At 33.1% G+C, this 72089-nt stretch overlaps 6 protein-coding genes across 6 annotated transcripts in view; 2 read left to right on the top strand and 4 right to left on the bottom strand.

Moving 5' to 3' along the window:
• Window positions 1-4906, bottom strand: part of LOC147070850 (uncharacterized) — a 10201-nt gene extending 5295 nt beyond the window's left edge. Inside the window, exons 1-4 of the mRNA XM_085948958.1 lie at window positions 4622-4906; window positions 3464-4529; window positions 888-1070; window positions 1-107 (exon numbers count right to left, since the gene is read on the bottom strand). The exon at window positions 1-107 is cut by the window's left edge and continues 47 nt beyond it. Of these exons, the coding sequence (XP_085805084.1) occupies window positions 1-107; window positions 888-1070; window positions 3464-4529; window positions 4622-4786 (1521 nt within the window). The 5' untranslated portion in view covers window positions 4787-4906. The remainder of the gene's footprint in view (window positions 108-887; window positions 1071-3463; window positions 4530-4621) is intronic.
• A 6861-nt stretch (window positions 4907-11767) lies between these two features.
• Dpm1 (Dolichyl-phosphate mannosyltransferase subunit 1) lies at window positions 11768-14683 on the bottom strand. Its single transcript, XM_085948882.1, has 5 exons — window positions 14540-14683; window positions 14165-14375; window positions 12694-12884; window positions 12249-12332; window positions 11768-12030 (listed from the first exon to the last, which is right to left on the bottom strand). The coding sequence occupies exons 1-5, from the start codon at window positions 14659-14661 to the stop codon at window positions 11895-11897; spliced, it is 744 nt and encodes a 247-aa protein (XP_085805008.1). The 5' UTR covers window positions 14662-14683; the 3' UTR covers window positions 11768-11894.
• Window positions 14684-26400: 11717 nt separating this feature from the next.
• On the top strand, window positions 26401-28715 carry kappaB-Ras (NFKB inhibitor interacting Ras like 1). Its single transcript, XM_085948799.1, has 2 exons — window positions 26401-27092; window positions 27713-28715. The coding sequence occupies exons 1-2, from the start codon at window positions 26724-26726 to the stop codon at window positions 27968-27970; spliced, it is 627 nt and encodes a 208-aa protein (XP_085804925.1). The 5' UTR covers window positions 26401-26723; the 3' UTR covers window positions 27971-28715.
• A 10165-nt stretch (window positions 28716-38880) lies between these two features.
• Window positions 38881-44314, top strand: Arp10 (Actin-related protein 10). Its single transcript, XM_085948964.1, has 6 exons — window positions 38881-39047; window positions 39157-39309; window positions 41464-41572; window positions 42358-42610; window positions 42926-43137; window positions 43840-44314. The coding sequence occupies exons 1-6, from the start codon at window positions 38971-38973 to the stop codon at window positions 44182-44184; spliced, it is 1149 nt and encodes a 382-aa protein (XP_085805090.1). The 5' UTR covers window positions 38881-38970; the 3' UTR covers window positions 44185-44314.
• Window positions 44315-53821: 9507 nt separating this feature from the next.
• On the bottom strand, window positions 53822-67887 carry mbt (serine/threonine-protein kinase PAK mbt). Its single transcript, XM_085948957.1, has 8 exons — window positions 67583-67887; window positions 67280-67445; window positions 62018-62672; window positions 59126-59343; window positions 57463-57654; window positions 56889-57188; window positions 55911-56075; window positions 53822-55570 (listed from the first exon to the last, which is right to left on the bottom strand). The coding sequence occupies exons 2-8, from the start codon at window positions 67418-67420 to the stop codon at window positions 55352-55354; spliced, it is 1890 nt and encodes a 629-aa protein (XP_085805083.1). The 5' UTR covers window positions 67421-67445; window positions 67583-67887; the 3' UTR covers window positions 53822-55351.
• A 1304-nt stretch (window positions 67888-69191) lies between these two features.
• The window catches only part of LOC147070855 (CWF19-like protein 2 homolog), an 8967-nt gene continuing 6069 nt past the window's right edge, over window positions 69192-72089 (bottom strand). Inside the window, exons 5-6 of the mRNA XM_085948956.1 lie at window positions 71030-71368; window positions 69192-70202 (exon numbers count right to left, since the gene is read on the bottom strand). Of these exons, the coding sequence (XP_085805082.1) occupies window positions 70068-70202; window positions 71030-71368 (474 nt within the window). The 3' untranslated portion in view covers window positions 69192-70067. The remainder of the gene's footprint in view (window positions 70203-71029; window positions 71369-72089) is intronic.

Here is a 72089-nt window from a genome sequence, read left to right on the forward strand (position 1 = left end):
GTTTTTGTGTTTCGCCAGAGACGTGGGTTTGGTGAACGAATTACCACACGTGTCACACACGTAGGGATGTATGCCAGAGTGCGAACTAACATGACACGTCAGTTGACCTAAGAAAATAAATCATATTACTTATTACATTAGTTGAGGCTATTGGTTTCAAAGTCAGATATGTATCACAGTTTTTACTTTTTTAATATTTTTCTTGATTCTGACCAAGTAATTTTTCATCATATATACAATAAAACCCCATTAATTCAAATTATGAAATACAAAATGTATAGCAAAAAAAACAGTAAAAATTGATTTTAAAACTTTTTTTCGTTCTAATTTTGTAATGTTTTTTTGTTGTATTTTACGAATTTTTGCGAAAATTTCATTTTACAAATAATTTAAAATTAAACGTATTCGTATTAACGGGGTTTTACTGTATTCATAAAATATCAAACGCGGCTACGTTTGATAGTTTGAAATCAACAGCTTCAGTTATAAGCTCGCAATAATAAAACTATCTGTGATAATCAATGGCAGGTTTTACTAGACGAGTTCCATATAAGTCTAAATACACATCCCTGTAGTTCACCTAAGGCATGCGGCAACTTCGGGAGAAATACTTCCAACAATAACTGCTAGAAGTGCGCTACGAGACTATTTTAAAGAGATGAAGGATTAATTCAAACCACCAAGCGAATAATTATATTGTTCCCGGTCAAAGGTCAGATACTTTGAACAAAACTCGTATTTGGACTGTTTGTTATGTGAGGGTTTTAGAAAAAATCCACATCCACCTCATATAAAGATGTTCGCTACTGGCATACTTTTTTACTGACATAATATCTTGCATATTGTAGATGTTTTATAAACAGAAAGCATAAAACTTATAGCAATACCTTTGCTGTTAAAAGCCTTGGGGCACAGATGGCATTGGAAAGGTTTGAGTCCGGTATGTCTGAGTAGATGTTGGCGCAGATTAGAATTGTTGTTGAAGCCCTTCCCACAGGTGGGGCACAGGAAGGGTGTCTCACCCGTGTGAGTCCGCAGGTGATCTTTCAAGTTACACAGCTGCGAGAAGGCTGCAGGAGAAACATTACCTTATTAGCATTTGTACAACATTCAGTTATTCAAATTTATAAGAAAATTACATACAACGGTTGAGAGCCAAAACCACACAAGTGACTATTGTTAATTTTTCAGTAGAGCCTAAACAATGAAATTCTTGATGTAAAATAAAATGCATAAGAGACATTTTTTTAACGTGCTAATTTGTTTGGCTACAAGAGAAAACCGTGGTTGTGTGACAATGTGCAGTCCAACAAATGAAAAACTGCCAAAAATTTCTCAGGCAGTTTTGCCCTTCAACAGTCTAGAAAAGTAATTATCAAAAAATACTCAAAACTTAAATGAATTATTTTCTGAAATGCGCAGTAGTCAGTCCAATATTTCCCAAACTAAACATACAATTACCCCGTAAATAAATTATCCTTTCATATTCAGATGCAAAGGATTTTTTTTCTTTCATGTCAATAACACGGAATATCATTTTATTTTTCATATTATTTTATTGACAGCCAACAAGTGCTACTCTGGAATCCAGAAACACCTGTAATCCAAAATGCTATCTCGGTATACTATAACCCGCAAATACGAGACATATGTCCTCACATATGGATCAAAATATTGGGTCATCAGCAACAACTCTGAAAATGGTCTTCAATGATTTTCAAAATTATTACATTTCTAGAAAATTATAGTAAGTAAAAGTACAATTATAATAATATTTTTAGCATAGATACTATACATACTTACTATTGTACATAATACGCAAACCGTAATGATCAGTGGCAAAGGGTGGAGGTAGACTGTGGAGATGCAACATAAATAGCGCACACTATTATTATGGTTGATTGTGCCATACTTAAGTCCATAAGAATTGAGACGTGAAAATCGTGTCAAACATAGAAGTATATGGCCGAAATTGGTTGTGTTATTTAGGAATTTCAGGATACGGTGACATCAAAAAAAATTAATTAGTTTGTCGGGTATGTGTAATTTCCATTCAAATTCGGTTTGGACAGTCATTGTCAGTGAAATTACTCATTGGGCAAACTATTGAAAATGAGATAATAACTGTGAAAAATGACATTTTTCTAAAGACACATACGAGAAAAGCATCATCTTGGAAGTTTGTACCTAGACAAAAATTTCCCAAATTGCAGTGAAATTCTATACTCACACACAAAAGAGTAAGCAACATTCCAGCATCACTGATGAACATCTTGAGGATTCCCTGAAGTCCGTGCCTGATATCCAACAGATAGTGAACGAAATGCAAACCCAGGCGTCACACTAACCAGAGATAAGAATGTATTTTCAAATAGACATTTTCAGTATTTGTGGAAGCAACTATCTTTTGCTTTAATTTTTCCATAGGCTCAGCCAAATATCATACATATTATGTTTAAATTGAAGAATGACAATAAGAAAATGTGGTAGATCACTGCCAGTTTTAATATTGGATGGTAAATAACAGCCTAATTTAAGTTGGACATGAATATGTGCCTGCGTGTAGTTGATATCGACTAAAACAAATCATCGTTAAGACGTCCACACTCATTATTTATTTGTAAGGAATACTCATCCCTCATGGTGCCAAGTAAATAACGTGAAAACCCTAGGGTCTAGATCAGGGATGGCGAACCTTTTTACGTACACGTGCCAAAATTTCCCAAATATTATTTTGTGACTGTCTGACGTGCCGAGCAGTTTTTAGAGTAGTTCGAGCAGGAAAAAAATTAAAAAATAATTTTTGAGTATTTTACTAAAATACATACTTAGTTTAGTTCTTTACGCACAAATTGACGCCAAAAATTTTCGGATCAGCTGAGGCATCCTCTCGCTACAGTGGTCTCAAGCATTGTAAAATGATTGTAAATCGATCAAAATCAGAGGTTACCCAGACAAATCAGAATTACCCCACCGCCTGATGAGATCAGTGCTATAATATTATTATGTATGACGCATGAAACCTAAGGACCCATCTATGCAATTTAAATTAATTACAATGCTTATTCTTCAAGAGTATACTCTAAGAGGTGCCTGTTATTTTTATACAATGCGATCTGTCATTTATGCATGAATTTTGTCGTTTGCGCATCGATAATATTGGTAAAAACATTATCATAAACCAAAGGAAATACCCATTTTTAATATTATATAATATGTATTTAGGTATTTGTAAAACTTTTCGTAAAAAAAATATCTTTTAAATTATGTATCTATTTTTTTCTCTTCAACACAAAACATTCGCGTGCTATGCAAAATCATGTCGCGTGCCATAGGTTTGCCATCCCTGGCCTACATGGTCCCTAATGAATTACCAATTCCAGAAATGACGGTTATGGCTGAGTAATATTGCAAAACCTTTGCGAGTGATATTTATATGAAACTTTTAAAAAATAGCACACACCTTTATTACAATAATGACAAACGTTGGGTTTAACTCCGTTGTGCTTGTTAAGATGGTCGATGAGCTGATCCTGGCGTGAGAACGACCTCTCACACAGCGTACATTTGAAAGGTTTCACATCCGAGTGTATTTTCATGTGCCGATTCAGGTGACCCTTCACCGGAAACACCTTGTTGCAAACTTCACATGGGAATTTTTTTATTTCCGAATTATCAGCTTTGTGTATTCGCATATGGCTAGAATACGAGTGTTGCGAATTGAAGTCTATATTGCACTTGTCGCAGTGGACTATCGAGGGTTTACTGTCTTTAGCTTCCATCGTGATTATGTCAGCGCCCATGTCGTGGATCGCCATGTGTCTCAGCAAGAGATCTTGCCGCTTAAACCGCTGCAGGCAGATCAGACACTCAAATGGTTTTTCCTCAGCGTTATGCGTCGACATGTGTCGAAACAATCCGGATTTCTTCGCGAATACCTTTTGGCAAACGTCGCAGCTGATAACTTTCTTGTTGTATTTCACTTGTATGATTTTTTGTTTCACGTCTTCTCCGTGGGTCTTCGCGTGTCGGAGTAATCTCACAGTCCTATCGAATACTTGATTGCAAACAGGGCAAACGTGCTTAGCTTTCCTGTCGTCAGATTTATCAGAATGAAACGAAGACAGGGGTTCATAATCGGCGCTGTCATCCGAGGAGTAATTATCGACTTCCGATTTAATAGGTACGTGTTTTACTTTCCTGTTCTCATTTTTGGATTTTGATTTTTTCGTTTTGTGTTTTTTTACGACTTTTTTCTTTTTCAATGGGGCGGTATTTTCAGCGATCTCGGGCTTCTCGTCGAACATGGTCACCTCGGGTTTAATGTCGTTGGTCATCTCCACAAGTATATCTAGATCTGGCTCGACTTTTATTACTACTTTCGAATCGAATTCAGGTTTGTTGGGCGCGTAAACGTCCCGGAATCTTTTTTCGCTTTCCGTGCATTGCTTGAGAAACTTAAAAGCATCAATCAACATCGTCTTGCATTGCTCGCACAGATTAAGGGGAAGATAATCTTCCTTTAAAACCTGTAAAGAATTATAAACATACATGAGAATAAAACATTTACCTTTGAATCGTTTACCGGTAAATAAAGAACCTAAATCAATTGTTTACTCGCCTGCAAGTGGGTGCATGCGAGATACATTTCGGCAAACGTATTCGAGTGGTAGTTATCTATTTCGAAAATTCCTGTTAAATTATTATCGTCGGTCAGGCAACCTCGGCACAATTCTTGCGTAGAGACGCCTGTATGACTGGCCGTGTCATCTGCTGGAGCATCCATCGTGAAAATACTATGGAAGCCGAATGTATTGAACAATTATTTCATCAATCCAGTTACAAAACAACACATCGTCGTCCGTGTAATCGATGTACTTGTTCTGTCAAACAAAACGACCATAGACAATTCAAAGAAGCAAATATTTTTTTTTTTTAAATATTTTCAAGCTAAAAAAGATTCCAAAAGTATTGACATGCCAATGGGCACTAAATTCAAAAATATTTTTGTCAATATGATTTATAATAATTTTGTAAGTACATATATGTATTTATCAAATAACTTTGCGGTAATTGTGCCGCAGAGGTAGCCGTGAGCTTTTATAATTTTTTTTTTTACGAAAACAGTTTATTCCATGTAAACAATTATAATACCTTTTTTTGTTGGCGCATCGGCTTTTCGATCCAAAAATCGTTAATTTATTGAAAATTTTAAGTTTTCATACATTTTGTTACACCATTATCTCAAACTTAAATTATATGAGGTAATAATAGATTGGGGTAGGTTTGGTCTAAAATGAAAGTTGTAAATCTCATGGCCACCTCTGCGGCACATTTACCAACTTTGCTTTTAATATTAATGATTACACATTAATAATCGATCATTGTGGGATCTCTGTATACACAAATTCAAAATATCTGTAGCTCAAGGAAAAGAGAGATATTGAGTCCCAGCTTTTTAGAGCTAAAATACGTTGATTAAGTTTTGGAGCACTCTGTATGCAAACTTATGAGGTATTATTTTAATTTGTCGCTTGTCTCATCAACACATAAAATGCAATATCGTTAAACTGACATAAGCCGTCCCAACTTCTTTGGGCTAATCCAGGGGAGGGCAAACTTTTTGGATGGAGGGCCAAATTCAAGAAATCAAAATGAGCGGCGGGCCGCAAGTAAAATACCATTTTTAGATAAGGTGAATCGGGGTAAGTGCATCTCCGCCTTCTATCTTTCATACATATTATATTAGAATGCTGCCATCTATGAAGAATCTTTTTCAATCAAGTAAATTCACAATATGACCCATAGATGGCAGGTGCACCACACACATAGGTACTTTTATGACCATTCAAAGTTTTTCAGTTGGTTTATGTCAAAGTTCGAGTCAAGAGTGTTGTCGTAATTTATCAATAACTGTACTAAAACTTGTGCTGGGAAACTACAATTTGGTAAGTACCTTTCATTTGAATTATAGTTTGATGTGTATATATTTGTTTAATGAATACTTAAAGATATTCTGACTTATAAGACCAGATGCACTTCCCTCCATAATTTTACATACTGGGGTAAGTGCAACTCTCTCTAGTTGCACTTGCCCCCAAATATTTTTGTATGGAAGGAAATTTAACTAGTGATGGGAAATACTTACTTAAGTGAGTACTTAGGTACATATTTTAAAAATCTAAACAAATCTTTTTAAATTATAGTAAGTACTTACTTACTATTATTTATTTAAGTACAATATTTTAACATTGCAAATTTTAAATATAAAATGAAGTGAGTACCTACATACTTATGTTGGTTTTTTTTTTTCAGAAAGAAAATGCCGAGGAATTATATTAGAAAGACTTCTAAAGCGTCTACTTATACCAAAGAAAAACTTTTAGAAGCAGTGGAAGAGGTAAAAAACGGTCGCATAAATGGGTACCAGGCAGAGAAAAAATTCGGAATACCCAGATTGACAATTATGTGTTATGTTTCTGGGAGGCGTGGGAAAAAATCTACTACGATGGGGCGAAGTACAGCACTACCGGCTGAGGTTGAAAAAAGCCTAGCCGAAAATCTACACGTCATGGAGAAACATGGATTTGGACTTTCTAAAAAAGAAGTAATTGAGTTAGTCGCCCAATATATTGCGGATAACAATTTAACAACACCTTTTAAAAATGGAATTCCGGGTCATGATTGGTATATGGGATTTTCAAAACGGAACAATTTATCAATAAAAAAACCCCAACCTGTCGAATATGCCAGAAAAGAGTTTTAGATCCGTTTATAATAAACGAATATTTTGACATTTTAACAAACGAGATAGAAAAACTGGATCTTCAAAACCGCCCTCATCAAATATGGAACATGGATGAGACTAGTTTCTCCAAAGACCCCAGCAAAACTAAAGTCGTTGGGCTTATTGGACATGCTTCCACCAGAACGATTAGTTCACCAGGAAGAGATAACACTACTGTTCTGTTGGGATGCAGTGCAGGTGGTGATAAATGTCCACCACTTATTATTTTTAAAGGAAAGTTTGTGTGGGATGAGTGGACTGATCCTGAAAAGTCTTCAACTACCCGATATGCGGCTACCAAAAACGGTTGGATGGAGACATCAATTTTCGAAAAATATTTCAAGGAGAGTTTTCTTCCATCAGTAGGCCCAATATTATTAATTTATGATGGCCATACGACACACATAAGCTTGGGCATAATTGAGGAGGCCAGAAAACAAAATGTCACCATAATAAAATTACCTCCACATTCCAGCCATATACTCCAGCCACTCGACTTGAGTGTAATGAAATCGATGAAAGACGCATGGGATGAGAACCTCGTAAAGTGGCAACGGCTGCATGTAGGTTCCAAACTTCCAAAAAAGATTTTTTCAAAAATACTTACAGATATTTGGAATAAGCTTGATCCCCAAATAATAAAAAATGGATTCAAAAAGGGTGGTATTCAACCACTAGATAGAAACGCTATAAATACGAACAATTTTGATCCTCTAATTTTATCACGCTGGGAAAAGTTTCGTCTTCAAAAATCAGAGACGATTGAACAAATAACCACTACTGATTTTGAATTGTGTATTGATCAGAGTAATCAAGCAATCACAGAAATATTGGATAAATCAAATCACGCTTGGGATGAAGAATCAGTAGGTCCAACAATCAATAAAGAGCCTTTTTCATCAATAGAAAATTTGGAAGCATTTTATGCTATACCTTCCACCTCAGAACCTTTTGAAACACAATTTGAACCACATATAGAAGATTGTATTCAATATTCCGAGCCTTCTACTTCTACTGCAAGAAATAGCTGCCTTGACCCGTTAAAGCAGATAACAATTTTAGAAGACAAAATAATTAAGCCAGCTAATTTAGATTTCATGGATAACGATGAAAATATTTCAGAAATAGTGCCAATCAAACGGTCATTTGAAGAACTCATGTTAAGATCTATACGAAGAAATGAGCCTGCTAAAGTAAAAAAGACAAAAGTTTCACATGGAGCGGAAGTTATAACGTATGATGATGTCATAAAACGTTTAAATGATAAGCTCGAAGAGTCTAAAAATAAAATGAGTACTAAAAAGAAGTTCCAGGAGAAAACTAAAGTAATTTGCAAAAAGATAGCACCAAAAATAAATCATAAAAAACATTTACAAACTGTAGCGTCATTGTCAGAAACAGATGTCAGTGAATCTGAATGGCAATCGAGTTCTGAAGATGAAAGTGATTATTTTCTAAATTTGTTAATGGAAGAAGATCTATCGTTAGATACTTTTGATACCAATGATATTAACGAGCGATTGGAAATAAATGTACAAAATCTAAATATTGAAAAAAAAGAACTTGGTAATTGGATACTTGCCAAATTTGTGGCAAAGAAGAGCCTCAAACATTATATAGGCAACATTTTAAAAATTGACGAAAGAAAGAAGGTAATCATTGCGAAATTCGTAAGAAAGGTTTCGCATTTAAGTAAAGATAATTTTTATGTATTTTCATACCCGAAAATTGATGATATATCAGAAGTACATGACGCAGATATTATATCGATTTTGCCCAATCCCATAACAGGAAGACGAGGAGAATTCATATTTAAAATGTCTTTTAATGGTTTTAATATTCAATAAGTCATTTTGTATTTATTAAAGTATGTTTATACAACATACATAAATAAATGCATTATGTATATTTTCCCCTTATATTTCATTGAAAGTACTTACTATGTTTCAAAAATGCCATAGAGGCGAGGCGATTTGTGAGTTATTATTTCCACATTAATTTTGCTTATTCTGATATTAACTGTATTATTTAAATTTTAAACATATATTTAGGTCAGTTATTACATTTAGTAAATATTGTGAAAAACAAGATTAAAAAATAAACATATTACTTACATTTGTTTTTTTTGCCCATCACTAGCAATACTTAGGTGCACTTACCCCATCCTGACCAGTTTTATTTTAAATATGCTTTGTTACATATATATTTAGTATTTTAATAAAGCGAAATTGTGTATTTATTGCGTTTTATTGCATTGGAGATTGAACCTTTTCTTTATGTGAGCAATTAATAAAAATAATATGATAATATGCACTTACCCCGAAAGTGGGGTAAGTGCACATGTTCGTACTTTTTAAATGAAAATACTTAAAAATCAATTAAAAACAGCATATATTGTTGTGGTGATAAAATAATTAGAATAAGAAATAGTTGATATCCTTCTTATAAAAATTTGAAAGCAATGTGATACTTCTGTGAAATGTGGCACCACTTTAAATTTCATATATGCATTTTATATGGTGCACTTACCCCGATTCACCTTATACACTATTTATTATCACGAAAAATAAACATTACAAAAAAATGAATGAGAAGAATGAAACTGTTGTACATTTTTTTAAATTCAGGTGTTAATGTTGTAGTTGATATTCTCAAAACTGCTTGTAAATGGGGATCGGAGATATTTGATCGTAAAGAATTTTTATTGAGGTTCATGATCGAAAATGTTTGTTTACATATATAGGTTGATCCAAAAATAATGAAAATTTTTCGTGCATAATCTTTAAGTCGGTCGAATTTGTCTGAATTAAGGGCATTGTAAAATTTGGAGATTTCTTCACGACGATGCAATTCTCTTAAATCAGTGTCACACTGCAGATCAATAATCTCAAGTTGTAGCTCTGTCGGTACACTATCAATATCTATTGAAAATGGATCGCGTACTATTGCTAAACTAGTCTCAATTTTTCAGAAGTCACCAAATTTTTGTGAAAAGTCGTCATTCAGAGCTTTAATAATTTTACCATATTCTTCAAATTTATATTCTGATATATTCAGCAACTTCAAAGTTGCAAAGTGGTCCACGTTGTTATTCGATATTTGTTGAAGGAATAACTTGAGTTTTAATTGAAATCCATTCAAACTTTTTACCATATCATGGGCATATATTTTTTTGCCTTGCAACGCGGAGTTAAAAGTATTTAAATGTGTCACGATGTTCAACGTAGAAAATAGTGGTTACATAGTGTGAGACGAGACGCAAGGAAGACGTACTGAGATAATACATTTACGAAACAACAAATTCTTCAAATTTTAATATATTATCAATATTTTTATAAAAAATATATAAAGAAGTTATTCGTAATCAGAAGTACAATTAATAATGATGGCGGGCCGCAAAAAAATACCCGGCGGGCCACATGCGGCCCGCGGGCCGCAGTTTGCCCCCCCTGGGCTAATCAATTATATTTTGAGTTTATGACACTAATTGTTTCTTTCCTTCCTCACACAGATAAATATTACTCCAATGTTATATTCCAAATCCTGAGTGCCTAGAGGCGGCCCTGCCAATTTTTCTGGGTGGTACAAGATCTATTAACTGCGCCCTCATAATGACAATAATTCTCGCCTATACACTGTCAAATTTATGAATTAATTCAAAATAATAAATTAAATCCAATACCTATCCTCGAACCCCGAACCCCGAAAGTAAATAATTTTGAATGAGTTTCAATTTATCAAAATTATATTTGCCTTTTCAGTGATGGGTAAGTATAGCCAAACCCGAAACGCTGTCCGTCTACAATATACCGTTTATGTAATTAGTTGAAGAACTATTAATGATTCTACTGTATGCGAGCCTATTAATGGGTTCAGACTTAAAATTTCTATTAATTAAATTAACTAAATCAGAAAAGCAAAAAGGTCGCATTTTTCAAGATCCCTAAATCCACACAAACTTTTAATCTGAATTTTTCAATAATGAATATTAAATTTTTTATAGTTATTCAATTGAGTGACGTGTGCATTTCAATTATGGGATAAAAGAATCTCGATCAAAACAATGCCTCAGGATATTATGTTTGTCATATTTCTTGCTGAAACATATTCAAATAACCCCTGTTTTCAGGATCGATTCCTTAAAAAACTAGCTTCGTCGCAACCTGGGAATCTATTTTTAGGTGGTTATTAGAGCATTTTTATTCGTGTAATTTTTTAAGTGGATTGTTTAAACTTTTGATTTGATTTTGGTGTCTCGTCTATGATGGTGACCAGTTCTGTCGCACCTCACCTTAGAATTTATATTTAAATTTGCATTAAAAAAATATAAGTATATACAGTCGCACTCGGTTACTACGATCACGGATATAGCGAGATCTCGGATGTAACATTCGTCGACATTTTAGTTTATGATTTTCTCCATACATTTATTCACTTTTATAACGAGCTACTTATCGGTTATACCAAGCTAAAAGATGGTCAAAATTTTTCTTAAAACTGTTAATGTGTCGATCGTTTAAAAACATTTCGACCTTAAGCAATAAAATCCGACCAGACAGGATGCCGCCGGAATCGGATTACGTTTACGACACTAGTTAAGTGTAATATTGAAAAGTATACACGCATATGGTTGAAATTGCATGTAAAAAATCCAAGGTTTGTGAAGTCACTAGGTACCTACCAACGTTCATTACAATAAACAACTTCTTTTGTAGTTTATGAATCCCACACTTTTTTCGGGGAAGATTTTAATTGTGTATTTTTTTTTGAATTGCGCCTTTTTGTGTTATGTGACCACTCATTTAAAAATACCTATTCTCTGATATAAAGAGTAATGCTTATAACGAGCAAATTCAGTCGGTCCCATCTTCCTCGTAATAACCAAGTTCGACTGTAATATATATATTATAATATAATATAATCATACAAAGTATTGTACCAAAGGTCTTAAACATAAATAAATGATAAAACACTCAAACAAACAGTTGGAATGTTTTAATATTAATTATAAATCAATATAAATATTACAAAAATCAATTAAGTATAGGTAAATACACATTTAAAACATTCAAAATGTATAAAATAATAATATATCTTTTTTTATGAATCATGTTGTTGCAAACAGGTACAAAAGTGCAGAGGCAAACTGGAATATTTCTGATCCGCCTAGCTTCGACTCTCCATATACTCTATCAACAAATGTTATTGGCACTTCACCAACGGTGTATTTTAATTGACGAGCCCTGAAAGAAAGTAACTAGAATTATTTATCTCGTATTCATATGTTGCGGCTCGATCTTTATAGACAAAGGGTTTTCATCAATATCTTCGTAGAAAGGCTAATATTACATAAATCCCATACAAATTATTATCCTGTAAAGACTTACTAAATAATTATATAACATAAATATATATTAAGTAAATCACACAAAATTAATGAAAAATAAATTCGTTAAGTCACCTGATTATCATTTCCATTTGAAAGACGTATCCTTTTGAAACACAGCTTGCAATTAATTTTTGAAGGACGTCTTTTTTATATAATCTGAAACACAAATGATTATAATTATAAATAATAATATAAACATAATTTTTCGTTTTTTTAACATGACGTCTTGATACGCAACAGCACTGTAGGGTAGTAGTAGCAACAGTGAAACCATCACAGTCGACATAATAATATATTATCAAATATGATAGAATTTTCATGTGATAAAGGAAGACTTACTTTAAAGCCAAGCTGCAGAATAGTAAGTTATAATAATTAAAAAGACTTGACTATGACCAAGTGTTATCGGATGTGCATATAAATGTATAATTCTTATATGTCCTCTTGAAATTATGTTATTAAAAAGTTTCAATTCTTGGATGCTAGATTATTTAATAAAAGATAACCATTCACAAACCTGAATGAGCCTGTCAAATCGGAAGCGCCCGGTCGTAGTAATAATTGGGTGAGGAAGTTGGCTCCGCGGCTGACTAACTTGCGTCGGAAGTCCCAGCCGTAAACGCCACCCCCGTCCCTGTACCGAGTGCCCGATACAACATCCAGGTCGAACTGCTTTTGAGCCTCAATCATTTGCGGAATAAACTTGGGCTGAAATTATTGAAATTATAAGATTTTCAGTGGATTATATTATTATATAGCACATCAACATGAAAGTGGGTGAATTGAATATACAAAAAAATGCTAAAAATACCCTTAATTTTACCTCGAACACCATTTGGAATATGCAGCTGTAGATCGTCACATTGATTTTAACGTTAGCGATAAGTAGGGGGCCCTCCAAAGATCGTAGCCTGGGGGCCCGCTTCGGGATGTGGGGCCATGATCTAGGTACAGACGGAGGACCATCTTTTCTCACACCGTGCGCATGAAAAAGATGGGGTATATTGTTTTTAACTGACAAGATTTGTCAGTTTAACGACAGTTGCCAAAATTGGCAGAACGGTTAGCTGCGCTAATAAGTAACCTACAAAATAAACTAAGTGTTTCGTTAAAATTTCCGGGTTTGCAAAGTGTTTCATTGCAGAAAAAGTTTGAGAAACTCTGGAAGATCATAATATATTATGATGTAATAATATAATGTATTGATGTCATTGCACGGTCACCAGAAACACTCGAACGGGTATTTGTTTCCGTAAAGTCAGCTGCTGCAATCATGGGACTCCGGATAAACGAAAGAAAAACAAAATACATGCCGGTTCTCCACAGTGCGAAAAATTATAATAACAACCTTACCATTGGCGGCAATGCTTTTGAAACTGTGGATTCATATTTGTTTATCTAAGGTCCCTTGTCACAAAAACTAATAACAGTATTAACACAAGCAACGAAATAAATTGCCGGATCACCCTCGCCAATAGGTGCTGTTTTGGTATCCATGGGCTTCTGAAGAACACGGCATTCTCAAGGAAAACCAATACAACCTTATATAAAACTGTTCAGCGCCTACTATGGATCAGAATGCTGGGCACTCAGCAAGCAGGATGAGAGAAATATCATTTACAGGAGAGTTTTTAGAAGAATCTTTGGGGCTGTTCAAGAAGATGGCATTTGGAGGTCAAGGTATATTGAGGAGCTGTACACACCTTACCACGGGAGTGAATAGATCATGTGACATATAAAAATGCAGAGACTGCGATGAATCGGCCACGTGCATATAATGCCGGAGGATATACCAGCAAGGTGTGGTATGTATGTAACCCCACAACCGCAGCAGATTTGAGAATGCTCGGTCAAAGCAACTGGAGTGTCGTCGCAGGATTGTCCAGGATGGAGGAAGTTTTTAAAGACCCGCCATGGGTTGTAGTGCCATAAATGAATGAATAAGACGGTCTAGAAAGTCTATTAGAGTTTGGTAAAAATATACTAACGTGATGACTCAAGTCGGCATCCATGATGATGATAAAGTTTCCGGTTGCATGTTGTATTCCGTGTATATAAGCTGTGCCGAGACCAAGTTTTTTTTCACGGGGTCTCAACACTATTTTGTCTTCCCCATAGATTTTCTGCAACTGCTTTCCAGCCTCTAATGTGCCATCGGGACTGCCATCGTCAATTACTATAATCTCGTAATCAAAACCACTAAAAAAATCATACTTAAGCGTAAGTAATATGATATATATTTTTAACTACTGTTCTCAGATTAGCTATTAGCGTCAAAAAATCAACAAAGTACAACTGTGTCATCAGAAACTAGTCAATAAAAGTAAACTTATTAAACTCAGTGTCAATCATAAATTACTCACGTCGTATTCATATACTTTACAATGAGCCATATTATAATTGGCAAGTTTTCTTTTTCATTATAAGTTGGTAATAGTATTGTATATTTGTTTTTGATATGACTTTTTTGGTTATCGGCTGCCATGTCGCCGAATTTGACGTTCTGTGTAGGTACCAGTGTTGCCATATTTTGAAAGTGGAATTATAGTACAGTGCCTTCAAAATTATAGTATTTCGGCAAAAAATATAGTACGCGTTGAGTGACCAATAATTTTCTGCATTTTCAAAAAATTAAACGTGGGCTAATTGACGTCTTGTTTTTTTTAGACAAAATATCCATGAAGGGTAATTAACGTCTCGTTTTTTTATACAAAATTCAAATGTTAAGTCAGTGGTTTCCAAACTCTATGTTACTACGCCTCCCTTTTAAAAAAATGTAATCTAGGCGCCGCCCCCCCTTATTTCATTAAATTATACACACCTTTTTAAATAGTCAACAGTGTACCTACTTACGAATACAAAAATGAAAAAAAAATAAACAAGGATTTACTACTTATAGTAAGTTCATTATTTTTAGACGAATGTGCTTGCTTATTAGCACAAACAATTTCAATAGTTAGAAGTCAATCCAAATTCATCTTCGTTCATTGACAAATGGATTCTATCATGGACCCCACATCCTGAAGCGGACTCCCCGGGTCATGGCGAACTTTTTTTTTTGTCATTTTGATTTCCTAAGCTCAATTTTTTTATGAATGCCTTCACTTTGTCGTTTTAAATCAGTGAATGCATGACTGGTCCTTGGATTGATTTATTCACTTTTTTTTTTTTTTAATTTCAACCAAATAGACAAGTTTAACAGCAAAATTATCGTTCCTAAACAAATTTGCCTCAAATTTCAACATTATGATTAATTGGACCCTTTTATTTCATTTTTTAAGAGATAGCCATTGCGCTTCACAATAGTATATAGAATTGAGGAATTATAAAATTAGTCTCCATGTTTGCAGAAAGGTTTGCAAACCAACCTTTTATAGGACTGTTTTTTGGGTAGTTTATAACTAGCTGCCGTTTTATAAACTATGCATTTGCATACTTGTGGCTACATTAATTGTGTTAAACTTTTCGCGCCTCCCAGTTTCGAAATCGCTGTGTTAAGTAATTAACGTCACCTTTTTTAGACATGGGGATTATTTTTTTTTGCTTCCCACGGATTATTTTGGCGTTGTTTTTCTTCTATTGGCAACTTTTTTCCGATTTCTCAAAATTATAGTATTTTGGGCGTACCTACTATATTTGTTTTATATCGTACATAGTACGCAGACTAAAATTATAGTACAAATACTATAATTATAGTACGGTTGGCAACACTGGTAGGTACATTTACTTTGTACTAGTCAGTGCTGCCATCTTTTAAAAGTGGAATTATAGTACAGAGCCTCCAAAATTATAGTATTTGGGGGGAAAATATAGTATGCGTTGCCATCACTGTTGGAAATGTATAGGTTTTTTTGTTTCTCAGAGCCCCTTTTTATTCAGGTACCTACCTCATGCCACCAAAAATGCTTACCGAAGAATTGAATAAATTTTATTTTAAGCCAAAATCGTGATTTTTTAACGTTTTTCGAGCAATTTTTTCCAAGTTCTCCAAATCTTCTTATATTGCGAAATTATAGTACTTTTCACCAATTTATCGAACGGAAATATCGAAATTTTAGTACTTTTTACATATTTTGGGCGTACTATACCTGTTTTATATCGTACATAGTCATGGCCCCCACAAAGGGGGGGCTGACAGGGCTAGAGCCTGGGGGCCTGGGCTAGAAGGGGCCCGGCGCGGCGGGTCGATCACTTAAGCGAGATAAACACACACTACAAATTCGCGCTAACAGTAAAAATGTCGCCTGCGGTGCTATTTTTAAATTATTTTTAGTGTGCTTTCTGGCTAATAAAATGACTATTTATCCAATACGGCGAAAGGCTGCATGTTATTTAGCCATCACAAAGGGGGGGTCGCTACCATTGCTTCATAATAATATGATACCGTGCCGACAATTCAAGTTGATTTATTTAAAAATGCCAAAAGCCTGCATTTTCGCAGAATACCATTTGACATTACACGAGAGGTAATAGACCTTAGAGATAAAATGGGGAGCCCGCCAAACATCTTGGCCTGGGGGACCGCTTCAAGATATGGGGGCCATGTACATAGTACGCGGACCATAATTATAGTACAAATACTATAATTATAGTACGGTTAGCAACACTGGTACTAGTTTGAAACCATAGACTGCCGCAATCGCGTTAAGGGCCCACATGCTCAGCGTAGGTCAAAATGGAGCTTTTATGGTATTTTCAGAACATAACCCTGAACATTCCTTAAACGTTGTAGATAATCTATTTATATAATTTTGAAGCCTTATTATCCTTTATATTTATTTTAAACATTTGATGACTGCATAAAGTATTTTTATTACATAAAAAAGTATTCTTTTAAACCTCTCTCTCTAATGTTTTAGAATATCCTAGTTATATTTCAGTATATCAATGTGCAGTGGTATTAAGATTTTTTATATTTAATATTTTTTAAACGCGTTTACAAAATCATTAAGTAGTAAAATTAATGTTAACATTAAGTATATATTGACATATTTACGATAAAAAAATATATATTATAATCTTTGTGATCCCAAATTTGACAAGAATTAGGCATTTTATTATTCAAAAAATGGGCATGATTAACACATTTGAAGACAATTCTAAAGATACTGATTATAAGCTATGTCTTTGACCATTCAAATGTGATAAATATCCTACGAATATGATTGCTTTATATAATAAATTATTGACCTAAGAATAAGGTAGTATTTTTTTGAAATAAGCCATTTCTATTTCCCAGCAGTTAAGCTACAACATACGGTCGTACCTAGCCATAAATTGACAAACGATAAAATATGAAGTAGGGAGTTAGATCACGGCAACGCGCGTGTTTGAACATGTACCTACCGTTTTTTAATAAATATTTTATTTTGGTTAAGTACATGTTCAAACACGCGCGTTAACATGATCTTACTCCCTACTTTTTTATTTTATTTATTAAGGAAACAAATAGTTACATATTGATTACAAAATTTTTGAATATAATAATGAAAAGTTATTGGAACCAGCGGCTGCTTCTCTAATACCATGCAAGTGCTACGCACTGCCTGCATTTTTAAAGACAACGCTTAACTTTTCATTGTTATTCATACGTGTATCACTCATTTCGCGAAGTAGAACATGTAGTAATATTATGAACAATACTCCGTTCATGAGCGCAAAGCGATTGCGATCCAAATAGATTTTCAGTTTGCACAGGATTACAATGAGGTCATTGTATACTACTTAAACGGTGGCCAAAAGTTCCTGTAATGGCGTTTTGTGTAGAATTTTTACACACTTTTAGATCGGCGCACGAAACGAAGGACTCTAGAAACAAAAACGCCAGTTTCTGTTTTATAATAATGTTGGCGAGTTAATTTTTAACAATTTTACAGTTAACATATTTTATGAATCGCCAACATTTTACCAAATTTTTTACAAACTGCTGAGTTTATTTCTAAACTACACAAATACATTCAAAATAATAAAAAAAACACAATATCAGCGGTTATTTCTTAAGGCTGAAGCATTATTCGCTCAGAGCGTAAACCCATAAACTGTGACATTTATATTTCTTTATTGATATTAAATCATTATCGATGTTCAAAAACTTTTTTGAGAAAAAATATAAATAAACAAAGACATATTTAATTTATCTTCTGAGAAGTCGGTAAGAGAACATGGCAGCCTTCGGTGATTGAGGTAAAGACGCTTTACAACCTTACGTGGCTAGTACACGTATTCCAGATGCCGCCAAAGAATGTGATACTTCGTACCCTTATGGTACAGCCTCAAGGGTTCCGTCGCCATGGCCAGCCCTCCCTCACCCTGCAGCGGTGCCACAAAAGCGACCTACGTGCTGCAGGTCTGACTTGGCGGGAGGCGCAAAAGTTGGCGATGGACCGAGAAAGTGGCGCGAACTTGTACTTGCCCTATGCCCCAATGCTGGGTCGTGACAGGGTGAAAGAAGAAGATCCTCTTTTTATAGAAGGTAAACCATTGCGCACTACCAGAAAATGCTATTCTGAAAACCACCGGCCACCACTGATTGCAACCAGTAAAGTTTCCATACATTATAATATAGTTAAGCCTAACAAGATAGAGAGTAAGAATAACATAAATATAAAGAAATTACATAAGAAAATTACATGAGAAAAATGAGGAAGAATAATGAATAATTAAATTATAGGGTAAGCCGCATGAACGCGAATGAACAAAAATTGGAATCAAATTTAGGTTATGTAAGTATAGAGGAAGCCGCCCAGTGAATGCACACAAGGACTTTGGACAATAAAATTATTGTAATTTTTTTTTAAAAAAGCATAGGGTATTCTTATAGTTATTTAAAAAAATATTGTACTCATCTATAACTTGTGTAGATTTAAATGAATTTGATAGATATTTTGTGCAACACATCTCTGTTTAATAAAAAAAACAATACTTATATAAATTAACACAGAAAAGCCCAGTAATTGAACGCAGAACCTAAAGAATGAACACGAAAAAAACCAGTAAATGACTATGCATATTTATCATATTAAGCATTTATTATTTTACAATTATAACAATATGTAAGTACAATAAATTTTGTATAGTTATGTTATTACTAATTGTATGGCATTGAAAATGATTTTTCTTAAAAAATAGGAAAAATTTGAAATTTTGTTAAACATTAAAGTTGCTCATTTATCTGCCGCCACATCATAACAACTGTTATTGTACTGTAAATATTCCTTTTTGTGAAGTAATCATTGATAAATAAGATTAAAGATTAGATTAAAAATGCTAGTTAATGAATCGGTACCGTAGTTTTCAAAAAAAGTGTTCAAATACTAGCTATAAGCTTCCTAAAACATTTAAATACATACACATCGACATTACAACTATATATTATAGTCATTACAGGGTATAAAAATGAATAAATAAATTATCACTAATCTAAAGAATAAACACACCGTTTATTAATTGGATTAACCTCCATTAGAAAGACCACTTAATGAACACTCATATTTAACGTTACGGCACAAAAAATACAAATAAAAGGATATTATCTTACCTTTATAATCATCAGTTACTTCAGCAAAATCAATAATTGGGTAATATATGCAGGGAAAGGGGTTAAAAATTCACAGTTAAAATTTCGGACCACTCATACTCCTTAGTACAGCTAGGAACAAAGCTTCATGACCAAAAAGTCGACCGAATATCAGCCCACCTCCTTGGCAACTGAGGCAGGAGGGGGTTTCTGAAGTTGTTTTTATATGGATATAAGTGCTGTCAACGTATAAAAAAATCCCTGCTTCAGAAAAATTTCACCCAATTCTTATGATTTTAAAATAATCGAGTTTTGTTCATTCACTGGGGGGGGGGTTCATTCACTGGGCGGCTTACCCTATACTTACAAAAAAAAGTAACATAAAAAAATATATATAAGTATATATATATATATATATATATATACATATCTATTTATACAAAATTTTAGATTTAGATTTTAGAGATAGCGCGTTTAAATGAAACAGGTGAATTATAAAAAGGATCAACGGTAGTTAAACAAGAGCGCCGAATAAAAGAATTTTGTGCATAATTAGAACCGCTACGACTGATATGGTACAAAGTTTGGTTTCGCGTAAATCTTGATGGACAATGGAAACCCACCCTTTCGAGTAGGTTTGGCGAGTCAACAAAACCATTGATAATTTTAAAATGAAAATATTGATCAGATATAGAACGTCGACTTTCCAAAGATGGTACCATAAAAGTTGCAGTGGTCGAAATAGAATTGAAAGAAAGAAAGAAAAATTGACGTGCTTACGAAAACGCTTTTGTACCGCTTTGAGACGATTTATGTATGTAACGTACTGTGGATTCCACACGACAGAAGCAAACTCAACTATGGATCGAACATTTTTAAAATTTAATTTTTAAAATAATCGAGTTTTGTTCATTCGCTGGGGGGCGTTCATTCACTGGGCGGCTTACCCTACTGCTCGAGTATAAAATCTAATATATAAAAATTAATATTTGTTTGTTTGTTCGTATCTTATGTGCTGCCATACCGTTCATCCGATTGCGATAAAACTTTGTCAACTTATTGGTTGCACTTGCGTGAAGAGTATAGGCTAGGTATATCTTATATATAAAAATGAATGTCTGTCAGTCTATCCCGTATGCGTTCCTATACCATTCATCCGATTGCGATGAAATATTGGTAAATGGTTGTATGCACACCCGCAAAGGTTTCTGAATTAGAAAAATCATCATCTTCTTCTTCTTTCTATTTTATTTTATTCGTATGGTTCCTATACCATTAATCCAATTGCGACGAAACTTTCGTCAGTTATTATACGCATATCCGTAAAGGTTTCTAAATTAGAAAAACCATCTTCGTCTTCTTCTTTATCATTATATCTTCTTTTATTCGTATAGTTCCTATACCATTCATCTGATTACAATGAAACTTTCGTCAGTTGTCATTCCCACAAAGGTTTCTAAATTAGTATAACTATATTCTTATTTTCCTTCTTCGTTCTATCTACTTTTATTCGTATGGTTCCTATACCATTCATTCGATTGTAATGAAACTTTCATCAGTTGTTATGCCCACACCCGCAAAGGTTTCAAAATTAGTAGAACCATATTCTTATTTTTACTCTTCGTTCTATCTACTTTTATTCGTATGGTTCCTATACCAATAATCTGATTGCAATGAAACTTTCATCAGTTGTTTTGCCCACACCCACAAAGGTTTCTGAATTAGTAGAACCATATTATTATTTTAATTCTTCGTTCTATCTTCTTTTATTCGTATGGTTCCTATACCATTCATCCGATTGCAATGAAACTTTCATCAGTTATTATGCCTACACCCACAAAGGTTTCTAAATTAAAACAAACATATTCTTATTTTCCTTCTTCGTTCTATCTTCCTGTATTCGTATGGTTCCTATACCATTCATCCGATTGCAATGAAACTTTCGTCAGTTGTTATGCCCACACCCGCAAAGGTTTCTAAATTAATCTAACCATATTCTTATTTTTACTCTTCGTTCTATCTACTTTTATTCGTATGGTTTCTATACCATTTATCCAATTACAATGAAACTTTTACCAGATGTTATGCTCACACATAAAAAGGTTACTGAATTAAAATAACCATATTCTTATTTTCCTTCTTCGTTATATGTTCTGTTATTCATATGGTTCCTATACCATTCATCCCATTACAATAAAAATTTCGTCAGTTGTTATGCCCTCACCCACAAAGGTTACTGAATTAGTAAAACCATATTTTTATTTTCCTTCTTTGTTCTACCTACTTTTATTCGTATGGTTCCTATACCATTCATCCGATTGCAATGAAACTTTCGTCAGTTGCTATGCCCACACCCGCAAAGGTTTCTAAATTAGTACAATCATATTCTTATTTTTATTCTTCGTTTTATCTTATTTTATTCGTATGGTTCCTATACCATTCATCCGATTGCAATGAAACTTTCATCAGTTGTTACGCCCACACCCGCAAAGATTTCTGATTTAGTACAACCATATTCTTATTTTTACTCTTCGTTCTATCTTCTTTTATTCGTATCGTTCCTATACCATTCATCCGATTGCAATGAAAGTTTCGTCAGTTGTTACGCCCACACTCGCAAAGGTTTCTAAATTAGTGCAACCATATTCTTATTTTTATTCTTCGTTCTATATACTTTTATTCGTATGGGTCCTATACCATTCATCCGATTGCAATGAAACTTTCGTCAGTTGTTATGCCCACACCCGCAAAGGTTTCTAAATTAGTACAACTATATTCTTATTTTTATATTCGTTCTATCTTCTTTTATTCGTATGGTTCCTATACCATTCATCTGATTGCAATGAAACTTTCATCAGTTGTTATGCCCACACCCACAAAATTTTCTAAAATAGTACAACCATATTCTTATTTTCCTTCATCGTTCTATCTTCTTTTATTCGTATGGTCATACGATTGCAATGAAACTTTCGTCAGTTGTTATACCCACACCCGCGAAGGTTTCTGAATTAGTACAACCATATTTTTATTTTCCTTCTTTGTTCTACCTACTTTTATTCGTATGGTTCCTATACCATTCATCCGATTGCAATGAAACTTTCGTCAGTTGCTATGCCCACACCCGCAAAGGTTTCAAAATTAGTAGAACCATATTCTTATTTTTACTCTTCGTTTTATCTTATTTTATTCGTATGGTTCCTATACCATTCATCCGATTGCAATGAAACTTTCATCAGTTGTTACGCCTACACCCGCAAAGATTTCTGATTTAGTACAACCATATTCTTATTTTTACTCTTCGTTCTATCTTCTTTTATTCGTATCGTTCCTATACCATTCATCCGATTGCAATGAAAGTTTCGTCAGTTGTTACGCCCACACTCGCAAAGGTTTCTAAATTAGTGCAACCATATTCTTATTTTTCTTCTTCGTTCTATCTTCTTTTATTGGAATGGTTCCTATATCATTCATCCGATTGCAAAGAAAGTTTTGTCAGTTCTTGTAGTCACACCCGTAAAAGTTTCTGAATTAGTATAACTATCTTTTTCTTCTTCTTCATCATTATATCTTCTTTTATTCGTATGGTTCCTATACCATTCATCCGATTGCAATGAAACTTTCGTCAGTTTTTATACCTACACCCATGAAGGTTTCTGAATTAGTACAGCCATATTCTTATTTACCTTCTTCGTTCTATCTACTTTTATTAGTATGGTTCCTATACCATTCATCTGATTGCAATGAAAGTTTCGTCAGTTGTTATGCTCACAACCATCTTCTTCTTCTTCTTCGTCATTCTATCTTTTTTTATTCGTATGGTTACTATACCATCCATCCGATTGCAATTAAACTTTCATCAGTTGTTATGCCCACACCCACGAAGGTTTCTGAAATACTACAACCATCTTCTTGTTCTTCTTCGTCATTCTATCTTTTTTTATTCGTATGGTTACTATACCATCCATCCGATTGCAATTAAACTTTCATCAGTTGTTATGCCCACACCCACGAAGGTTTCTGAAATACTACAACCATATTCTCCTTTTTATTCTTCGTTCTATCTTCTGTTATTCGTATGGTTTCTATATCATTCATTCGATTGCGATGAAATTTTCGTCAGTTGTTATACCTACACCCGCAAAGGTTTCTGAATAAGTACAACCATTATGTTATTTATCTTCTTCGTTCTATCTTCTGTTATTCGTATGGTTCCTATATCATTCATCCGATTGCGATGAAATTTTCGTCAGTTTTTATGCACACACCCATGAAGGTTTCTGAATTAGTACAACCATATTCTTATTTACCTTCTACGTTATATCTACTTTTATTCGTATGGTTCCTATACCATCCATCCGATTGCAATTAAACTTTCATCAGTTGTTATGCCCACACCCACGAAGGTTTCTGAAATACTACAACCATCTTCTTCTTCTTCGTCATTCTATCTTTTTTATTCGTATGGTTACTATACCATACCAGTTGTTATGCCCACACCCGCGAAGGTTTCTGAATTAGTACAACCATATTGTTATTTTCTTCTTCGTTCTATCTTATTTTATTCGAATGGTTCCTAAATCATTCATCCGATTGCGATGAAATTTTGATTAGTTGGAAACCTGGAACCTGGACCTGGAAACCTGGAACCTGGAAAAAAATGCTCGAAAAACGTAAAAAAATCTCTTCACTGGCTTAAAAATAAATTTCTTGAAAGTTTTTTTGGTCGGTGGTTCTAAATAAAAAGGGGTCTCGGAGTTTCTCAAATTCTCCGTTATTTTTTTTTGAGAAACAAAAAACCTATACATTTTCAACAGTGATGATGACGCGTACTATATTTTTCCCAAATACTCAGTGTTGCCAACCGTACTATAATTATAGTATTTGTACTATAATTTTCGTATGCGTACTATGTACGATATCAAACAGGTATAGTACGCCCAAAATACTATAATTTTGAGAAATCGGAAAAAAGTTGTCAATAGAAAAAAAACAACGCCAAAATAATCCGTGAGAAGCAAAAAAAAAATAATCCCCATGTCTAAAAAAAGGTGACGTTAATTACTTAACACGGCGGTTTCCAAACTGGGAGGCGCGAAAAGTTTAACACAATTGATGTAGCCACAGGTTTGCAGTTTGCAAATGCATAGTTTATAAAACGGCCGCTAGTTATAAACTACACAAAAAAACAGTCCTATAAAAGGTTGGTTTGCAAACCTTTCTGCAAATATGGAGACTAATTTTATAATCCCTCATGGTACTGTTCGGTTATCAGGAATACAGCGGAAAACACATTTTGAAAATAGCCGATAAACTGGATTATTTGTTCGGTTAATCTAACCTAACCTTACCTAACCTAACCTAAACTAACCCAAACTAACAAATAATCCAGTTTATCGGCTATTTTCAAAATGTGTTTTCCGCTGTATTCCTGATAACCGAACAGTATCTCCCTCACTTCTATAATATTGTAAAGCGCAATGGCTATCTCGTAAAAAATGAAATAAAAGGGTCAAATTAATTAAAATGTTTGAGGCAAATTTTTTAGGAACGATAATTTTGTTGTTTTTTTTTTTTTTTTTTGTGATTTTACCGAGGCTTTGACTGCGACTCGCTGTCATATCGATCCTTCGATCAGGTCCTCACTCCTATTCTGTTAAATGGCTTTATAATTATTTTGTCTAGCTCTTCCGTCTTTCTTTCTTTCTTCTTTAGACGCCAGTGTTTTATGCACCAGAATCGCTCTCCTCCGTATCCATCCCTTCTGTATTTTCGATACATCGTGTAATCATTGAATTTCAGATAGTCTAATTCAGACCTCAGTCAAGTCTCTGAGATTAATGCTATTGAAATTTTTTGTCTTATTAAGTAGAGTTCTATATCATCCTTTTTTTGCTTCATACTTCTGGCATTCCATTGTAAAATCCTAATTTGTTCTTTATTATCCATTTTGCTCCAGAACCTCCCCTAGAATTTCCTTTAAGTGTCCTTAAACTTATTTATTTGGTTGAAATTAAAAAAAAAAAAGATTGAATAAATCAATCCAAAGACCACTAATGCATTCACTGATTTAAAACGACAAAGCGAAGGCATTCATAAAAAAAATGGAGCTTAGGAAATCAAAATGACAAAAAAAAGTTCGCCATCTCTCCGCTTTTAAATGATTTCTATGCCAGATAATTATATTGAAGCAAACAGAAATCTTGTTCCAGAAGTTCTTGGTTAGTTTGCTAATGCACTTTTCACAACTTTTTATTAATAGCAAAAAAAAGTCGTTAATTACCCTTCATGGATTTATTTTGTCTAAAAAAACAAGACGTTAATTATTTACCACACGTTTAATTAACGCGTACTATATTTTTTGCCGAAATACTATAATTTTGAAGGATCTGTACTATAATTCCACTTTTAAAATATAGCAACACTGCAAATACTATAAATTTTGAGGTTCTGTCAGTGATGCCAACCGTACTATAATTATAGTACAATACTATAATTTTGATTTCGCGAAAATTTAAATACTATAATTTTACACCAAATATAACAAAATACTATAATTTTAAAGGATTTAAGACGAAAAGTGTTCCTGTACTATACATTTTTCAGAAATACTATAGTTTTTACGCCTTTGTGCTTTAATCGACATATAAAAATATGGCAACACTGGGTTCTGTACTAATTCCATTTTGAAAAGATGGCAACACTGCAACTACTTGTCATTTGACAGATTACAGCTGACAATATTTATTAACGTACGACTCTGACGTAAAATAAAATTGTTATAACTGTAAAATAATGTTATGAGTAAACTTAAAGTATCTGCGGTTATTAATAAATGATAAGACATAAATCTATTTATTTATATAATGCTCATAATGTATCGTATGGGCGTAAAACGTATTATTATGACCCAATTTAGCCAATCTCAACTTAAGTTATGTTAAAAAAAATCAGGTAACGGTAAATAAACATGAACGTATCTAAATGAATTAAATCACGATCAATTATCAAAACGATTTATTTATCAACGCACGATGGGTAAAACGAGTAAAGTAGTAATTTGTGGAATGAAAGGTGTAGGGAAGACTGCAATTCTTGAACAACTTATATATGGGAATGTGACATCGACATCAGAGTTTTATCCGACAATAGAAGATATATATGTGGCCAACATTGAAACGGATCGTGGGACGAAAGAAAAAATATGCTTTTACGACACGGCAGGGCTCAACCAGTCCCTTGTGGACGGAAACACGCAATCAAACAATTACCAGGGACTGCCCCGACACTATATGGCGTTTGCTGACGGATACGTTTTGGTTTATGACACCTGCAAGCCGGACTCTTTGAGCTTTCTAATGTATCTTCACAAAGATATTGAACGGAACAAAGACAAAAAGGATGTAAGTACAAAAGAAAATTCAGTAAGCACTGTACTTAATGTATTTTAATCTATGACAGTAATGGCACAATCTATTACGTACACAGTAGGGGTAGGTAGACCAAAAATAATATCTTGAAACTAGTTAAAATAAAATAACATCCATTATAATCACATTTTTTTTATTTATATAGAGCAGGTAAGTCCAACTTCATCAAAACCGGCAGTGATCTAAAACACTCTCCGATTGTCATTTTTCAACTTGAATAAACATATTATATTTGGCTGAGGACATGGCTGCGTTACAAATTAAACGGCACCTGTCTTTTATAATCATAATAACTCAATTTCCTATTGGTCATGAAAATTATGCTCTTCTTTTGGGTACTCATTGTCAAAGTATTATCTTAATGTGCAAAGAGCATTTTCCGTGACAGTAACGAAAAAATACACCTCAGTTGTATAGGACAGGGATTCAAATCCTCTATTTCTCTCACTCCTGTGGCAGTACAAATATGAATCAAATGATACGAGGTCACACAGGGTTCTTCATCATTAATTCGAAAATGACATTCACGGAAGTTGGCTGAGGAAATAAAAATGGTAATAATAAAGTTAGTAATTTGTAACTGCAATTTTCAGGCAACCATCATTGTGATTGGAAACAAAACCGGTCAACCGGACCCTCAACTTCAAGAGAATACCATCTCGAAAGCTGCAAACTGGTGCACCCGCGAACGGCTGCGACACTTTGAAGCGAGCGCAATGGATAGATCGTCATTATATGACTCGTTTGTACTTCTCAGTACACGGCTCAATCCGGCACCGACGAAAAGCAGTTTTCCTCAACTTCCTACCTTGACAAAACTTACACAGAAAGGAATCGGTCGTGCCGATTGAGAATTTTCATATTCGCAAATTTGTATTTGCTTGAAATAATAACAGCGTAATAACCAAGATATTTTTAAGCAATACATAAATGGCATTATCGAGGCATAGGTCTCCTTGGTAGATATCTGAAAGTGACGACGACTGCCTGTTGGATTGAGGTAAACGATTATTTCAAAACAAAAATAATAACATAACACACTTATGATCAATCTTTCATATTCAGAGCTGTGAAAACATGCAATTTTTTTATAGGTTCAGTTCCAGTGAATAAAATTATGTTCCATCAAATCTAAAATTGAAAGGGGTTCGGTCCCAGTTCTTTAAAAAAAATTATATATTTACCTAAGATATATTATATTCATTTCAAAACTGAAAAACTAGGTGTGTATCCTATTCATCATAATATCCTTACTAGAGGTGGGAAAACTGGTCGATTTTGAAGACTATGTATACTTACTACCAGTATAAAAAAATACTCGGTATATAAACTTGTTCCAAAATACTTACTAGTATTTGGAATACTATATAGATCGTTTGGCGTGCGTATGCGACAAAAGTTTCATACTCAACTGAAACTAAAACCAACTCCATATTATTAGTATTTTAAAATACGTATCGGCTCAGGGAACTCAGACTGTATCAGCTTCAATATAATCGCTAAAAATACGCTGAGCTCCGCTTGTCGAAAAGTCCCATTTATTACAAAATTTTAAATTCATGAGTTGTTTTTCTGTTAGGTTACAATATTATTGTTAACAAAAATGAATAACAGTGATTTTTTTTAAATTTTAAACATGTTTTGAGCGGTATATAACAAGCCTAAGCCTGTGCATCATCTCATTACAGTGCTGCGACACAAAACTTATGACCTATTATTATTCATACATTCGAACGCAATAGACTAATAAATTAAAATATACCTATATTCAAGTGCTATTTCGTTCGTGCGCATTTAATGTCAATAGTGTTGAAAGTCTACCAACTGGCGACTGCACAGAACAGCGACTCGCGATGATATCATCACAAGTTTTTTGGAATAAGTTTATTGGGCCACAAATACTTAGTATGGGTAGTTTCATCCGAAACTTGAGTACACAAACTGGTGTCAGTATTTCCAACTCACCTCTAATCCTTACATGATGGAGCATATGGATAGCACAATTTGTAGGTAGGTACTTTTGTAAATCACTACATCGTATAATTTTTTTTTTAATAATTGGCTCCAGTATGAGATAATATTGACCAACAATATTATAAAACCAACAAACAATGGAAACTTTTTAATTTCTAAGGGGTGTTCCAGTTTGATTTCCAGTTCCGGTTATAATAATTATATTCAGCATAATTCTAAAATTTCAGAATAATGTTTGATTTATTTTAAATTTAATTTTTGGTAAAAAAATAATCTTTATTATGTCTCCAAAGTGCGGCACTAATCACCTATGTTTTATAAATAGTTGCGAAGTTGTCGCTAGTGTCCCATGTAATTTTTCGAAGAGCCGGATGTTATAATAAATGAATTCATGTTATTCGTGTCAATCGCCATGTAGGCATTATGTTTAGAAAATTTCCATATTGAAATTAACAGTCTTCACCACTGGTATCCTGTCTACATATTCTACGGTGATAATGTATGAGTTAAGCCAAACAATCATAGTAATTTGCTTTATTTACCCTAACTCATTATGTAAACATGAACAATACTTGACTGTATTGAAAGAATAATCATGATATGCCATGACTTCATTTATGATAGTTATAAATGAATTATTGTCAACAGTGGCGGTTTTCCTCAAAGCGCAAGATGTGCTTCTTCATCAGAACGTTACAAAAGCAACAGAATTTCATTAGAGTACAACTTATTTCTGCATTTTAACACATTTCATGAGGAGGCCCCGCAACAAATAAGACATGAAATAGATAAGTACAAATATACGTAGATTTGAAAATTGATTAAATGAAAGAAAATATTACTTATTTTACATTTTTTCTACTAAATGTTGATTTGCTTGATTTTTCACTCATTCCTCGTGTCCCCCACATATACTGATTATTGTCAGCCATTATTTTGTAAGAAAGGTTTTTGAAAATATGTATAATGTTAGTTCTTATCCATCTATTCAACTAAAATTAACATCAAAAAAATATACCCATTTGCTTGTGAGATAATATGTATTTTTTGCGGTAGCTTAATGATATTATAAATAAAAAAAGATTATTTTTAAATTATATTATTCTTATGAATACACCATTGTAAATGGAAGACAGTAGGCTACTTAAACTATCTAATAGAATAATCAAATTATTTTTTAATTATCATATAATATGTTTTATAACGCAAATTTTATATCCTATGTAAAGAAATGTGTCATGTGATGAGCCGTTAAAACTCTATTATTTTAACGGCTAACACGCAAGGCCTAAAATAAATATTCAATGAAATTATTATACATAAATGATTCATTCATAACGTTTTTCATTAAATGTAAAACCATAAAGTAATAACATAACTATAATACTCTTTTCATTTAGAATAAAGTAGGTATACTACACCAACATGTATACTACAATAACAAATCGCTAAATTTCATTACTAAAAAAGTAATTAGTACCTATTCATGTTTTTTACAAATCAAATTTTTAGATTCTATTATATTACCAAAACAGAGCAGGCGTTAAAAATAATGATGATAATATTGTGTCAAAAGTCCTTATGATTTTTATAATAATACCTAATTAATATGTAATAATATTATTTACAGAATTTCCTACTCAACATTTTTAAAATTATATTTAATATTCATATAGATACAATGTGATAACAAATTTATATGTACTTAAAATATATTCATTATTTTATTCAATAAAATATTTAAAATTATAAACGATTATTATTATTATAACCTAATCAGAAGAATTCTGTTATATAACTACTCAGTGATTCCCAACCAGATTCAGCAAGATTTGATTCACTGTCTTTGACTTCACACGTCGCAGCGATTGTAGAAGCAATACGGTAGATTGAATGTTGCATGAATTCGCCATGGGGGGGCAGCTTAAATGTTAATTTTATTATGGACATATTTTAGAAAAATAATTCTTAATTTAATTATGGCTGTATTATATGTTATATGCATTCTATTGTGTATTGTTTGTTATAATCCATCCAATCAATCAATCCCTACATCGACTACAATTTTTTATAAAAATAATGAAAATATTCATTCCATTCACGGACAATCGAGAGTTTATTGTATTTGAGCTTTAAATTATTACAGTTTCCCATGACATATTACGTATCAGTAAAACAATAAGACATTATAAATACTGAGTTTGGTTATAATTAGGCTTATCATAATTATAAAACTTTAAACCGGGACCGGAATGGGGTAGGGCAAAAAAAAATTTAACCACCAAAAATTGTTTTATTACCTACCTATTAAAAGTATGTAGGTACAAAAAAAAATGCAGAAGGTCTGCTGCAGCAGAAATTTAAATTATTTTATTCATTTATCGTAAAAGTCGTACTTCTTGCTGGAATGAACTTTTTTCGCACCCTTTCCCGCTATCTCATCACATATTATACGCTATTACGGTCAATCATGATAATTTATTGACAATCATTCATATGCGGAAACGAAAAAGCCGGGACTAAATGCCAAACCAGCCAGGATGTCGGGACCAATGTGTGAAACCGGGACAATTCTGGTCAAACCGGGACGTATGGTAAGCCTAGTTATAATAAACAATCATATTATGATAGCTAATGTTTTACAAATCATTCACAAAATCATTACGGAATTATATAGGTACTGTCAACTCCCGTCAAGTCGAGAGCGAAAAGATGCTTCCTCCTCTCGCTCAGTCGCTGGTTGCTGGACATCGTCTGTTGTTGGGACTTCGGGAATGAACAAATTAACACCTCTTTTTTTTGAAAACAGCGATATTTATTTTGTTAATACGGTTTGATTACATTTTTATACAATTTTTTTTTTAATTCTTGCGGAGGACGAGATTGACAATAATTGTTTACAGTATTGATATCTCGAAGCGTCTGCCGCGCCAAAATCATGTTTTCGCTTTCGAGTTCTCTTTCAGCGAGAAGCGCTTTCTGATATTGCTTTCAGCGAAAAACGCTTAAGCGATCACCACAACAGCGGTGTACAATTGCAGCGTTGCCCTTTTTTTGGCATTCGGACAAACAACGTTGCCAGGTATTTATTTTTTTCTTGTAATCGACCATTACTACAAGTCAGCTCAAAAATGGTTCTGACCTCTCTAGACCCCCAGAGGACATCCCACAATTGGTGACAATTTGGGGATGTGACAGTACATATTGTAATAAGTGCGGTAGACATGACGTCATGAAAATGTATGTTATTTTTTTATCCCTGTCGCGCCTACACATGTCAGCCAGAAAGGTATCTTAAAATATTTCAAGGGTTCCTCAAAACAGAAACATTAATAGATTCTATTCAAAGGTCTAATCTGTATTCAACACAACTGATTCCTATGGAGTATTTTTAAGGAATTAGAAAGTTTGGGGCCAATTTAAAGCTTTTTTTGATGTTATTGGAGTATTATATTATATATATCATAAAACAAAAACCGAAGTTCATTGACATCAAGCGACTGAAAAATATGGAATTGGGTTTAGACATACTATACATTGGCTTTCAGTATTGTACCTATTATAATATTTCAGTGATCAGGTGGCAAAACCTAATATGTGCACTTTTGTTAATTGTGCAGGAGAGCTGTTTTAAATTTAGAGATTGTTTGAATCTTTCTGGTGAATATGTCTTTTGAAAATAATGTAATGTAACGATGTATTCAAAATGAGTTTTAGATATAAAATAAGTATTTCAAAGTTTTGATTCTCCACATTTGGTAAAAAAAAAGATTTTCCAAGTTATCATGTTTTGTCATCTTATGTTCCAATATGTTGTAATTATATCGTAAGATAAGCTCAGTGATCAGATGACAAAATCTGATATGTGCACTTGTGTTAATTGTGCAGGAGAGCTGTTTTGAATTTAGAGATTGTTTGAATCTTTCTGGTGAATATGTCTTTTGAAAATATTATAATGTAACGATGTATTCAAAATGAGTTTTAGATATTATAGAATAAGTATTTCAAAGTTTTGATTCTCCACGTTTGGTAAACAAAAAGATTTTCCAGATTTTCCAAGTTATCATGTTTTGCCATCTTATGTTCCTATATGTTGTAATTATATGGTAAGATAAACTAACATGATATGTGGGGTAATTGGATAATAAAACTTCAAAAAATAGCTTAAAAATATATATGTTTAATGCTTGACACTAATTAAAAATGTTACATAGGTACATATTGATACAAACATTGGCATCAAATATTTTCAGAGGGTTGCAAAAATAATTCCTAATGAGAATTTTCCGTTCCATGAAATAATATGAATTCAATATTAGGTATGTTCTTACAGGTAGATATACTAATATAAAGAAACGATTAAATGTGTCGCTAGATTTCAAAATCAGCCAAGTCCACCTTTAGGTATTTTTGACTTTTTTGTGAATTGCTGAAGAACTACTGCTTTCTAGCATTTCTGCAATATCAAAATGTGAAACTTATTAATTTTAAATATTCTATGCTCAAAATAATGTAAACTTTTAACAACTTCAACTTATTAGCTTCTTTAGCTTATTTGCGATGAATTTGTGAATTTTTAAGTAGTTTGAAAAAGCAAAAAAAGTCCTTTGGGACATTTTTATCACTTCAGATGGCTTCCGATCTTTGGCCACTCTTACAAATTGGAATCAATCCCGGAGTACCATATTTTTTAAGTTCTTGTCGTTAACCTATTTTTTTGCTATATGGTCACTATCACATTCGAGTCTAATATGATAGGATAGAAGAATTTTTTGGTAAATCAGCTTCTTCACCGAGGTATTTTTTATAATGCATAAGTAAACATACATGCCACATTAATATTTCTGTACTGTCCAACTGCAGCATCTGAGTATGTGACAACGTGTTTGATTTCAGGTGAAAGATTTATGATTTTCTTAAATACACATGATGCGATGTCATTAGAACCTCTCCACCGGTTGACTCGTGCCACATTATAACCTTCGGAGAATTCTTGAGAAGAACATTCTCTAATCGTTAAATTGTACACAAAAAGTAATCTTTTATAGTAGGTACAAAATATTTGTGGATAATAGCAGACATGGTAGAACCTGTTTTAAACAACTATAACTAGTTGGTTTCAGTGCTCGAAATGGAAAATTTCACGAACAGGAACGCTCTATAATTTTCCGAAAAAAAAGTATACTTAATTTTTTTTCGTTACATACGTACGTACGTTGGATGTATAAATGCAACAATAAACTTTGAACTTCTTACGTGGATGTATATTGAGCAAGTGGGCAAGGATTGTCAGCGCCGCAGGCGAAAGAACCTCGTCTCAACAAAGTATACCGTCAAGAATTGTATTATTCTTTACTCTTACTTTATGTACCACCCATAATCAGCAGGCATGTTACTTCTACCACCACTCGTCACTGCTTATAACTTATATTACTGTCTCATTCGGGATAGTTCAGTTTGTTAATTAATTAGACTTAAAAAACAACATATCCACATACCTATCATAAATATTCAAATTAAAAATTAATTTACATATAGCAAATTTTACAGATTACTGATTCAAGACGAGCACAGAATATTTAAAAAAAAATTAAGGAAATAGTATTAAAATAGTGTTTAAAAAATAAAGAAATAGATGCAGCAACTATTAGAAAAAATAGTAAGTACCTATACAAAGACGAGAAAATACAAAATTTATACAGTACATATATGTACACCGATAGAGCTAACTACGCCATTTAATTATTTAAGAAGTTATAAAACAAAGAGTTTATAAATCGTTCACATAAACTCGTTCTCACGCAGGTGGAATATACCAATATCTGAAGCAATTTGGTTTAACACAGTTATTTCCTGCCCAATTATTATCAGCAATTGCAGATTAGTTCTGCAGTAGGTAAAGTATGTAAGCATTCTTAAGATAAATCAATCGGATAAAGCCATGGATGGTATCCACACAGCTTCAAACAAAGGATCCTCAAAGATTTCTTTTGAACCTTCTCCACCATAAGGGCCATTAGGCCATACCTACTTCTAAGGAAAGTTTCAAGCCATCATTACCAAACAACGTAATTATAGCATTTTAAATTACCAATGGTGTATCATTAATTATCGGCTTTTGAGCTTTTTAGAATCGATGTCTCCGCCGAATCTTAGGGGTACATTGGTACGACCGCGTTACAAATACCCGAGTTCGTGAGCAGACACAACAGCCTTTAGTGATTGAAGTTATCACGAAGAGACGATTTACGTGGCTGGAACACGTATTCCGGATGCCGCCAAAGAGTGCGGCACTTCGTACTCTTGTGGCACAGTCTCAAGGGTTCCATCGCCGTGGCCGCCCCTCCCTCACCCTGCAGCGGTACTACAAAAGCGACCTATTTGCTGCAAGTATGACATGGTGGGAGGCGCAGGAGTTGGCGATGGACCGAGGGAAGTGGCGCCAACTTGTGCTTGCCTTATGCCCCAATATTGGGACGTGACAGGGTGGAAGAAGAAGAAGAAGTATCATTAATTATATAAGATAAAATATGAAGGAAGGTGCAACTCGAGTTGCTAAACACGATTCCTATAGAATAATATAAAATTGTCATTAATCAGTAGGTACCTACCTATATTCAACATTATAAGGACTAATATTGTAGTGAATGTATGTACCTATACCATGGGCCCCACATCGTGTAGCAGGCCCCTTCCCATCGCTAAGAATAAAGGCAGTATGTACGCGGTAACAATAATCTGTATATTTAGTGTTTTTATTGTATATTTTAATACATCCATACGAATTATGGAGATGTCGAGTATTGATACACAATTAAAAGTTGTTTCGTATAACCACATAACTTTAAATAATATTATTGTAAGAAACTTCTTTTTTTTTACTATTAAAGCAAATTTGTGATGTATGTTTATCACACTTATCCGGTCGATTCGCCTCGCCGGGCTCCTCCTGAGCACGAGCTCCCAGGCTAGAGCCCTCTCAGCCCCCCGTTGTGGGGGCCATGACCCATATGTTACTGCTATATGACCTATATGTTGATGCTTTGGTTACCATTATTGTAATATATCTACACTTACCACCTCAGATTAAAGAACTTACCACCGTATTTATTTAATCTATGACTACCATCTAAAATTATTAGATGTCCGCACTGAACACGTACCTACCTAATTTGTGAGTGTATTTTAAACTAAATGATTCAATTTATGATGTTTGTCCTTACCTAGTCTCATTATTATTGCCACGGTGATGAATGATGACAATACAGAACAATAATTTATTATTATGATAGTAATAAAATTTTATTGGAGGATATTCCTATTTTTTAAAACAAATTTACAAACAAAAATTAACTAAAAGTTCTCTACATAATAGGTATTATTATTTCTATTATTTTTAAAGTAGCAAGTTACAACGTATGTAATTATAGCACAAAAGAAACGTCCCTTAAAATAAACTAATTACGGTAGGCTATTCAATAGTTTCATACGAAAAACATTTTTTTAGGAAAATGGCATAATGGTACATTCATTCATTATTCATCACTTATTTCTGAGTTCCCTGTTATTCATTGTAAAAATAATGGTTACGACACGTCATAAATATTTTTTAACACGAGTCAATTGTTGAAATGACATTGAATCAGAAAACCCTGTTTTCCCTGTATTGTCGATCTTTAATGCTTATCGGAGTGAATTCTTAATGTTTTAGCAGATTTACACGAAGTACCTACTACTTAATTAAGCCTTCATTAAATTTATAAATATCCACTCATATTTATCATTTTTCAAAACGATAAGATTCTATTTGTGGCCACTGGTCAACAGCATTATGTTAAATCAGTTTGGATACCAACGACAAAAAAATATATATGTATTATATACCTAGAAAGCTATCGCCTGATGAGATGTTTAACCAAATTTTAAGAGAACAAACAAATTTAAAAAATACAAAATGTTTTAAAAAACAAGCGATTATCACTAATAAGTATATTTTAGCGGAATTGTACGATTTAAATTACCAAACTTTATCATATTAATTTTATCACCGGAAATTTTGCTCGCAAAAATAGACGTGGGTATAAAATTAACACGGCGATTAGATGGCGATGAAAATAAATAAGTTTAATCACTTACAATAAAATATAAGTAATAAATTAGTAGGTAAGTAAATTCGCAATGCATACCAGTCAAAGGTAAAAGCTAGACCGTACTGAGATGTTTCATACTTTTGAAATTATTATACAATATGTAGGTGCCTACTTTATTTTTTATTGAATTTAAGCTATTTAAGTACAAAAGGTTTTTAAACAATGTCAGCAAAGGCACTATTCTTTTGTAGCTTGCAGCTGCAGTTACTTTTTTCATGTAAGTATGCAATTATTTGGAGTGTTTAGACAATACATTTAGACACGGATGTATCGACACAAAAAAAGAAAATTGAAAGAAATTTAGGGATGTCATAAATTTTATTTTTAACCCTTGCACGCCCGGCATAACATAACTTTGTTAATTTTTAATTTTGAGAAAAACTTTAAAAGATACATTCACACATAATTATCTCAATCTAACGAACCGCAACGTAATTTTAAATGAATCCACGAGCCGGAACGGTATATTTTGGAATTCACAAAAACACAACGGCGCTCCGGTGCGTTCCGGTCCATTCCGAGCGCTGGTTGGTTTGATCTTTCCTTAGCTGTAGTTTTATCTCCTGATTTACTGTAATAACCTTTATGTGCACTGTGTTGTTTGGAGATTTCATTCCTTGCCTCTTTGATAGATATATAACGTTTACATGTAATATATTCATCGCGTTGTGTATCTAAATAAGGTTTATTGAATTTGAAACCCGTTTTGTTAAATACATCATAATATGCAGTTTTCACACTTCCATTTTCTAACTTCATTGTTTTATATTCACCGTTACATAATTTAAATATTTAAATGACTTGGTAAGCATATTTAAATAGGAACAACTTCACAGGAGTAATGGCTCTCGTGTTTTGGACGCTTTCTTATAAATGCCTCGATCTGGACTCGTTCATCAACCAATTTGTTTTTTTGTGTATGTCTTGTACATGAAAGCCAGCTGGCGATGAATTTGTCAGAATGAATTATTGTTGTAGTATCTGTTAATTCAGCACCACTAACTGACGTTTGAGGATCAGATTCGACGCATTTTTCTGGACAATTAATTCTTATACCGACTACCGGATCATTATTTGCACCTGATACTATATAGAGAGAGAGAGGTATTTTTAAAACTACGTTACCTATGAGAGTGTTCCTCTAGTAGATTTATTAGGGGTTTCTTTATCCTGCTGTTCTTCGTTAGTTCCAACCATCTTGTCATCTTATAATACCTACCATGATGTTAGCAAACAAAATATCGTATGGCAAAATCACAGTATTGGCAGATATTATGTTTTGTTATATTATACATTTCACTCAAACCTTGGAAACGAAAGATGGCAAAATGGGATATTTTGCTTTATAAGCTTCTGCCAACTTTCTAAAATCAATATTTTGTGGATATAACAAAATGCCAACGCTCAAAACTCTAATACTAGTGGGTCTACGATATATTGGGTTTTGCCATCTTATAGATCTCAGCGAGAGGAGTCTGAATATAGTGATAAATCAATTTCGTCAAAAAGTTGAGTTATCAGGTTTTGTCATCTGAATACTGATTTATGTATTCGATGTTAAAGTATCCAAGATACTAATTGCCTTATCGCGATGGTTGCGTATATTATCTATGATAGTCGTTGTGTCATTTTGTTGTCTGTGGTTAATATGTCAAATTTTGATGTGGGGTTTGACTGTCAAAGTCAAACTTTAGTTTTATAATCATTTAATAATTAAATATACTATAATGCCTTTGTACGAAGGAATCACATTGATACATGAAAAGCAAGCTGTGGTATTAGACATCGGTGCTGCGTACACTAAGTAATAATATATAATTTACTTAAGTAATTAATTCACATAATCTGTAGTAGGTGTATTGTGTGATTTTGTGTAACAATGTTCTAATCAATTATTTTGTCATTACTATTAGGTTTGGATTCACCGGGGAGCCATCACCGAGATGTATAATTCCGTCGGAATTTATGTGTCCGAAAACTAAATTTGTTAAAAATGTTTTTGACTACAAATCCGTGGAAGAACTGTACAATATACTCGTGGAATTTGTACACCTTCTCTATTTTCGGTATTTATTTTACTAATCACAAATAGAATGTATTATAATTTTTGTGTCTATTTTGAATATATGATGTCATTTTTGTGGTGTATTTAAAGTTGGAATCGTTAAAATATTATTTCGATACTTTATTACATACCCAACTACCTTTTGTTGAAATTAGTTATTGTTACAATTACAGATATTATTATTATTTATAATAATTGAAGTGATGAGTAGGGAGCGCATTTATATACAACAAAAAACATGATAATATGCATGCACATATGCATTTAAAATCAATAAAATATGCACTAAAACCGAAGAAATATGCAGTTAAAAATTGATATTTTTTGTGGGAAAAATTGTAAATACCCACTTTACCCAATATTACTGACAAAAAATCGAATAACTAGTAAATTTTCAACATAATACGATATAAGAACAAAAAAACACAAACAACAAACAACAATGAATATAAAGTTAATCAATTACAATTTTCAAATTAGTTTTTTCACAAGTACAAATAATTGAATAATAAAAAAATGCAATGTAAACCAAACATAACTTAAAAAACAAAAACGACACACTTAACTATTCCTAAATAGGTAGGTACTATTTTCTGTTTTTTGCCCGAAAAAAAAATTACAATATTTTTTTTCAATATCTCTGGCATTAAATTTTTCCGCATAGTGAAAATGACCTCTCAACGTCCACAGCGGTGATTGGGCAAACTTTAAATAAAAGTGCCCGAGTTGACTTCACTTTTTCTGACAAATCCACAGCTCGGAGATGGCATTAAAAATGCAAGTGCATCTAAACTATCTACCTTCCTAACTTAGTTATATTTCGATAAAATAATTTAAAAAAACTAAAATTATAAATTTAAAAGCTCTAAAATATGCATTTATTTATGAAATATGACCAATCTCTCAAATATGCTCTAACGTCTCAAATATGCATTTATATACACAATATAATTTTATTTTTGGATTCCGTGTCTTTCAAAACAGATTTCTGTGCAACTCTCGTACACTCTAACAAAACATGCACTAGCATATAAATCCAGGCCCTAGTGATGAGGATAAAGGTGTGCTATGTATGTATACAAAATTCAATTGTTTACGCAACTGATTTGTATAAAATATTATCATCATTTTATTCCTAACAGTGTATTAAATGTTGTTATATTTTCATAGCAATGTAGGTATATAATTTAAAATTTTTGGCCTAACTACTTATCCTCCTTCAAACACTAATAAATATAAAGAAATAACCACCTACTTATACTTTTTCATGGCATACATAATATAATGGTGTATGACCTCATTTGTTACATAGAATTTATAATTGCATATTTAACTTTACTTCCTTATCATAAGGAAACAGACAAGAATACGCGATGTGATATGTGTCGTTAAGTAGATGAAATGGCAATGGGCTGGACATGTTGCTCGACTAGTGGACAACTGCTGGACACATGCCGTCATGCAATGAGACAAGAGGCATTAGACGTCCACAGGGACGCCCTAAAACCCGTTTGATGGATAAACTCATGAATGTACACGGCAGTGAAGAACCGATAAGAGTGGAGGAAGCTAGGGGAGGCCTTCCGACCTCAGCTGATGATGATGATTGAAGAAGTACCTATGAATAATATTAATTGTTCAAAACAGGCAATCGTCTGTGTAGCAACAATTTATGTAGCCAATTATTGTCCTTATTTTTTCATGATATAACTATATATGTCAAGATAGGCTGTTCTTATTGCTGGTACACACCTGCGAGGATTAGGAGAGCCGAGCGTGATCTGAAGGCAGAAATTGCCATTCAATTTTTGCGTATTCCCAGCTGGAGTTGGTATTTGGTCTCAGCAGAAGTGTTTGCCATCTCCCTCAAGTTTTGTGCCGTTAGGGAAAGACACCTGATTCCAAAATTGACCTTGAATCGCTTGATTAACTCATTTAGTGCTGACACCGCGATTGGCGCGTTTGCATTAGTTGGCCATTAGATATAATTAACATGATATTTAAATCTGGTAATTAAATATTAATTAACAGGTCACCATTGATTGTGTTGAATAGAATTGGAAATCATTTATAGTATACATAATTGATTGTAGAATCTACACCCCTTTCTTTATTTTACCCGTATGTGTTTAATGAATGTTCTATTTATTTTTAGCCATGTCCTTGTGAGTCCAAAAGATCGGAAAGTAATCATAGTTGAATCTCTTCTTAGCCCTACTGTATTTAGAGACACTTTGGCCAAAGTTCTCTTCTGTCATTTTGAGGTAAATTTAATTTTTACTTGTTAATTTCCTTTCATGGTATCTGAGTGATTTTCAAATTATAAATTAGGCACTTTGTTAAACCTTTCTCTTACTGAGACCAAAAAATGTTGCACCGTTACATTGTGTTACCTTACTAGTATTATAATATTAGGTATATGCTATGTATATAGATGAAGACAAGTACATAATAATGTGGTTCATCCTACGTGTATTATTTTTTGTGAAAGTATTATTAAAGTCAGTGTAGGTCTTTTTTAATTGTTAATAATTCCTGTTTAGGTAAAAATAATACTCTCTTTAAAAAGAATCTAAAAAATATTGCAGAAACCTTTTACTAACAAACCTGTATTGTAAAAGTCATTATGTGACAAAAACATTTTTTTTAATAGTTCCTTATATTTTTACAAAATCTGATTGCCTTCATTGTATTCTTTGACTTATTGCACATATTATGTAAATAAGGGGAAAAATATTGATTTGAAAATTAAATCATTATTGCAAAAAATAATATGTTCAAACTATAGTGATATCAAAGAACTTCTTGTACAGAGATGAAAAAAAGACTACTAATTTTTATACAAACTCGCAAGTATTTTCTTGGTACTTACGTTTAAGTTTAGTACTACTCAAACTAAAATTGCCTTCAACAATTTTTATGGAGACACCGCAGAAGGCTCCATCGAGTTTATCTTCAAACCGGCATTATCTCAAATATTATAATGTATATAACAAGGTAAATGAATATTTTTGTGACGTTTAAATACTTGTTTCGTTTGTGACCTTAGGTGTCTTCAGTTCTCTTCGCGCCGGCCCCCCTTGTCTCGTTGTGTCCGTTGGGTGTTACCACATGTCTGGTGGTCGATATTGGTTTTGAAGAAACGGTCATAATTCCGGTTATTCACGGTATTCCAGTCCTCAAAGCGTGGGCTGCGCAGCCGTTGGCAGCTCGGCAAATCCACGATGAAATATCCACCATGTTGAATAAGGATAATGAGAAAGATCTGGAGCTACCCAAGAAAATAATTGAAGATATTAAAGGTAATGCGTTGATGATATTTAGAGTTGTAATGAAACCCATTTTCAGTAGCGCAGTACCAAATTTTTAGTTTTTCAATAAATATAGGATGTATGGATGTGTACGTTCTATTCAGGAAGCTAGAATTAATTGACAAAATCAGGCCATTTATAGGTAACACCTGATTTGGTAGGGTCGACCATTGACTAAAATACAGACTATAAGTTGGGCCAACCATATCGGTCCATCTGGAAGGCCTTATACAGTTTTTATAAAAATTTTGAAAACGTGATAATGTTGTGTGTGAAATAATTTCATAATTTGTACTTATTTGACAGTGAAAATATGCTTCGTGACAACTATGGAACGCTCAAAACAATACGCGGATGGAAGTCCTCCGGTCGCACCCCCAGATGTGAGCTATCCAATCAAAGGAGACTCGTTTATAAAAATATCGGGGAAGACACGAGAACTTGCCGCTGAAGTCTTATTTCCCAGAGATAATGATAATCTATCACTCGGTCACATCATTTTAAATTCCATACTGCAGGTATATTCTTTAATTTAGAATTTGATTTTTTTATTTTTATCCATATGAGTATTAATACAAGCAGTGTTGCCATCTTTTTCTATGCTAATTATAGTACAAAAGTGTAAAATTATAGTATTTCTAAAAAATATATAGTAGAGGAACATTTTTCGTCTTGAATCCTTTAAAATTAATAGTATTTTGGTATATTTGGCGTAAAATTATAGTTTTTACATTTTTCGCGGCATTAAAATTATAGTAATGTACTATAATTATAGTACGGTTGGCATCACTGAATACAAGTGTATTTGAAATCAAGTCTATTAAAGCCATAATTCAACCGGTATAGTTTGTCAGCTGAGTGAGAGTGCAACACATTAACATTTGGTAACTGTAACATTCTAGCTGTGATGAGCTTGGTTTAAAGAAACTTAGTTTAAAGTGCTGAATGTGGTTGGCAAATAAAAAACTTGTTGGGAATGAACCTCTAATGCGAAATGAAGGGTTCATTCCTGATCACTTCCTCTGCTGAAAAAATTGGCATTTAAATCTCAAAAATGCGGTGAGCCTATTTTTGCTGTGTACCCTTCAAATGTCATGCAGCTGGCTTTATCATTCGCCTTAGTAACCTTGTTGTCATCTTCACTTTCATGTGTGAAGCTTCCATCTCCACATAAGAACATTTTTCTTCAATATATGTTCAGAATATCTTTTAATTTTCAGAGTCCGATTGATGCAAGAATACCACTCTCCGAATCAATTCTTTTGACTGGAGGAACATCAATGTTGACAGGAATAAAATCAAGATTGAGTTCAGAATTAAAACACTTGATAACACTGCCGCTGTACCAAGATAAATGCTTTTTCAGAGAATTCCAGTTTCATTCTGCACCCGCCAAGGAGAATTATATCGCTTGGCTCGGCGGTGCCATTTTCGGAGGAACGGATCTCATTAACTCTAGATCTCTGACCAGAGAAAACTATAACAAAGACCCGAGAGTGCCTGATTGGCCAAATCTTATTGACAACTCTCCGCCGCAAGAGCAGAAAATTGGAATCAGTCTGTAAATATTTGATTTTGAGGTTAATAAATTATTATTTATTTTATTTTTAACGCCTTTTTGTATTTTTTCACTATAATAAATTTATTGAAATCGCAGCTTATTTATATGCCTTCATGAACAATATTTGAAAGTATTTGTAAAATCTGTAACATGATTTTGTTATCATTTATTTGGATGAATGGATGATAATATTATTAAACATTATGGATGATTAGACCACGCTCAGAATTAGTTACTTGAAAATTCTTATAGTGAATTTATCGATAAAATATGCTATATTTTTATATGATCCATTCATTTTATGAGTCTCCGATTTAGTATAGTCAATAAATCGCATTAGACCCTGAAAAAAATGCTTTTACAGTGAAAGTGTTGGAAAAACCATACATAATTACTTAAAATGTATACATATATAATGATAAATTTATTACAAGGGCGGTTTGATAAATAATGTAAACGATAAAGAAACAAAATGTCCTGGAGAAATTTTATATTGTACTAGATTTTTGGGTTATCACCACGTGTACTTCTTCCTGTTTTTCTCGACGTTTCGGCGTCGTTGCAGAGAGAATTCTCAATAGATATGTTGTATGAATCCGAACACCACTCTAAGAATGTCAAAAGGAATCCGATTAGCCGAGAACAAACGTTGCCAGGAGTACTGTACTGTGTCAGTTGTGACAACCAGAGATACTGGATCGAATATTAGATTTCGCTGACAGTGCCGGAAGCCATGGCATTTTAAACCGTAGCCCATCATCCCTTTTAATATTTTGAAGGTTCCTATGGATTTCAATGGCCTCCTTTACCAATCATGTGAAATATCCCTTATCCGACCTAGTATCTTAGTCTCAAAGTCAAATTTGTGTCATGTGTCCATCGAGTGCTCAGGAATTGTTGACATCGTGTAGTGATTTAGTCGGTATGCCATCTCGTGTTCACTCACATACATTTTTACCGTTCGAGAAGTTTGGCCTAACATATCTCTCTAGAATGGCTTCTGCAATGAGCCCGAAACATTGAGGAAAGAAGGAATAAGTACATGCGGTGAGAACCGAAAAATCTTGTATGATTACAAACAACCGTGATAAATTTATATATTTTTCAAGATACTTCGACACACTGTACAATGATATTCGAGGCTATCATACCATTTTGATGGAATATTTGTTTCCTCAGACCATAGACTAATATACTTTGATCAGACAGTAATAATTTGCATAATAATCAACCCAGATGCACGGAATGTTAACGCTACGTAAATCTAACTAATGATGAAAGCCAAAATTAGATCAAAGTGGAATGTCAGATGAAAAAAATCTTGATTCTTCTAAATCTTGAAACAAAGCAACATTGAGTTACATACATGGTCAAAACTCTTGCTATTTACCAAATTCCGATCATTACATATTAAAATATTTTTTAATTGACATTATTATTATGATAAAAGTATGAAAACTGCATAATATATAATATTAAATAATAGTTATAAATTAATAGTTAATATAAAATCAGTGGCTATACCTACACAGTTTTTACTGACATGACAATGAAATTTTATTTATTATTAAAATTGCATCTGTTGACACAATAGATGTCAATTAATATAATAAGACATGTTTAATACTGCTTGTCTTTCGTGTTTGCCAATATAATCGGTACTCAAAATAATTATGCTGTGTCGGTAACAAGTAGATGACATTCTGGTAAAAATACATAATTGTATAGAAGATTTGTTTCATTTTTTCGTTGCTAGTGGCGCTACATTTGCACACACCACACATTATATACTAATGTATTAGTCACCTGAATATCAACTGATTAGGCAATTAGTGACATTCTATGCATCAGGGGCCTCTGATGATTTTTTTTCCTTTTGCATGTTAGTTGATTAAAAATATTTAGTGCGCATTCGATTTTCACTAGATAATCACTGTACTAGTAATTCACATGTACCTATGGATATTTAAACGATGGTGCAGATGCATATAGAACAATTGTCTACTTTGTTTTAATTAGGGTAACTGTTTTCTCTTTCAAAAAATATACAATTTTTTTATGACAGGATGAATTACCTTTTAAAAACTGTTTACTTATCATGCACATGTGTTGGCCTGGTCAGTAGAGCTGCTGTCTTTGTATAAATATAAAGCTGTGGGTTGAAGGTCCGAACCAGCAACTAGACAAAAAGAGGCATATTGTTTTTCAATCCATATAAGCCCATATACTCCGCTTACGAGTGGACATGTTGATTTATATCGTTTTTTATCAGATTGCCCTAGTACATCCGCCTGCAAAATATTGTCACATTCTTTATAATTTCACTATTTTTTTGCCAAATTAATTAGGGAGAAGTATTTGTTGCACTTTTTATTGCATTTTTTATATTGTTTGTTTAAAATATTCGGTGCTAATATTATTATAGAATATTTTGAAGAAATTCAAAAACATTCCAGCAAATATGCGCATATCCCACGTTTTTAAAATAAAAAAATTATATATGTATTAATGCTTAGTACGTCAGTTGCACAATGCAAGCTTTACTAAATAAGCCAGCTATTATAATGTAACTTATCCAATGCAGTTCAAGATATCAAATTACTGTGCACGAAAATACATATTTTCTTACGAAATATACTTGTCTAATATTTTTACATTCTGTGGCACCATAATATTATCTAAAAAATTGTCTTCCTTGAAAGAGTGTACATTAATAACAAAAATGGTTTTGTGAATCTTTTTTTTTTGAAAAGCAGTATGTAAAGGACCTCTCCGCGGGATCTGGCTAAATAATATTTATTGCATATTTAATAAAGTTAAATAAAACACTGAATTATATTGTCTTGTAATTTATTAATTCAAAATTCATATAAACATTTGTTTGATTGAATATAATATTTTCAATAAGCTGCCTATAAGGCACTTCTTTACTTATGGTGTATGAGAACAAAATAACCACAACAATGGAAACAAGCTACATATCACATACATTCTCATTATAATCCAGTTCTATTTTGTTGAACCGGATTCCAAAATATAAAGCAAAACTTTGAGTGCAGTAAAAAAGAATGGGAAAAAAGGTATAATCAATTAATTATTGGGAAGATGATCTTTTAACATCAAATATACAAACATAGGTTATGAAAAGTTTCTTATAAAATTTGTTATTTCTTTACCTACTCTGGCACTGGATAGTGATCCTTTGAGAATATAGTTAAGTTTCCATAAAGACGCCTTTATAGGATCTTATAACTAGTAAACAAGTGCCTTTCGTATTTTTAGCTGCATTTAAAATTTGATAATGGATTAAGTACAAATTAATAAACAATTTCACTTATTTATTATGCAAATAATGGATTTCAAATGAAGAAGATTGTTTTGTCCGATCATTGTAAACGGTAAGTTCATAATAATTATATCACTTTTCTCGAGGAGTCATGGTTTTACAGACTACGGTCGAGATGCATAGAATGAAACTAATTAGCCGGTTTCAGGCTTTAATTAGTGTTTAATGGAAAATAAAGTTGCGTACAACTGTATGCATGCGATGGATAATCAGCACAACTGTCACATTTTAATCGGAAATTAAATGAACACTTTTAATGCAGTTTACTTGTTTCTGACAAAGAAAAATCATTTTGTATCGATTATATACGTTAACACAAAAAACTGGCAGTATTATCATTACTGTTGAGATATACTGTGTAAACAGACACATCTTAAAAATGTATACTGGATCCGAAATGCACTCATTTATTCAATTATTTATACAATTTACATTACACAGTTTTCATGCATCCACTATTGATGTCAATTAAAAAATATTTTAATAATTACCGGGCAATCAGACTTTCAATACTAGCAAAAAATTTGATTGTGTAATGTGATCTTGCATCGCTAATTGAGGTTATATTTTTATGTATGGCTTTGGATGTTATTTAGATTTAATGTCCTATGCATCTAAACCTAAAAACCAAGAGATGTGGGCAATTATTTTGTTATAAAGCAAAAAAAATAATGAAAAGAATAGGCTGCCTCACTTACATGGGACTTATAAATATTATCACTAAAAACATGAAAATATTCACTGATTCGAACTATGAATGGGAAATACAGAAATTTCGATAAAAATATAATTATCTATTGTATTTTATTTAACTCTGATCATAGTTAATAGTGTTTGTTGATTGTTATAATAATTATATTAGTATTAACGGGACGATTCTGGTTGGCTTATCCACTGTTTGATCATAATATCTTATTTATAAACTTAAAACATATACACGTACGGCTAAAATGTTAACCATTAAATCTTTGTAAAACCACTTAATAATTTAGTAAATATTTAATATAAAACATAAATTAAATAATGAACCGGAACACTGCCATCATTGGAAACGATAGATTGAATACTAAAAGGCATTTTATGTAAGGTGAAGGCACTAAGTTATCGTATAAGGCACAAACATTGGAAAAGGGGGGACGGCATCCTTAATACTTATTATCAAGTTAATTTATATAAGACAATATTATTAATTACATTACGTATTATAAAATAGTTTAAAAATATGGAAAGGTATTTGGAATGTGACAGTGATAATAATTGTTATTAAAAAAAATAAAGGAAAAACAATACAAGATTATTTTCCTTACTGGCAGTCTTTAAGTTTATATTAGAAAAGTATTCTGTAATGAATTACTGTTAAGCCCCGTTTAGACAAGAGCCAAATCATAAACACTTGCAATACTCATTTATGTTCACTTATTGTTTATCCAAGAAAATTTTATATTTCGTTACATTGTTCAGCTCATGTGTAAACACCACTTTATAATACATGATAATCATACAGAGAATGTTGCCATGGTGTGATAACTTTTTGAGAGTTAAGATCCCAGTGACACTTTAACTTGCAGCCAATTGAAAATTTTCCCTTCAGAATCAGTACAAACGAGACTTTATTTACAGCTTTTCTGAGCTGCCAATTGAAGTTCAGATCGTCCAGATCAAAATCCATGCCATGAAATGTAGCCGAATAGATTCATTATTGTCGTATCCATGGTATCCATGATAATTAGCCAAACATTTTTTTTTTAAATATGGCTGCCATGACGTTTTAAAAAATTATAGTACCAATTTGATAACAATTTATTACATAATATGCTGCGAATGAGGTGTCGGACCATTGGTATGGAGCGGTTTACAGCCCCGATGACATTTTATATCGCTAATGTGCACATAAGTATAAAATGAAAACGAGCATGTAAGGATTTCCATGAGAGCAGCAAAAAAAAATCATACTTCATTGATTTGATCATGTGAGAGGCATAATTATTAGGTTATAATTATTTTTCCAATGGCTTTCAAATATGTTTCGTAGTGGACAAGATGTCCATTTTAATTTATCATGCCATAAAATAAATGCTAAAACAAAACTTTTTTTATACAATAAATTTTGTAACATGTCACAAGTGTCACCTATAAATTGTATAAAATTTGAGACTACATATTAATAATAATAATAATACTAGTTAGACTTCAAGTCCGAAAGAGGTAAATAAATCGTCTCGAATTTGGTTTAACATATTTTTGAAAGGTAAAATAGAAATTACAGTAGGTATGTAATAATAGTTATGAATTAAAATTAAAAACTTTTAAAGTCAATAACAATAAATTATTGTTAACTGTACAAAGTAATAAATAATTCTAAAATAACACTTGAATGATTATTGTACTGGTCATACTAATCTAGATAATATTATTTCTACAAACGGCTTACTATAGCCAATGTCTTATTAGAATACTCAATTGCAGTGGCGAAGGGTGGAGGTAGGCTGTTAAGATTCGCTATAAATAGTGCACACTAAACTTTTTTAGTCATATGTATTTGTTTTTATTGAACTAAGACTACAACTTACAGATGGTGTTAGTTAGTTTTTAAAAATCAATTAAACCCTGCCTAAACGAAACCATAATAGTTTTAGTCTAATTTGGGCAATACGACAAAATTGTGCACACTTTTTCATTTATCGTTATTTGTTTTCGTTGGATTGAAAATACATATTACACATATTGTTGGTTATTTTTTTTAATTCATTAAGCCCTGCCTAAACCAAACTATAATAAATAAAAAATATTCTATTTATAAAATATTCAAAGTTATGTATAATTTAATTGCATAATTTTAGATATTTTATAGATAGACATGTATTTTTTGACTATTATCTATTATGGCTTGGTTTCTCAGTGTTTAATTGAATTTTAAAAAACTAACCAACACCATCTGTAAATTGTAGTCTTATTTCAATGAAAACAAATATGTATGTCTGAAAAAGTTTAATGTGCACTGTTTATGGCGGATCTTAACAGCCTACCTCCACCCTTCGCCACTGCTCAATTGATAATCTGGAAATCTGATCCTGAGAAATAAGGTAACGGGATGATGTTGGTACATAACAAACGAATTGAGGACAAAACTAGATAATGCAGGTGCGCACAGGGAACAAAAAACCATATTATTTAGGCGAATGGAACATTACTTCTTCTTCTTCGTCGGCACCCCTTGACTGAAGATCGTGACCCCAATAATTTGGTTACCGAATAGCCTTCTCAACGGGTTGGCCCTTCTCCTTTCAGCATTCTAAGACACGCAAGACCTGTGTCAGTGAACTTATGAATGAATGCAACCAATATTTGCTTTAATATTCTGATGTGGCATGTCTAAAAGCGGGGACGACACAAATGGACACTACAGATTCAAGGGCATTTGATAACCACTCATGGAAGTGACAGATCACAATAACTCATAATGGAGCAAACTATAGTTATAGTTGCAGGCCAGGTGCATCGCTAGACTCAAAGTGCGAAGTATCTGGATATGGGGAACGTACCCGATAAATTACGGGACTCCCCTGTTGAAACGACGAGAAGGTATAATAGGCGGGGGTGAATGCGGAAATGTGAAAGTCATTGGCACTTTCTAAATTTTGTTAGCTCTGCCCGTCTTAAAAAAATCAATAATGAATTATTATGAATATTCTTTTCAAAATGGACCCCCCCATATCATTTTCCTGTGTGTACGCCAGAGATGATGCTATAATAAAATGTTGCATTCTTTACTTGTCACCCTAATTCTCAGATTCAGATTTACTATCTCGAAATATTTCTTACTGGGCTAAACAAACACCCTCTTTGAAAATTCACATGTTTATATTTTCTTAACAGTCTAGAGATATCAACATGATATGAAAAAACGTGGTCAGTGTGAATTGTTTTAATAATCACCGTGATTAAAGTGAAAATTACCCAAAAACAAAGCTATACCTTTAAGCTTCTAAAGGTGTTCTTATAAATTAAATGTAAAGCAAGTTGTAAAAAACATTTGATTGACTTAAGCTTCAAACACATTATCATCACGTTATGTGCTATCACGGTAAGTGGCCGCTATAGGAAAAAAATGTGTAATGTCATTTTTCTTTAAAATGTTATCAGACTGATGCTCCCATCTCGTAGCACATTTTGGACAATGAGGTCACCTCACGTGTATCGCACTACATCATGAACCATACTAGTCAGTGAACGTTTTTTTCTATTATCAGCAGGCCTACACATTTTCGACTAGCGTCATTCTTTGTTTGTAGTGGTTTTCTGTGGATTTTATATTAAATTATTATCTACATCTACTATTTACGTCTATTATCTATGGTCACCTGGTTGGCTAATATTGAAAATATTATCAATGGATGCAATATCGCAAGTTATTTTAACGTACGCACACGTGGAAACTGTGAAACATGAATAATGAATAATAATTCAAAATACTAATACAATAGAGTTGGCACTCTATATTATTGAATTTAAAGAGATAGTACTCATTCAAAATATTCTGCGGAATGATGAAACCATAGACTAAATTTGTCGCAACACATAACGCGATGATAATGTATTTGAAGCATTAGTATCAGCAAACTAAAATTACTTTTATATGATGGGATATTGATTGTTTACAGCAGATTAACTGGATGTTATTACATAATATAAATTAAAAGACATTTTAGCAAACTGAAATAAGTAAGTAGCTTTATCGTTTCTTAAACTAATAATTTTCCCAATTGGTTCAATGTTTTAATTACAAACTCTTTCAAAGCAGCATGTAAATGCAAGTAATTCATAACTCTAATATTTTGGATATACATTATAACGCTTGCTGCCTTAATACATAATGTAACTGTAAAACTATTATATTAAAGGTCAAATATAAATACACAAATAAAAATAGATTAAAATAATTAGTCACTTATAAAAACAGTACTACATCTACATACAATATTAATTATCTACAAACCGTTTTTGATAATATCTGATATTATACACTGACTGTTGATTTTAAAGCTGGATTATAACACTATTCTATATTATGTATGTAATGTATAAATAATAATGTTTTGAGTATATTATCCATTGCCATTTACTAATGATTATTTAACTCATTGTTGAAAAAACGGATTCATTATTATGTATAGTAAATCATATCACACTATATATATTTATATATTAGTCATATCTAAGTGAAATGACAGATAAAAATTAGGTACAACATGGTTTAAACTGTATCATTCAAATGCAGTGCTCTTGGCTTTATTTATAGCACTACTTGTTTGCTCTGCTTCAAACATTACGCGATAATCAATCTACGGCAGTAGCAAAGGGTAGAAGTAGGCTGTTAAGATCCGCCATAAATAGTGCACATTAAATTATGTTAGTTATACGTATTTGTTTTTACTAAGACTACAATTTACAGTTGGTGTTAAATTCAAACCCTGCTTAAACCAAATCATACTAGTTTTGGTATACTTTGAACAATACGATTCATACTTATTTGTTTTAGTTGGATTAAGTATACATATTACACATGGAGCGCCTAGTTTCAAAAGCCCCTAAAACGATTTTAGCTAGTACTGAGAAAAATGAGAAAAACGATTTTAGGTAGTTTTGAGAAAAATGAGGAAAAATCATATCTATTAAATCTGTGAACTTTATGTATTCATTTTTTAATTCTTTACATTCTAAAGAGTATTTTGGCTTTCCATTTTAGGGAAATTTGAAAAGCACACCCAACCATTTTAGCGGGTTTTGAAATTTACCCTTATTTTTGATCATACGTATTGACGAATTTTGGCGTTTTTTAAAGTTTAATCTTTGGCCATCATGTAGGTCACAAAAATATCCATCTAACTACATATTATCTAACTCAAAAATTTTCAAAAACCGTTTTAGGGGCTTTTGAAACTAGGCGCTTCACATATTGTTGGTTCATTTTTTTTTTTAAATTCATTAAGACCTCCCTAAACTAAACTATAATAGATAAAAAATATTATTCCATCTATAAAATATCCAAAGTAATGTATGATTTAATTGCATAATTTTAAATATTTTATAGATAGACAAGTATTTTTTGACTATTACCAATTATGGCTTGGTTTCGCAGGGTTTAATTGAATTTAAAACAATTAACCAACACCATCTGTAAATTGTAGTCTTATTTCAATGAAAACAAATACATATGACTGACAAAGTTTAGTGTGCACTATTTATGACGGATATTAACAGCCTACCTCCACCCTTCGCCACTGATCTATGGTCAGTTTTGACAAGAATATACCATTTATATACCACAATAATGAAACTGAATACAGTGTAAGTTTTACTGAATAAAGGAATACAGAACTTATTACAGTAAAAAGACTTCTTTGGATGTGCAATAACCGCTGTTTGTGAAGATAAAAATACATACATATATAATTTAATCGTCAGTTTTGACAATCTTGCATGACTCGTAGGCAGGGGTGATGCGTAAGAGGAATACAATGACCGGTTAATACAATGGAATGATACTGTTTAAACACTATTGTACCGATAATTATTATAATATCTAGGTATCCCTCGTCAGAAAACAACTTAATGAAGCTAAATGACAGCAAATGTCATGTTAGTTTCCAATGAATATAGTAAATTCGAATTTTCGAAAAACGGCAACGTGACTATTTGTCATCAAAATCTAGAACCAACCTCACATGTTTTAATAAACATACATAATACGTACAATTTAAAAAATGAGCACTTGAAATCTTGATTTTTAATTATTTATATCAGCATTTCAATCGAGCAAAAGTCTTATAAATTTGAAGAACCAATCGATTTAAAAAGGGATACCTGTATTTGTGAGGTGCAAAATTTTATCGTGTTGGTAATAATTTATAACAATTAATTTGTACTTATAATTTATAAAAACTGGCTCTAATGCGTTTAATTTCACTATGGCTGTTATTATAATATAATAATATGTAATACATTACAGGCAAGACAGAAGGCTTAAAAAAGTAGACATTTTTATATTGACGGCAATTCGGTTAAAAGCTATTATGTCGCTTACCACACAGGTTGAAATGTATGTGGAAATTGATTAAGTAATAATAATTATTCAAAGATAAATGTATCATTATTTATATTCAAATACTAGTTTGGATTAAATTTAAAAACATGATTGATTTATTAAAATATGGCCTTCAATGATAAAATGTGTATAATAATTTTTAATGCTCATATTACACGAATAAACTCATAAAAATTTCAATCTGAATCAGTTATGACAATCTGGAGTGAAATAGAAATGGTTCTATTCTTGGCCAATTAGATTCGACAACTGAGTCAACAAACCTGAGAATATCAAAAAGGCGTTGCCGTAGCCATGCCAGCTGTCATATTGACGTTTGCCTTAAAAATTCTTGTTTTCCTGTTATGCATCACTGATTCAACAGACGTTAATTACATAAAACAAAATTATAGTAAATACAATCAGTAAATTGTTGTTTGTCCAATAGTTTGCAGTGACAATTTAGCTAATAAGGCACACTGTATAAGATTAATTTGATGTATAATCTTTGAATTGCTTCCATTGAGACTTACTGTACCTAATTTAAAAAAACCCCATAAACGATGAGTTTGCTGAAACAGCAACTGAAGTAGATTTGAGGTTGACTAAATCGATTGTTTTTTATCATTCTATACATTTGATTAGATGCTGTTTCTAACTTCTAATGACATAATCGTAACGGCATTAAGGCATTTTGTATAAATATATGGATCGGAACGATTAACGGATGACAGACGATGTTCACTGTGGATGTGCGGGGCGGCGCTGCCTCATGAGGGGCACAAGCAGGGCGGGGCTTCCGGCGTTGCGGAGGAAAGAGTGCTGCAGGAGGAGGGCGGCAGGGGCTCGCTGGGCGGGTTCCCTCACCAGCGCCGCTTCCAGGAAGCTGGTGAGGCGGGCAGAGGCACGTGCCCCGTTGCGCAGTTTGGGCGGTGGCATTAGACGGATCCGACGCATTGCCTAATACAAAAAAATACCACTCGTTAAATGTTATTACATTCTTTAACGGCAATTTAGGTGTCTCATTATTTTTTGGAACATATTATCTCATCGATAATTATGTGATGTTATGAAGAGAGATAGATACTTGCAATGTCTGAAAGTTTCTTGTCATAACAACAATGTATATTGCAACCAATTTTAGAGGCCAGATGCAGAGATGACTTTATTAAATGCCCTCAACAGCCATAAACAGCTGAAAGCCATTTAGTAACTAATAAATAATAGAAGCATTTAACTCCATATGTAATTGTTTTTAAGTAATAATTAGAATAAAATACAGTCAAGTCCATGTAATTACCTGCAATGGTGGTTCATCGAAGAAAGGAGGTTCCCCATCCACCATCTCAATGACCATTATACCGAGTGACCATACGTCCACCTCTGGACCGTACGGTAGCCTGGATATCACCTCAGGTGGCATCCAGTAAGGTGTTCCTACCAAAGATTTTCTCTTTGGAACTTCCTGTGAAAGATTTCAATTATGGATAAGTAATCTAATAATATTTAGGTGTACATAAAACTCTAAAGTAATCTTTTATGCCAAGCATGTCCAACGCGTCAATCGCGGATGGATTTCTGTCGATAGGCCTATAGGAATTTAATCATGAAAATGGTGTTAAACAGACAATTATATAGCTGAAATTTTTTCTATTATTCAGGAGTTGGACTTAATAATAGAGGTTAAAAGTAGAGTAGGTGAATGCCATTTCCACTCAAATCTAATTTGGAAAACATAGAAATTGCAGTAACAGTGAAAATTACTCATGACATAAATTTTGAAAAATCACATTTTTCTGAAAGCACAGACAGGAGAAGAAAAATTTTGGAAGTTTGCGTCTAGACAATAATTCTACATTCATGTTGCAGTTCAACCCACTTGTGTAGATCTGCATTTTATCGGAAAATTAAGCATTATTCCAATATGACAGATATGAGCCTGGCTCTCACCCAATTACATAACATTACATCACCATGGTCAATCCTAAGAGGCTCATAATATGGGCCTCCACAGAGTGGCATTTCAGGTTTTGCGGTAGAAACTATCATTTATTATTATAATTACCATAAAATCAGTCAAATATTATAATATGTTTAATTTGAGTAACGTTAATGGGAGAGTGTGGTAGAACACTGCCAGTTTTGATGCTGGATAGTAGAGCCACGCACAGCCTATTTCAAGTTAGACATGACTGTTTTATACTGATTGACATAATCAGTTTTAAAATATCAATTTTACAGTTATCAATTATTGTACAAATAAAATAAATGAACACACCTGCGAAACTTGGGCACAGAAACCAAAATCGGAGAGCTTAACTCTCCCGTCGGCCGCCAAGAGAATGGAATCGGATTTGATATCCCTGTGGATGACTCCCTGCGAGTGCAGGAAGGCCAGGGCTTTGAGGCACTGCTTGCACACGGTAGCGATTTGCTCCTCGTCCATACGCGAGTGCGTCACTATATCGGTGAGGGCACCACCTTCCAAGAACTCCATCACCACCCACAGCTCATCATTTACCAGGTACGAAGCGTACATTTCCACTATATTTGGGTGGTGATAATCTCTCATTATTACCTGCAAATGTCACATTGTTCGTCACATATTTCAAGTTTAAAATTTTTTATTTTTTAGAAACATCAATGTTTTATGTTCTGCAATCAATGAATACTAAAGTTAAAATACCGTGATTGAGAATAGAAAAACCCGAGGATCGCAGTCCTTAATAATAATTATTCCTGAGGTCTCCAGAATTCACAACATACTGAATGTAAAAAAAGGAAAAACCTTATACTGAATTATAAAAATTACTATAATGTCTTAGTAGATGCAGATTTATAAAAAAGCTTACCACTTCATTGAAAAGCAATTCTCTCCTCTGCTGTTTGCGCAAGTTCATTTTCTTTACGGCGACTCGTCTTCCCGTCGGCTTTTCTATGGCCGTGCAGACGGTCCCTGTGCTTCCCTCTCCGATCTTCACAAACCTTCCCAACATCTGGCGGGGATCTCCGGGAGACACCACCATTTGAAGAGCAGCCCGGAACTACAAACATAATAAATCATTCACCATGCTAATTCTTTCTATATTATGTTCATAAATATTCTGAACATTAATTATAGGAGTTTTTATCTACAATACAGAAGAGCACTGTTCCATCTATAAGCATACAAGCTTTTAAATGAGTGAACATGAGAAATTGATTGCCGCACATCCTGAAAAAGATTTGCGTATTGAAAAATTAATCGGCACTGATTACTTTTTTAAGTGAAAGTTATGTACCTATCTATCAACTCTATATTATGTACCATCTTAATTTTGGGTTTTCCCATGACAGTCTGCGCAAGAACATGTTACAGTGCATATCCAAAATTTATTGTATATACATGTAACATAAAAATTAGAGGGAATATTGCCGACGAGCATTAACACTCATGTTATTATAATAATTATGGTATGACGTGTTGAAGTTTCATAATTATGTATATTCAATAACAACATTATTGATTGTAACTTTATATCTAGGTTACACTAATTTATGATTATTATTTACAATTTACATTATCTATTATGTTTGTATGAATTACCCATTGCATTTTTTTTTGTTTAATTGAAATGTGATTACATTAAAATATATAGTTCACTGGGTTCACTATGTTAGTAACATTTACTTCATTGAGAATGTGAAAACAATATGAAAACTCAAATGCAAATTCATTATCCCCAAATCCCCACAGTTATGAATTAGCAGATAAATGCAAAAAAACTATAAAAACATATAAAAAACACAAGCGCAATACCGCACAGTTGTCAACTGTCACTTTCAATCCTTCAATCCCACACTCCTACGCTATTTCTGTCTTGCTCACGTGTCTTTTTCTTTTCTAAATGTATCCCAATCACCCTCGGGTAACGAGGAGCCCCTGTGCATCTTGAAATAACAGTCCCAAAGAGTTGTAAAGTGATTATTATCACCAGAATAATTGTAACACCCAGTAAAAAATATGACAGACTAAAAGAGACATGATAACTGACTACTTCTTGCAACTTGCACACATATATATTGATCTGAACTCAGAGAAGCCAACAAAATTACCTTCCGGATATCGCAGACAGACATGATTTATTTTCTAAAATGTAGACATAAATTTCATCAGATAAAGAAGCTTTTGCCAAACATGAAGCAAGCGGAATTATTGGATGCAATCGATTGTCAATTGCAGAGGATTTCTCAACCTCTCGAACGAAGAATCGTCTGTTATTGTTGAGTCATTCATGCCTTTGACAGATGGCAGTGGTGGTAACTTCAGGCAAAAGCACCAAACATGCTGCACCATTTCCAATTCAAGCGCAAACAATTTTTTCCACTCCAGAGTTTACATCTGTTTTATGAATCTCAATGTACCTATTACATATGTAAAATTGATGAGTTGCGATTCCACTAAGCTTGTACACATGTTCGAGCTGGCTAAAATAAATATAATGAATGTTGGCGATATTGCCAGCATCGCCATACCTGTTCGTGCGTCAGTCTTTGTTCATGCTTGGCTGCGAGTGCGGCGGACGGCTGTGCAGTTCCCTTCTTTATAATTCCTGGGTTGTGCTCGGGGATGTGAGGAGGGGGGAGGTTGGGCTGGTGCGAAGGTGCCATTTGCTGGGCGGGAGGATGTGCGGGGGGCAGGGGGGAGCCGTGGGGGTGCTGGGAGTAAGGAGACGACGTCATGTGACCATCCACTGCAACAATTGAAAACAGTTAATTTTCAAACCAAAAAGAAAAACTGTCAGTTAGGGACAGTGATTCCTAACTAGGTTTTCATTGGATCCTGGATTTCCACAAGTCGTGTTTCTTGGGTATTTAACCCTTTCGCTGCGAGCCATTTTCGCGGGAATTTATTTTCAGTCAACTGATCTGTTAAAACGGTCACTACAGCTAAAACAGATCGATTCCAAAATTAAAAAATAGATTACTAGATGAACTATATATCAGTTATTCCAAATGCACCAAGAAATAAACTATATTCGTTACATTCTCACTAAAATAAATCGAAGAAAGTGAAGACGCTAAAAATTATCCAAGCTTTGACCGCGCGTTCAAAATGGCGGCCGTCCAGTCTTCACATACATGGTTTCTACACATACTACCGAGCAATTCGACGCGTTTGTATTTGTTATACACAGGGCTGTGTTGAATACATGCTGCCGTGTAGTTGGTTACGGTCTATGACAGATATATTACTAAATCACTTGTGGAATAATCAGTGGGTTATCGCTTATCGCATTTAGTAAGTCGTAAACTCAAATTTTATTATCGTTTCAAATTCTGAACTTATATTTATTTTCGTCACCATAAAATAATGTTGTCATCCACTTATTCATTAGGATGTTTTGGAGAATAAAACACTAAAAATAATTACCGCACTGCTAAAATACTATTATAATATTATAATTTATGAGGCGCCATCGGCTTTTTAATTGTACAAAGGGCCTGTCGAATAATCGCCAGGCATGTGAACAGAGCTAACACAGTTTCGTGGCACATAAAAAATATAAATTATTACCCATTATAATAATGTAAATATCAAACATGGAACAATGAACAAAGCCAAACAACTGGAGAGCTGTGCATCGATAAAATATTTTCCAGCATTATTTCTTCGATAATATTATGTGGTAGTGACATTTTGGCGGGTGAAATAATTATTTCACATATATTTATAATGACAAAAAATACTAAAAACAAATCTTCAATATGTTTCTTTCGAGATCACAAATCACTAAGAAAAAATACATAACACTAACGTAATCATAATAATTAATTAAAAGGTAAATAAAAATATTATCGATGCACACTTTTCGATGCATGACCAATGTTTTGTTTTGATAACCCTGGTGACGCATCTAGTACACCCGTCTTCGCAATGGCGCGCGATTCAAACAACTGAATAACGAGTGTTCTTTTCAAAAATATATTTCCTTGTGTTTTACTTGACATTTTTATGATCTGTTGCCTGATATGTCTACCTAAAGGTTTGAACTAATTTTTAAAGCATATTATCCACAAGTGTCTCTTCTAGTTTGGTCAAAAATACGAGATAAAATCTATGGCATGTTTACATGCCATACGCAGTCTAAGGGTTAAAGACCTTACTCTATATCTATACTCTATAGCAGGGTTGGCGAATCTTTTTATGTACGCGTCCCAAAATTTCCCAAATACTATTTTTCAACTGTCTTGATGTGCCAATCAGTTTTACATGAGGAAAAAATAGTTTCTAAAAATACTATTAAAAAAATGATGATGTTCTAATTACCAAATTACCACTCACAGAACATAGCAGACGTATAGCTTTATCACTTTTTTCAATTACGCCATACATTCAGTCCACCAATTTTGAAACTATGTGAACCGAATTCAAACACTATTCCAGGGTTTGCGAACCTTTTTACGTATATGTGCCAAAATTTCCCAAATATTATTTTTCGACTGTCTGACGTGCCGAGCAGTTTTACATGGGGAAAAATAGTTTTAAAAATTCTATAAAAAAAATTATGATATTCTAGATACCACTCACGGAACATAGCACACATATAGCTTTATCATTTTTTTAATAATTACGCTATACATTCAGTATACCAATTTTGAAACTATCTGCCAGAATTACTACTACTACTAGCTTCACCAAGTATTTGTTTCATATTTGGTGCAGTCATTTTTGTGGGTAGAAATGAAATTGTTTGTCAATGTATTAATTAGTTTGGTTCTTATCGCATAAATCGACATTAGAATTGCTCCGATCAGATGAGGCATTCTCTCGCTACAGTGCTTTCAAGCATCTTAAAACGATCAAAATTAGAGGTTTGCGGCGCGGCATCCTCCGCCACCTGATGAGGTTAGTATGATAATATTATATATTACGCATAAAGTCTAACGACCAACCTATGCAATTATATATTTACATTAAACGTAATGCTTATTCTTCAAGAGTATTTGCCTACTATATTTTATACAATGCGATCTGTCTTTTATTATTATTATAGGTATTTTTTTTCTCTTCATACGCGTGCCATGCAAAATCATCTCACATGCCACCGGTGGCACGCATGCCATAGGTTCGCCACTCCTGCTCTATAGTAAGGCTGCGGCACTAAATTATTCTGGTGGTAGTGCTAGTTATTGCTTCAGATGCAATGGCGTAACCTGTTTGCAGTAATTAAAAATTTTCTATTACATTTTGCGTTTGATTTAATTAACATATAACCATTTTTGTAAATATGAAACAACAATAATCTATGTTGTTTTATTAACCTTTATGATAAAACATCTTCATATTTTTGACACTGATGTATTTTTTAGTCATATGCGGTTGATTAAACTAAAAAACTAATAACTTAATTAGAAGATACTTACGGGGACTGAGAAGGTTTCCATTTAAGCCACTACCGCTGCCATGAATGGGATTATGATGGCCCATGGCCTGCTGTTGTTGTGGTAATGAATTGGCATTCTGGTAAGACAGCATCTGCTGCTGAGAGGCGGTCGACCTCGCCCCCACACTGTCAGGGACATCCTGCTGACTGTGAATACTCGGAGAGTTCCTCAGGATATTGTCTTGATAGAGCTGTTGGTGCGATGCGGCGCTATCCTGAGCGTGCTGAGGATAGGCGTCGTGGTGATGCGGGTGTCGGTTGGTCCATTCCGGCTGCTGTTTCGACCCGTACGGCTGATCTCTCCGGAGAGACGGATACTGCGACGTCTGAGGCGGTTGGCTCTCTTCGGGAACGGAAGGCGGGACGTTGGCCTGGTTTCTGAGGTCCCTTCTCATCCGCGGCGGGCTGGAGCTCCGCAGGGAATTAGAGCGAGCCACGTGAGAATTTTTAGGTAACACTAGTCCATTTTTCAAATTAGGGTCGGGCAGGGCGGGGGTGACGGCGTTCGGCGGATGCGATCGGGGCTCGTTCACCCTGTGCTCCCCTCGGACTATCGTCTTCAAGTCTAATATTTCAGTGGGAGTGATCTCCGAAGGATCCACCAGGGGCAATGGACGATTTGTCGACTTTAATATCTGCAATGATTAATGCAATCCAGTTTATAATACAAATCTCTCATCAAAATTACAACGGGCAGTACTAAATGAGGTATGGTCAAAAGTCGATATTGATTTCACCAGATTTTATGCCGCTCCCATAATGAAAATTGGGAAACTTATTCTTATTCATATTACCTGTTGAAAGGTAAAACTGTTTATATGATTTTTCATTTATTGTACCGCAAACTTCATCACCTTATTTGCTTTTGATGTCTGTCAAACCGGCACATCAAAAATGTCTCATTCAATGCTTCATAAACAAGATATTATGATTTCTAATTCATATTGCATTGTGAATAATATGTACATCATTTTTTCTCTTTCAATATGCTAGAAATAGTCACTTGTGTGCCTTTCAGTGGCGAAGGGTGGAGGTAGGCTGTTAAGATTCGCTATAAATAGTGCACACTAAACTTTTTTAGTCATATGTATTTGTTTTTATTGAACTAAGACTACAATTTACAGATGGTGTTAGTTAGTTTTTAAAAATCAATTAAACCCTGCCTAAACGAAACCATAATAGTTTTGGTTTAATTTGGGCAATACGACAAAATTGTGCACACTTTTTCATTCATAGTTATTTGTTTTCATTGGATTAAAAATACATATAGCAAATATTGTTGGTTATTTTTTTAAGTTCATTAGGCTTTGCCTAAACCAAACTATAATAAATAAAAAATATTATTCTATTTAAAAAATATTCAAAGTTATGTATGATTTAATTACATAATTTTAGATATTTTATAGATAGACGAGTATTTGTTGACTATTATCAAATATGGCTTGGTTTCTCAGGGTTTAATTGAATTTTAAAAACTAACCAACACTATCTGTAAATTGTAGTCTTATTTCAACGAAAACAAATATCTATGTCTGAAAAAGTTTAATGTGCACTGTTTATGGCGGATCTTAACAGCCTACCTCCACCCTTCGCCACTGGTGCCTTTCATCATGTAAAATGTCTTATATTTATGATATACAAATGAGAAGCTTCTAGAATCCATAGCATCTCATTAATTTATAATAATTTAAACATTCACACAGTCACAAAATAAATACTACTACGAAGATATAGGACCTATCCAATGTTTATCAAAGGTAATAAAAGAGAATGACTGTTATGTGTAAAGTATTATTATTATAACTAAATAATTGGATATGTATGTACCAATTATAATTAACCTCGCCCTGTGAGCTTCATTAATATTGACACAATCTCTGTGTGACATTGTATTATAAAGAAGATATTGACGAAGAAAAAGTGAAAAGTCGATTCAACCGTCTGTTTGAAACATAGAAAGAAGTTTCCGTGAAAAATAGTATATTACACTCTCTTCGTTTTATTAATAGGTATTAATTAACTATCTAACTTTCAGCACCTAGGTGTTTGATTTCATTTGATTTTTTTTAATAGTAGGTATCTAAAAACAACGGAAAAATTCACATGTAATGAAATTATAATCTATGACTCAATATGCCGACATTGAAATTGCTTAGATGGCATTGCTAGACTATTCCGTCTATCACTTACAGAAATTTAATTATCATTTTTTGTATACCGATTATTGGGGGGCTGAGGACACAAGGAATCTTAGTACATGGATGAGAAAATTTACTTAAAAGGTTAAATATGTGATTGTAAATTTCACTATATTATTATCGACATTCTGTAAAAACTAAAATATGTGATATTCTCAAAAAAACTCATTATACTACAATTACATTACATTAATTGGACATACATATGCAGAAAAGATTCAATCCACAACCCACTAGTTTTGAGATATTTGAGGAATTGGATAAATAAAAAATCACAGTAAACTGCCAGCTTTTAAAAGTTATCGTAAATAATGGAATGAATATCTATCTTGCTAAAGATGTACAGTTTATTCGAAATTTACATTTCATTAATGAGTTATATAGTAATTTATTCGGTTGGATCATTATTGCTTAAATGTGTTTTTAGAATTTAAAATGTAAAAAGAATCCAATGAGAATTGGATCTTTTATGAATTTCTATTATGATTGGAAACATGCGTAAAAGATCCAATACATAACCTACGTTTTGTTGTATGTAGTACCTAACAACAGAAATTCTCGATCATTTTTTTTAATATCATGTAAAAATTTTGTTTTGTTGTTATCCAACAATTTTATTAAACAGGATATTTTTAAATAAAACAATTATTAAAATACAAAAAATCAGTGTGTGTACTTATGTACGCGCGTTAGAAGTTATATTTCTTTGGCGTAACCAAACAAAACTTGTGATAACCTAGATTCTTCGACTAGCTCTTAATTATCCTGTTAAATTACACACTCAAGAAAAAGGGCCGCTTATTGGAACGCCGTTGGTTTATTTCTATACACTTTAACTTATATTACTAAATTATATAATTATTTCTCTTTGTTTTTATTTTTCAAGGAACAACTGTCACTCTGACGTTTAATCGTTTGCTTACGTACGGAATTGCAACTGGCCGACAATAATAAATTCGTTGCCTAGGCAACGGAACAATTCTACTTGCTAACTTGCGTTTGTATACAACTGACTGATTCGCAGCTAACTTCATGCTGTCGCGCACTTTCGTAACGGTGTGCGCGCGCAGCTCTCAATTTCACTCTCTACCAAACGCCCCAAAAGAAGTATAACTTTAAAAATAAAAGAGGTTTATTTATATGAAACTTATTTGGTAAACAAACTATGAAAATGTTTTATTTAAAAAATATCAGAATGCTTCATCTTCTAGGACAAATTCTAATGGACCACCATAACCTCCGATGTCATCATTATAGTTTCTTCGCAATTTAAATTATCATTAAATGATTTAGCATCTGCAGGTATCAGATACATTATTGACTTAATATCGTTAAGTTTGGCAGACAATATAAATTTCCCTGTGCCACAGTGGAATCAAATGCTCAAAATGGATTTTTACCAGCCTGCCCTTCACGATTCGCTTTAAGCAAACTTCTGCTTCGGAACCGTCCATTTTTATGAAAATATAAAAGGGTTGGTCTTTTTTTATACAATTTTCCCTGGTTATTAGGGATCCAATGCCATAGACAAAATGTTGCCATTGCGAAAGTTAGTTTCAAGAAAGATCCAAAGCCAATTGGATCTTTTCTACAAAAATGTATGTCATTGGAATCAATACCAATTATTACTGGACTCGGGGTTTCGTATACAAATATATGGTTATGGAGTTAAATGCATGATCTAACAATGTTACAATTTTTTTGGAATTACATCATTTGCAAGACGGGTTGATATTAACAACGGCCAATAGATGGTATTCAAAGTCAATTTTCGATTAAAACGGAGTTACACATTTTTCTAGTTTCAACGTCAATGTGTGAATCATTTCTCACACATTACACAATTACATTGGTCACTTGTGCTTCCTGGATCAATTTCCTGGGAAAATTTAAATAGAGAAAGAGAGTCTGCATTTGGCCATTTTTTCGTTAGCAAGAAGAACGCATCGCAGTGCATGCGTAGCGTGCCCATTGCCTGCCTCAAACCGGTTTCAAAATGGACATTTTTCGTGATGAATGTGCACGTAACTCCACCATTGATGGATTTCTGTTCAACATTACGTCAGTGTTGCCAATCGAATGTTTCCGCGAAAAATGTATATTAGTAAATTATACTATAAATTCATGCCAAATAAGCCAAAATACTATAATGTTTACATCTTTGTGTTAAAATCAGCATTATAAAAAGATGAGACCACAGCCACCGTGAAAAATTGAAAACTATTTGACGTACAAGTGTATTGGTGCGGTGTGTAACACACTTTTAACCTAATAGCGCCTGTACACGTGCATGGATTTAATTGTATCAATAGTATGTATTTTAAACTATCACGATAATAGCTGTTTACATATAAAAGTGCCGACTGTCTCGCCAATCTCATTCTTCAGGAGTAAGTGAGACACGATGTTGTCATTGTATGGTGCTATTTGACAGGTTGTGAAAATCGGTAGAGGTCAAAATGAGTCTGCGCGGTGTACTTCGTTTTTATTCTGACAGTTTGCATGCAATCTTGCAACTTACATGGTAATACATAACAATTTTTTTTATTATGGTCAATAATACATACTGTCAATAGTAAATCCATGCACGTGTAAACGGGGTATACAGTGTGCGCAAAACTACTCAGTGTTTAAACCAAAATTTAAAAGTTGAAGTGAAGTGGAAGATGATTTGATTAAATGTAAATGTAGATTATAAGAACTGATTTTAGGCATACTTAATCAACTAAACAGGTCATCAAACATAAACACTAGGTACTGTTGCTAGGATACATACCATAAATTTCTTTCTGGTTACCATTAGTATATTATTGGAGTATTAAGTATCTACTTTATAGAATAGAAAACCTCAGATACCTAACTTGTATTTAAATCAATCAATATTCTACCAGAAAAGATCATGTTTTGGACTGCAATAATATAAATCGAGATGTTGCAATATAATAAATAATAATATATCGAATTGATTATTTCGATCGACTCATATTATTTACCAAATATTATGAAAGCGATACGCATGATAAAATAATACGTGACATGTTTACCTGATTATTTCCAACAATTGACGCCCATTGCAATGGGAGGCCGACGTATTTTCCTTCTCTTTTGTCAAATCCAGTATGAACACGGTGCTCGAAATTACTGGGCGGAGAGATCAAGGGCTTTTTCTTCTTTTTGGAAAACATCTCGAGTGTTTTAGAGTCAGAAATCCTACAAGAAAAGATAAACTGTGCAAATATTGTTATCTTTTAATTAGATTAAGTGTTGTCAAAACGTACACTTAATATAGGTTAGGTGTTTGTTAAAACTTTCTTTTTAGTAGACGGTTTTGAAATATTACTACTTACAAAGATTTTCCGAATTATTCGTCAAATTACACCGGCCGAATCAATGAAATACACGATTTATAAACAAACTTTCAAAAACTTGTAGCCATGTTGACAGTTCTCATTTAGATTTTTGTTTTATATAGTAAGGGTTGCTCTCAGGAATAATTAGCTTCATTTTACTATTATTAGAGACACTTGTTAAAAGTTGAGATATTTGGTTAAGTCTTTAATTAACAATTAACAGGTCAAAAAACAGTTAAAACGACACATCCCATTCTGAACACAAACAACTCACACGATATGCCATCGATATGCGATATATCGCCGACGGTCACGCATTCTCGTGGGAAAGTCGTGCACCTGTAAAGGAATGCAGGCCAAGTTCGAATGGATGAAACGGTACAAGGCTGGAATTATTTAGTTACAAAAAAAACAAAAATTGCACTGTCCCTTAAAAAACAATTTCATTCATAATGTATATCAAATGATAACTTATTTAATTTTGTTAATATTGAAAGAAAATTAAGATTAAAAATTTCTGAAATTCAAAAAAATCATAAATTCTGCATTATGGCCTGTAGCAGTGGTGCCAATAAAACAAATGGAGTGCTACAAAAAACGAGCTTATAGTACATTCTCTTTGTAGGATGTACTATAAGTTAGTCAAGGTATAGCAAAGTTTATGTTAATTAAATTGACCATAGTCGAAAAACGAAGTAAAAAAATTTATGGTAGGTACCTACAAATGGCTTGCGGTGACTTTTGCTTGTAGGAATGCTGTTAGTAAAATACCTACCTACATAATGTCGTCTACTTAGGGCTGACATACCGCTTCAAGTTGCCTACATGTGTATTATATTCTCTATGCACATCTGGCAAACCAAACTGACCTAGTATCTACCTCAACACGGAATCTTAAGTAATATTTTAGTCTATATCGCTAATATACCTAACTAATTGAATCATGGTAAGCAGTTGATGTATATTATGGTGTGTGGTATTGCGGAGTGCTAGTTCCTAAACATATTGACGAAGGTAATATTCTTAACATAGAATATATCTATATAATAACTAGTAATTATAGAAATTTGATGCAATATAATTATAGTGAAGAACTTTAAATACGTAATATTATTATATAAATAATTCATCAAATATTTCTGATGCTCCATATCTACAGCATCTATGTACTGGACGCCACTGGTTGGATGGTATGAATAAAAAGAAAAATTCACTATAGCTACTAATTTAATTGGTTATAAGCTCGAATTATTTTGTGGTTAAATAAATTGATTAATAAACTATGTATCATTATGATTTTCTATTATCACATTCATTGTTCATTTTCTTCAATATTGCAGTGAATAGGTAATGGTGTTTTGAATAAGCTTGTGAATCCATCTGCTCACGCTATTGTCCTGGCACGGAGTTAACCAATCTTTACATCGGGGCTGTGGGGTTTGTTTTTTTTAAATATCCCACTCCAATTCTGATTTTAACAATTTAATAGAAAAATAGCATTGTAAACTTAATTTTTTTTCTCAATTTGTTAAAATCAGAGACATGGAGAATTTAAAAATGAATATGGGGGAATTATAAATGAATTCAAAATAATAAAAAAAGAAAATTAGTATAAGTGTTTTATTCAATTTTTTAAAATTATTGTTTTCATCTACCTTACCGGTTGGACAGTACTCAATCCAATTGTCAAATAATATTTACACTTATGGAAGAAGAGGTAGTTATAAAAATTCAAAAATTATAACAATAAAAGATGCTACATAATTAATTATTTTCAAGTAAATCTGAATAATACCTAATTTGTACTCTAGTGTGATGCCATTGCATGTTTGAATAGTCATGACTACATTTTTGTATTCGAAATTAAAATTTCAAAATATAAAATTGAAAATGTGGAATTTCACATTAAAACTAGATATAGCACAACTTTTATATTTTAACCCGGCCACATATCACGTCATAATAATCCCATCAGGTCCGGGGGTGGATTTACCGGTATACTGAATGCACGCAGTAGGGGGCCATGCCGACAAGGGGCCGGCAAATAGCTAATTTTGTTTGAAAATTGCTAATTGCTAATTTAGTGCTAATTTAGTGAAAAACTTGCTAATTTAGTTTGAAAAATATGACGATGTTGTTTATACAATATTATATAACTATATAAACAAATTGAATCTTGACTGCCAGATCGTAAGAAGAACTTATGGGAAATATACAAACGTCCACAGTGGGTTTGGGGGCCTCTGTTCAGGTCTTACACGTACATCTCTACCCATGCCCCACTTGCATCCATTCACACTACATAGAATAAAATATAGAAGTCTCACTACACAATACCTCCATTGTCACTGGTTTGCATTTAATTTGACAAATTGTGTAAGTCGCAACACTATAAAGTATTTGATCATGAGTAATTTTTTATTAAAAGAACATTATACAAAAACAAATGAACCAAGTAATAGAATTATTGAAATTAGTTAATTTAAGTAGGTGTACAATTGAATGGTTTCCACATTTCGGTGAATTGTAAAACTTTCTTTCTTTGTGCCTCAAAGTTTTCCATATGCGGTTTTCTCCAAAGACTGTGATGTAAATCCAGCATCCCACCAATTATTTCCTAAAAATGTACAAAAATATAAAGTTATTTAAAAAAAAGAAGGTGTATGGTGAGCACACGTGACAGGTATAAGACTATTTATTTTGGTCTCCATTTTCATGATCTTCAACATCATTGTCATCAATGTACAAAATTCTCATCATCACTGGAAGTGAACCATCTATTTTCCCTGCCATTATGGTTATGCAGTCTTCGTGACATATTTTTTTTATGTAAAAGACAAAATAAGTAAGTATTATTGCTTGTCGGACAATTTGAATGCATGATGTACTGTGTCAATCAGCGATTTTTATATTTATATACTCGAAATCAAAGCAATATGTCTTTCTCTGTTATATCTTATCAAGTGGTTATGTTCTCAAAAATTTTCTCTTCTTCCAGGGCCTTGATCAGAGTGCTTGACTGTCTACTAAATAGTCAGCGGGTCAAGGCTGATCGTAGCGTACATGGGCGCTTTTTGTTTTTCGATTTTCAGATTAACTATGACGGCTGTCCATTACTCATCAGCCAGATTCACTCTATCAATAAAATTGATGTACCCTCGTGTAAAAAAAAATATCTTGAAATAGTAACCAACAACATCATGAATCTGGAGAATGGTCAATGAAAATCTCATTACCACAAATTTAATACTGTACGGTTCACGATTAAACCAGTGACACAATACGACACTTTCACAGATTGGGACAACAATCTTTCTGAATACCTATGCTCAAAGACCATTAATTTCCGACAGTTTTAAAAAGCTCTGATAAATTATCTAAAGTTTTCCAGTACTTAATGCAAGATAATATTATGTATAAATATAATATGCTATATTTTATTACCTGTGCAAAATTTTTAGGGAATAGTTCTTGGTCTTCAATGACATGCGCGAATCCTGGATCCATTCCGAAATCAACCCAAAAATAGGGCAAACCTTTTGGAATCCCTCTGCGTATGTCTTTGTTCTTTAGATCCACAACTTTTTTATTAGTGGACCACTCGGCTTCACATTCGAGAAGTGCCTTCTTAAAATAAATTGGGGCAGAGTCCCCGACATCTCTCGGTAACGGTACACACTCAATCACCATGTGCGGGTGTTTGTGTAAATAATAAGCTGTCTCAAAGAATACAACGTCTTCATCTCTTGAATTGAACATGTTTGTTAATGCTTTCCGGTACATCTGAAAGGTTTGTTTTAGATGGTAAATTAAATATTCTGATTGCATATAAAATTATTGTCGAACACCGGATAAAGGTTGTAAAGTTGTAATGTTTAAATAAAATAATATCGCCAAATGAAAATTAAATGTTTAGGCAAATATTCAATGTTGGTGATGTATATATTATAATATATCTTTACAATATGAAAGTTGTTATAATTAATTGAAGTGAATTTGTTTCAATAGGCCATTAATCTTTTCTAATCAGTACTTCTTTCTATTCAACAAAATGTGAAAATAGCGTTCAGTTAGTTTGAATATCCGGCTACAAAAGCAAATTTACGAGCATATAACGTTTCCAAATAAATAGACAATATCGCCACCACTATAAACTAAACATATTTGTAATATACTTTTATTAAAGTTTTTTTTTCTGATGCAATGTTTAAATTATTAAAACACACGGGATTTCTGGAATATTTTTAAAATGGTTGATTTGGTAACCGGAGCAAAATTAATTTCTTGTAAGTTGGCGCATTGAAATTGAGAAATGCCAGTTTCTTTACAGCCGCTATCTTTATTGCGACATTTTCATAAAAGTTATGCGTTTGACATAAATCTGCATATATCCGTGAACGTGCCAAATATGTGAATAATTATTGTGATGCAATTCTATATTGAGAAGCCATTTGACTGTCTAGTAAATTTATCTTTGCTACCCGGAGCAGTTCGGTGGAGTTGC

This window comes from Rhyacophila brunnea, unplaced genomic scaffold, assembly GCF_057557595.1.
Source record: "Rhyacophila brunnea isolate RB1 unplaced genomic scaffold, BYU_Rbru_1.0 scaffold_21, whole genome shotgun sequence".
Taxonomy (NCBI): domain Eukaryota; kingdom Metazoa; phylum Arthropoda; class Insecta; order Trichoptera; family Rhyacophilidae; genus Rhyacophila; species Rhyacophila brunnea.

Coding starts and splice junctions, on each gene's coding strand:
- Dpm1 (XM_085948882.1), bottom strand. CDS start 14,661: ATGGCAGCCGATAACCAAAAAAGTCATATCAAAAACAAATATACAATA. Junction 12,333..12,693: donor GATTTGACAGGCTCATTCAG/GTTTGTGAATGG, acceptor TTTGTGTTTCAG/ATTATATAAAAAAGACGTCC. Junction 12,031..12,248: donor CAAATGGAAATGATAATCAG/GTGACTTAACGA, acceptor ACTTTCTTTCAG/GGCTCGTCAATTAAAATACA.
- kappaB-Ras (XM_085948799.1), top strand. CDS start 26,724: ATGGGTAAAACGAGTAAAGTAGTAATTTGTGGAATGAAAGGTGTAGGG. Junction 27,093..27,712: donor GGAACAAAGACAAAAAGGAT/GTAAGTACAAAA, acceptor TGCAATTTTCAG/GCAACCATCATTGTGATTGG.
- Arp10 (XM_085948964.1), top strand. CDS start 38,971: ATGCCTTTGTACGAAGGAATCACATTGATACATGAAAAGCAAGCTGTG. Junction 39,048..39,156: donor ATCGGTGCTGCGTACACTAA/GTAATAATATAT, acceptor CATTACTATTAG/GTTTGGATTCACCGGGGAGC. Junction 39,310..41,463: donor GTACACCTTCTCTATTTTCG/GTATTTATTTTA, acceptor ATTTATTTTTAG/CCATGTCCTTGTGAGTCCAA.
- mbt (XM_085948957.1), bottom strand. CDS start 67,420: ATGTTTTCCAAAAAGAAGAAAAAGCCCTTGATCTCTCCGCCCAGTAAT. Junction 62,673..67,279: donor CAATTGTTGGAAATAATCAG/GTAAACATGTCA, acceptor TAATCATTGCAG/ATATTAAAGTCGACAAATCG. Junction 57,655..59,125: donor AAAGACTGACGCACGAACAG/GTATGGCGATGC, acceptor TTATGTTTGTAG/TTCCGGGCTGCTCTTCAAAT.